Source organism: Cupressus sempervirens, chromosome 3, assembly GCF_028749045.1.
Source record: "Cupressus sempervirens isolate cs-2001-9-10 chromosome 3, ASM2874904v1, whole genome shotgun sequence".
In the NCBI taxonomy this organism is placed as follows: Eukaryota; Viridiplantae; Streptophyta; class Pinopsida; order Cupressales; family Cupressaceae; genus Cupressus; species Cupressus sempervirens.
In genome coordinates, this window is record NC_143120.1 from 490875696 (window position 1) to 490947784 (window position 72089).

The 72089-nt window shown below is 33.4% G+C and overlaps 3 non-coding genes and 1 pseudogene across 3 annotated transcripts; all 4 read left to right on the plus strand.

The window, feature by feature from the left end:
* The first annotated feature begins 14285 nt into the window (after positions 1-14285).
* Positions 14286-14482, plus strand: LOC149567314 (U2 spliceosomal RNA). Its single transcript, XR_016363143.1, has one exon. It is a non-coding gene; the product is annotated as a U2 spliceosomal RNA (small nuclear RNA).
* A 203-nt stretch (positions 14483-14685) lies between these two features.
* LOC149567315 (ribokinase-like) lies at positions 14686-40613 on the plus strand (annotated as a pseudogene).
* An 18690-nt stretch (positions 40614-59303) lies between these two features.
* On the plus strand, positions 59304-59500 carry LOC149567316 (U2 spliceosomal RNA). The gene has a single exon (XR_016363138.1). It is a non-coding gene; the product is annotated as a U2 spliceosomal RNA (small nuclear RNA).
* An 8197-nt stretch (positions 59501-67697) lies between these two features.
* Positions 67698-67894, plus strand: LOC149567317 (U2 spliceosomal RNA). Its single transcript, XR_016363140.1, has one exon. It is a non-coding gene; the product is annotated as a U2 spliceosomal RNA (small nuclear RNA).
* The last annotated feature ends 4195 nt before the right edge of the window (positions 67895-72089 follow it).

Genomic DNA, 72089 nt, shown 5'->3' on the forward strand with positions numbered 1-72089 from the left:
TTCTCATCCACACCTTGAGTTTTAACATTCTTAGGGAATGCAAGGAGTACTCCTCCTTCCTTGGGCCCTGCATATAAAAGCATACGAATATAAGAATCACATGGAACAAATATAACAAAATGATCAAATGTAGTTACAAAGTATGTCGAAAACAAAATTAAGAAATGAAAAACAAAATTTTATTTATTACCAACCATTCAAAGCAAAACAAGTAATGTCATTCACTCTTCAAGTTGGCAATGATTTAATTATCTAACTATTATTCAAAAATGTATTTAACAAAAGAAATCTGAAAAATATATATATGAAACTTTAATTACTCTATACAAGAATGAGGGAGAGTGAGCCTAGAGTTGAGAAAATAGAAGGGAGTGAGCTCAGAGTTGAGAAAAATAGAAGGATGAATGGAACATTGAGGAATGATGGCAATTGAACATGGCCAAGTTTAGGCACTGGCCAAGACATAGGACAAAATAAGATACTAAAAACATTAGTAGAGAATATTATAGATACATAAGTAGAAGGACAGATGCCTTAATGGATTTACAACACAAATGTTTGTTCCCTGCACTCACTAGTAAATTTGGACCCAATTTTTGATGCAGGTTGGTCAATTTTTCTACTCCAATTGGTTGAACTTTGGACCAAAACCTTTGTCACTAAAATTTCGTCGAAGTTTTGACCAAAGTCTATTAATGAAGAACGTCGTCAAAAAATAGCCCAAACTCTGATAGGAGGCATCGAAAATAATTTGATTCAACAAGCATATACCTCAACATAGTTGAAACATCTACCTAATTACGTCAAAACTTTGATGAAATCCCAGTGGTTTTTTGACGAGGATGTCATGTCAACAACAATAGTCCTCGTCGAAAGATCTACCTAATTACGTTGAAACTTTGACGAAATCCAATAGTTTTATGATGAGGATGCCATGTCATCAACTACAGTTCCCAATAAAACATCTACCTAATTACATCGAACTCTTTGACAAAATCCAAATAGTTTTTCGATGAGGTTGCCATGTCATTGACGACACTCCTCGTCGAAATATCTACAAGAGGACGTCGAAACTTCAATGAGTTCCCTGTATTGGAAAAAAATAAAATTTGATAACGGATCCTCAATTTCAACTACCCTAGCCTCGAGATCAACCTGATGAATGAAATTAGGATCCTTAGTTTCAAAAATCCAATCTAATTGTGGATCAACCTCTTGGCTACAAATCTTTGTTCAGAGTTGCGAGTATGGAGTTGGTTAACTTGCACAACAAGTTTTCTTCTTGTTCTTCTTAGAGCGAGGAGGCAAAGGATGTGTACAGAGAAGTGGCAAGGATTGTGAATATGGTTGGGTTGACACAAGAAGATTTGATCAAGATACCTGACAAGTCTATGAGTGCACTGCTGCATATTCTTTCACATCTTAGGAAGTCCAAGTATGTCAAGATTTAGAGCTTGGTGCTAAGAATCTATTGCTGGATTTTTCATGACTGCTTAGATATGCTCTTTTCAACAAAGATAAAGTTATTTGTCCCTTACGTTGTTAATATGCCCATTCAATTGCTAGGTGTGTAATTTATATATTTTCTCTGTTGAAGGTAGTTTTCTTCCGACAGATAACTACTTTTACATCAATAGTTATCATACATTGAGAATATAAAAGGAAAAGAAGGAAGGTGTTTTAATAGTCTTTAATATGTTTTTAGGTCTAAAATTGTCTTATAATAATATGGACTATCCTATATTCTTTGAAAGAGACACCTAACTGTACATACCTCAAACACTAGAAAATTTAAATTTGAAATATGTTTTTTCCATTTTTCACAGATATTTATTAGCTTTATAGATGTGATTTTGCGTGATTGTATCTGTATTCTCCAAGTATTAGTGTGTGATCATTACATATATTCTTCTTGTATCTCTTGCTTATGGGCTTTTAAGTATCACCTTGTTGAAGCTCTAATTTTTTTTTTAAAAAAGAGGGGTAAACGCTTTGACCTGGAGCTATGAACCAGTGAGGCCACAAACAAGGGACCTCATCCCCATGAGATTTGAACTTCGATGGCAAGGATAACAATGCAACAATTTAACCATCACAACATGCCACTAATGGCTTGTTGAAGCTCTAAATTATTAATCAAGTCTGGTGACAATTTCTCTTACCACTGTCATTTTGATATAGCTGAAAAGAAGCTCCTAAGTATGGATATTATAAACAATATTGTTAGTATGGGTAGGCTCATGGTTATTGGAGGGTTGAAATTTGATTCATCACATTTGGAATTATCTTTAAGCTGCATGACCTCTATCTATATATAGAGAGGTCTTTGTATTACAAGAAGAGAGGATGTTCAAATTTTAGGTGTTGCTGAGGAGTGATGATATTTTGAAGGAGTACAACATGTAGGTTAAAGATTCTATTGAAGCAATTGTTAGATATGTTGAGCATGTAGGAGTTGAGTCAATCAAGGGTAACTTGTTTTAAAAATGTATTAGTGTCTACGCATTGTGTGCTCAATCAAAAGTAAAAGGAACATACATGAAAAACCTTGATTTGCCTATGAATGTATTGTAGGCACTACAAGTTTGAAGTAATAAAACGACGATTTTGGCTGCAAACTTGATCTAAATATGAGTGTTATTATTGCTAAGAGTTCAGCATTGACTATCAAAATTTACATGACAATCATAAATGCATCAAGAATAGACACTTATTAATTCAATATCTTGTTCAAGGCTCACATATATTGTATACACGTATGTTGTGCAAGCACATGCAATCTAGTATACAATTATTTTGTGCTTAAAATTTAATTGAACTTTCCAATGACAAAACAATAACATGAAAAGAGAAACAAATAGACAAACTAAAAGAAAATAAGTGTGCTACCAATAGCATATGCATCACAATAACAAGCACATGAATAATAATTGAAGATACTAGATATATAATGCCAAATAAGGGGGAAAGAGCAAAAACACACACTAAAACCATATGTATCATGCAGTCCATAATCAACAAAATTCTCGATATTTTTTATTTTAAAAAGCATATGATACTAAAAACTCAGTATTTATACCATCATGCTAGAAACTTAGTGTTTATACCATCAATCAGAAGAAAACCCTATCTTGGCTGCTCCTATTTTAGGTGTGTTTTTATATTGAGATATAATGGCGAAGTCAAAGTTGGAAACAATGTCATCTACTATGAAAAGTAAATAGCATTTCTACAAGGTAATAAACTAGGGCAGGAAGAGATTCTAGGCAAGGTGTTGGTAGCTCTGCAAATTTGGTTGACCTAAACATGAAATTATTTAACAAAAAATATAAATAGCCAATTAATAGTATATATTTTTTGCTTGACATAAACGTGAAATCATTTAAAAGAAAACATAAATGACTACAAGAACCCAAATGGGTACCATCAAATACTATCAATAGCTAATTGAGGACTAATCATTTATAAAGGGACACATTTTTAAGTACCTCTATGTTTTAATTTGTTAGATTTGAAGGCATATGTTATATTGTGCTTGAAAATTTTATCTAGTTATTGGCACTTGACAACGATCCTTGCTAGTATGGGTGGTATTCAGAACCCAATTCCAACTAGACCTTGCAAATAATTACTAGTATGATGTTGAATATAATTTTTCCATACATGTGGATGTAAGGCCTGATGCTTGTTAAAAGAAAGAACTTCAAAACATTTGTTCTTATATTATAGCATGATACTCATTTTGGATATTTATTAAGTTTCTAGCATGATACATATTCTGGATATTCTTGATTTTAAAAAGTATATGCTCAAATGACTTAATAGCCCATAATCAAAAAAATTAGATTAGTGCTCTTTTTATAGAAGAATAAAGTTTGAAATTCTGGATATTCTTGATTTTAAAAAGCAATATGATACTCAACTTCAAGGTTTCAGCACAAAATTTGGAAAGCAATATCATTTTACCTTGTTTTTTGCCTCATTAGAATCATTTAGAGTAATCATCCATAGAGAAGTTGATGGATTTGTCCTCCAGCTTGAAATGAAACAACAATAGGTTACAAATTGTAAATGCACGATACAAAAAAATTCAGCTATGCTATTGCTATCATGCAGATCTAGAATTCCATGATTATAAGTATATATGAACTTAATTTATTATCTAAAGCTGATGTCAAAGTTCTAGAGTAAGTTATCTATCAAAATTTACATGACAACCATAAATGCATCAAGATTAGACACTTCTTAATTCAACATCCTTTTCAACACTCACAGTATTATCATATTGTAAAGAAAACACACTCCTACAAAACTAAAACATTGCAAGATTTGTAGCATAGTTTGTAGTTTTGTAGATCAAACCATATGCAATACATCTATGGTATATAATTTTGCATTCAAAATAATGAGTTCAGGATAATCATCGAGAAAAATTTAAGTTCAAATCTACTGCTACTATAGTGATTTGTTTTTCAATAAAGGTTCAATTTTTTTAAGTGAAACTATGTTGATTTCTTGAAGCCCGACCAAGACATTCATGATGGGATTCAAGAAATCAACACATTAAGCATCTCTAGTTTCCCTTGAGCAGAGCTTGAGTTGGTCTATGGTGATACCCTCATCGTACTCTGTCATCCAATTTTCAAAATGGGTCATCAATTAATTTCCTCATTCAATTCACAGCCGCTATAGTACATGTCCCACCATGCCCCATCCATATCCTATAGATTAACACCCTTGACCTGTTGATTGAATGAGTTTGCATACCTTACAGTTGAACAAAACAAACTCAATCATTGTTAAAACAACAAGCTATTAAATTTATAATCCATAATAATGTTGCTTAAGTAATTAAAATATATTAACAAAATTTTAAGTTATAGAAAAAGAATCATAAACTCATAATAATCACATAGTTCAAAAAATATTTATGTCGAATGTGAGAAAATGAATCTAAAGCCTTGACAAGAATACATAATACTTACTTCCTTGTCAGATCCAGCTACCTCAAGAAGACATCACCATGTTTGATCAGGTCATATTGAACATATTGTATTATATTGTTCGCACTAATCCATCTTACTTTCATTTGCCCACAAAGAAAAGTTTAATACTTCAAATATGATTTTTTAAAGAACCTGATGAGTTCCACATAACTATGGTACTCTTTTGATTCTACCCTATGCTGGAAAAATCTTAACTTCTATACTTAGGTGACCGTGAGACTAGTAGGATTTTAAAATTTGTAGGGAAGATGCTTATTACTATTTCTCTACAAAATATTCATATTCACGTGGATATGTGTGACAATATAATAAAAAAACGGTTCCAGACCTACAAAGTGACATTATTTTCCCATCTTCTGGTGCATATCCTTTATGTCTTTGACTTCTCCTCCTCCCATCCAAATTAAGATTCTGCCACTTTGAATCAAGAATGCACATGCAGTTGTGTTCCATATGCATGGACAACAAGTGGAGTTGAAAAAATGCACCACGTTTATATTTTTTTTAGTAGGTCTATAATTTTTTTAATTTTTAGACCATTGCGAATGTTAGAACTTTGGCTGTGATGGCCGAGTGAATGCATTTAGCAAGCCAACAAATAAAGTCTTGATTTGCTTGAGGACATTACCCTCAGCTATAAGAGTCAAAATTACAATGTTTATGATGGTCTATAACTTAAAATACCTAATTAAAGACCTCTAAAAAAAATGCAAACCTATTGCATTTTTCAACTCCACCTAATGTCCTATGCATATCAATTGAGATTGCATATTGAAATAGGATCTCCTTCTACATTGCTTGAAACCAAGAGATTGAGATTGACACAGTTAACATCTAAAACTAGCATCATATTTACTACTACATTCCTATTGAAATACAAGTTTAAAAAAACCCTTCAATTTACCCTACTCCAAATATTTACCGTTAAATATTTAATGTTTGTCAATTTATTAAGCCAAGAGGCTTTCCACAGTGGTAGCAATCTTCAATGTAAACATATTTCATTTAAAAAAAAAATCGACGTTCATTTACTTGTCACAGAAATAAAATAGAATCTTAACAATTAAAATCTTGAAAGTTGCATGCAATGGATAGTTTAACTTAATATGAACTGGTGCGTTTTTCCTTCCACTTTCCAAAATATGGTTTACAATCTTCTTACGATTATCCTACGAATTAGAGCATAAAAACAAAAACTAAAACATTTATTAACGTTGCTTATTTTATTGCTATGATTGTTTTTATTGCTATAATTTTCTTTAATTTATACATTTCATGTTTGGATGTGCTGAAGTAAATCATTTTCTAAATTTGATTTGTTGGGATTTTTCAGTCTCATAAAACTAAGAAAGAGTTTCAAAAGTTAAGATTTTTATGTTTTTTTTTTGGGATAAATTTAGGATTTATAGGTATTAAGGGTAGTATATATAAAATAAATAAACTTATACTAATTCTATTGAAATTGGATACCTCAGTTTATTTTTTTGTATTAAGAATAAGGAGTTCACAAAATCATCTAAAGACCACCGAGAGTCAAAGTATCAGAGGACCAACCCCAGAGAGCAAAAAAGTCGAATACTATATACAACTAGATCAAAAAGCAAAAAAGGACTGAATCATAAAATAACAGCTACTGCAGCACATCATCAAAGGTGTCCAACCCATATCACCTTCCATCCAGACCAAATTCTTCTAATCTTGAATCTGCTTTAGCATGTAAAACATCTCGCTAGTAGTGTTCTGTGGGTTTCTTTTAATTTCCTTGCTGATGCGGTGGACAATTTGGTTGAAAGCATGAATATTATTTAGGTGCAGCCTCCAAAAGTAACCATTCTTAACTTCATTAGCAAAGAACGTGGCATCCCCATCCTTAAGTAGTCTTTTGAAATTAGCCTTGTTGACCTTCATAGTTATTTGAATCTGCAATTTTTTTTTGAAATAAGTGAGACTTCGAAAAGACTCAGTAAGCAATCTAGGGACATTTTGAAAATTTTCTTCATTTTTGCACTTCCAAATTTGCCACAAAATGTTCGCTGAGAGAATATCCCAAAACATGTTAACCTTTTTTTTAGCATTGTAAATAAATCCAGTAATAACTTCAAGAATATTGAAAGAAGCAGGGATAGAAATACCAAACATCAACCAAACCTCTTTAGCAAAAGAGCATTCAAAGAAAATATGTCTTCCCATTTCCAGGGTTCTGCAAATGCTGCACAAATTAGTATCAGAAAAAGAATTCCCAATAGGCAACTCATTAAGAATAAGTAACCACTTGAAACATTTGATTTTAGGATCTATAGAACTTTTCCAAATACTGTCAAAAATCTTATTACGTGAAGGAACATCTAAGTTAGCATACCAAGTATCATTAATATGCCTGATAATATCATTATTGCTATTAATAATAGAGTAAATGTCCTTAGCTTTAAGCGTGGAAATGATAATATCGCCAGGCCACTTGATTTTCAGATAACTATTAGAATCAACATGGCAAATCGTAGGAATATTCCTACTAGCCTTGACAATCATATTATACATTTTCTTATGAGAGTCAGAAAGATTAAATTTAAAATTTAACTCATCCCACTGAATAAGTCTATCATTCTCAAAAATATCAATAAACTGCTTGATCCTAAGGTTGGCCCAACACTTGGTGGAACAACCTTGAGTAAGAGCAAGGGGCTTATTACCGACCTTTAGGTTCCACCAAATGGACCTCTCACCATGGAGCATCTTATCATCAAAAAACTCCTTATTCTTTATGAATTTCCTAACATGGTTCTAGGCCTTCCAGATAGACTTAAATACAACCGAGCCTTGAACAATGATAGGAAATTCACTACAAATAAGATCAGTGAGAGGGAGATTCTTCCATAATTTAGCATTTTTAGGATAACCCCTTTCAATATTGTTACAAATTAGCACTCTCCAATGGTCATCTCCCTCCAAGGCATGAAAGATCCATTTGGAGGCCAAAGCAAGACCACTTAGTCTTAGGTCTTTGAGCCCCAAGCCCCCAAAGAGCTTATGAACATGACACCAACTCCATTTAATAGAGTGAGTCTTATTATTTCCTTTCCCATCAGACCAGAGATAGATCCTAATAACCTTTTGAATTTCCATAACTTGGTAATCATTAAACATCCAAGCCGAAGCATAGTAAATATTATAAGAGGAAAGAATCTTTTGATAGACTTGTAATCTACCAGCAAAAGACAGAGACCTATTGTGCCATTTATTCAACTTATTATTAATCTTGTCCTTAACCCAACTCCACATATCTCTTAAAGAAGGATCAACAAAGAAGGGAATTCCTAGATATCTAACAATTTTTGAGGGACCTCCCCACTAGAAACCAAACTTACTAAACCAATTAGGAGGTTGGTCATTCCATCCAAGACAAATAGATTTGGATTGAGATAACTTAGCTCCATAAATCTTATAGAAAAAAGAGAGCTTATTGATCATAGCAACAAAGTTATCCTCATAAGCTTCATGAAAAATAGAAGTATCATTAGCAAACTGACAATTGATAAGAATCTTATTGTTAAGAAGGGTGATGCCTTTGATGACAGGGGATAAAGTCTTGTCTCTAAGAATATAGAAAAGGGCTTCAAAAGCAATAACAAAAAGGGCAGGGGCAAGTGGACAACCTTGCCTGATAGATCTTCCCAAGGGAAAAGGGGCTGAGAGAGAACCATTAATATCAATTTGAGAATGTGCATCTCTAAGAAGCATCCTAACAATGTCACAAAAGAAGGAGGGGAATCTGAAAGTATCAAGCATCATAATGATAAAATCCCATTCAATTCTATCATAAGCCTTTTCAAAGTCCAACAGAAACATAGCAACATTTTGATCCGAATGCTTAGCCCAATTAAGGGCTTCCCAACTAGTAATCAAGTTCTCAAGGATATATCTTCCTTTAACAAAACTAGTTTGCGTAGGGCAAACAAATTTAGGAAGAATAGCTTCCAATCTTTTAGACATAATTTTGGCAAGAATCTTGTAAGAAACATTTAGAAGAGTTATAGGTCTCCAATTCTTTAACAAAGATTTATCTCCCTCTTTAGGGATGAGCTTAATGATTCCAAAATTAATCTCCCTACCCAAAGTACCAGTATCAATAGCTTCATTATAAATATTAAGTAATTCATTGCAAATCCATTTACTGTTAGCTTTATAAAATTCCACAGGTAACCTGTCGGATCCTGGAGCTTTGTCATTGTTAAGTGAATTGATGGACTTCTCAATTTCCTCCAAAGAAATAGGTTGTTCAAGAAAAAAATCATCATTAATCAAAATTCTTTTGGGGATAAGATTTATACACTGATTCTCAAGAGTCCTAGCTTCCTGAGAATCCTTAGAAGTGATAAGATCTTCATAAAACCAAGCAAACTCTTTTTTAATAACCTCAATATCATAAATCATTTGATTATTAATAAGTAATTTATCAATAGTTTCTTTAGCCTGCTTTTGTTTAATAAGATTGACGAAAAATTTACTACCTCTATCACCAAACTGAAGCAAGTGAGCTCTAGAATGAATTCTAGCTCCTAAAGCCTTCTAGTGTTTATGTTTTCTTAAGGCGTTCTTGGCATAAGCCAGGTGGTGACAGAGATAGGGGTCATCCACATTATTTTGGATGGCCATCTCAACATTGTAAAAATTATTGATAAGCCAGGATTCCTTATGTCTGTAATCCTTGGCCTTCTTTTGGCCCACCATTCTAAGGAGATTCTACCAGGCAGAAATATCCATATTCCACCTATCAATATAGGATAAAGTAGGATACTAAGACTCATTAATAAGTCTAATAATAAAGATAGTATGACGAAGTACGGCTCTAATACCACTAATGTAGATATGCTCTGATACCACTGACGAAGGTACGCTCTGATACCACTGACAAAGGGCCACACCACCCTTACCAACTCATGACAAAGAATGCAACAAGATCTCTCAAGATCCAATCCAAACCCAAGCTAGCCCAGATCCACACTCTGGTAGAAACCTCTGAGATCTCAACTTGTGCTCGCAAGCCACCAAGCAACCTCCTTGTTTCTAAACCGCAGTCACTAGCTCTTCTCAAAAACCTAATCCAAGATCCAAGTGTAAACTGCCTCACATTCGACGCTCTGTCTACACACTCACAAGTCCACCACAATCCTGTTGTAAACTGCCTCACATTCGTCACTCTGTCCACAGACTCAGGAAAACTCACTCTTCACTTCCTCCTTCTCTTTCACACCTTGAAGCCTTCCAAGCTTTCCAAGCTTCCACTTCTCAAGTTTCTACTTCTCAAGCTTCTCTTTCTCGAGCTTCTACTTCTTGAGCTCCTTCTTGAGCTTCTCCTTGAGCTTCCACTTCTCAAGCTACTCCTTAAGCTTCCACTTCTCAAACTACTCCTTGAGCTTGATTAGAAATGCTCATATGCCTTGCTTAAATAGGCACTTACCACCCAATACATGACTTATCCACAACCTTCTAGAAATCCTCCACAACCTTCTACAATATTCATAACTTTCTAGAATTCTACCCACACACCTCGATAAATGGAATGGCAACCATTTATTTTTTATTTTTTTCTATTATGCCACCTATGCACCTCGAAAATAAAAATCCTCATTTCCTTTCTTTCTCCTTTTTATTTTTTAAATTATTTCTCCTCTAATTTTTGTCACTTTCTCTCTCCTCCACAATTTTTTTAAAATTTTTTTTCAACTTTTTTTTTTCCCAATAATTTTCCCATGCAAGATGCTCCTGCATCATAGTAGCAAGAATATCCTCATCTTCCAACAGGCTAGTATTGAGAATGAATTTATTATTAACACTTTTACTACATGAAGGGAGACATCCAAGCTTAACCGAAATATAAATAGGATGATGATATGAAAGAGTAGTGGGAGAAACTAGAACAAGGTTGTTAAGTTTATCCGAGATCATAGAGAAAAAATATGATTAAGATAAAATTGATCTAACCTAGAATAAATTCTAGCCTAACCTTTCTAGTAATTACACCAAGTATACCAGAGACCAGGATTATTGTTCTTGTTCCCTGTTAACAGGTCAAATAGAGATTTAGAAAGTTTAAAATTGTTCCAAGCAAGTCTTTCCCACTCTTTCCTAGAGAAGGGGAGACCCCCCATCTTATCCTCTTGATGTTCTATCATATTAAAATCACCTCCAAACATCCAAGGGATATCTGGAAGCGAGCAAAGCCAAGACCAAAACATAGATCTTTCATTATAATCATTGGCAGTATATAGAGAGTAGATTCCAAAATCCATATTATTATGATTAAAAATCAGCCAAATAGCTCTGTTATACGGAGAAAAGCCAAAGCTCTTAATTTTAGGTCCCCATATAGGGTTAACTAAAATCGCAACTCCTCCTCTCCCTTGAGAATGATTAGTACAAAATTTGATCGCATCTTAATAGAACTGAAAAAAAATTTAACCACAATTTTTCTATCAAAACATTCAAGTCCTCTGATATTCAAAGAAATGCAATTCATTGTGAAAGAGTTTTAGGGATGGATGCCTTAGAAACAACATCCTCCATAGGAGAAGAATTGTTTGAGAAATTCTGATTCTGCTTTTTATTATTCTTATTTTTTATTTTTAGAGCCAAGAGGTCTCCCTTTTCTCTTTGCCATGAGGATATCCTCACTATCTGAAAGCAAAGGAGAAACCACATCTTGTTCTACGGGCTGATTGGAAACAGAGGTCGCAGGTATGACCTCAAAGAAAAATTCATCAAATATTTCTTGAAAATTTTTGATAGGCAACTTCGGGTTGTGGGTATTTAAGGCGGGGTGAGATACCTTAACGGTTTCCTACCCAACTAGATTGACTAAAGGGGGAGAAACCATAGTGGCTTCTATCACAACTTTATTAACCAAGGAGGAAGAGGACTTTGTAAAGTCCTACAATTTTTCTGTAGACTTAGCAGATGAAGGAGGTGGGACTATTTTTGAGGCAACATTATTCTTGGTAGACCTATTTTTCCTCTTTTTAGTAACTTCCTGAAAACCAACGGCATCCACCATAACAGTAACAAAAGCATTACTAAAAGAGGGAACAGGCAAGGGGGAAAGAGGCGATTGTGATGGCGTGAGGGGGGAAGGCGAAGGATTAGTTTTAGTGGAGGAAGAAGGAATCACTTGAGTGGGGGTAGGGTTAGTCACCAAAGATGGGTTCTTTGAAACTTTATTCTTGATGATGGGATAACTTTTCTCAGATGCCCCTCTTTCCTACATAAAAACATGCATTTAAACCACCTAGGGTTTCAACCTGGCAAGAAATCTTCTCCTTATCAATATCCATAGAGATTTCTTTGGGAAATCATTACTAGGTTTTAGGGCAATAAGAACCCTAGCATCAAGATGGGGAACCAACCTAGCCGATTCATCCATTTGGATAAATTTTTCAAGAGGTTCAACCAAATAAGGGATAAAACACCACAAAAAAGGAGGTATGTTCTTAATGAGAACCCATTTGGGGGCTGATAAAGCAACTATTTTATCTAGATTGGCATTAGCGTTCCATGCTAAGGCTCTAAATGTGGTGTTACCTACTGTCCAATATTCCTTCTTTAAAATAGCAACTTGTGAATCATTATTATTAAAGAAAACCACAAAGAGGCCTTTTTGTATTTGCCTACAAAAAGAAATTTGATAACCTAACTTAAGATTCCAATAATTATGAAACCAGTCATCTAAAAATTTCCTTGCTGGAACCTTGTCAATTTCTATAACAGAGAAGAAAATGGCAGTGTTTCGTAGTCTTTCATTCTCCCTTATTATCTCAGCTAACATTTCTTGGTTCAGGCTAACATGAAAAGAAGAAATGTCTCCATATTGCTTACCATTTGAGTTTTCATCATTTGCAGATGAGGTAAAACGGGCTCTAGAGACAATCACCAGAGTCGACTTAGCAATTGCCTCAAGGAAGGACCTCGGCTTACCTCCTGCACTGTTGTTAGATTTTGACACATTGTTAAGATTATTACTTTGAACATTGTTTATGATCGCAAGAGGGTTCGTGTTTGGCAGTATACGCTTGCAGAAGCATTAAATGGAGAAGCGTTCGAAGGGTTTGAGGGAAAGGAAAGATCACACCTGTTTAGGATGTTATTTGGCGGATCACAATTAAGAGAGCTCCCATTATTCGCCACCTTGCTAATAGCATTGCCTTCAACGAATGCCACCTTGTCATTGCTGTGGTTGTCGAGATCCGATGTGATGCCAACAGGATCTGCCGATGGGTCACCATCAGGCATCCTTTAGCCGAAAAAATCAATCACCAACAATCAGAAAAATTCGCCTGCAAAATTGCAGACCGATTTTCAAATTTTCGAATTTTTTCTCCCTCAATTTATTTTTTAAAAAAAATTGAATTGAATTTTTAGATATGCTAATTTACTACATTCCTATTGAATGTAATCACATAGGCAAGACATATGAACCGTTTTATAGGATTCCTCAAAGAAATGTGGTCTCGTGGCAAGCCATGAGTGTGGGATATGGACAAAATTGATTTGTTAAAAACACACGAAGTATTTGATTTTCTAAAATACTTTACCGGTATTTGATTTTCTGGATAACTGAAATCCCTCTCCATGCTCTTCAGACAGCGGTCAAGAGGGTTATAGAAGATTTCAGAATCTGCATAAATTATGTCCTGCTGTGTGAAAATGAGAAAAATGGTCAGCGTTCGGATGAAAGTAGCGGAATTTTCTTAAAAGTCTCCCTGTAGTTGAAATGCTGATCTGATAATATCGGGGTTTTAAGGCTACTCTAGGCGAGATCTTTTTGCAAATTTTTAAAATGAAATAAAACACATCAAAACAATAATCCGGCTGCGGACAGATTTTACAAAATAAAAAGCATAAAATCCATGGCAAGCGACTTACCCGCAAGACTATGCACAAATTGTGTGGTACCGTCATAATTGACGATGAGGAAAAAAATGGCAGAATTTGCAGGGAAGAATTACAAGCTTTACTTCAACAGTTGTCTTTTTGGTTAAAAGAGGTAAAGCTAAACCAATCTTCCTACAGCTGCTGCTTCATTCAATCTATTCACAGAAAACACAAAGTGGATCTGCAAATATCAGAGATTTGTGTGAGAATTACTGGATTCCGATTGGTAAAGCCCACGCAATATAGCCTAATTACAGAGTCCTCTTTCCAGATATATTTATCCCACATGCGGCACTGCATGCGTACAGGAAAGAAAATGTAGTATAAATTTACAAGGAAGAGACATTTCAAGGCATACCTTTCTCGGCCTTTTGGCTAAGATCAAGTGTAGTATCTGTTCTTATCAGTTTAATATCTGATACGTGGCTCAATGAGCCACACGATATTAAATTAATTTCTTGAGGGGGAAGTCTCAACAATGGTAGCTTGCTGCCAGAGGCGTCGAGCGTCGCTTCTGTATTGCACTACAGCGGAAGCCCGGCGCACCCCACACACCCAAAGCAATTCACAAATTAATTTTATGACTTTGTTGATAGAATGAATGAATATCTTTGCCATTTGAGTGTTCAGTATGATTTGATTTTAGACCAGATTATGATTAGATTACGGGAGCTGTTTGGTTATAACTATTATATCAGAGGGCCGTTGAAAAGATCATATGTTAAAAACTATCGCTTGATTACAAATAAGTAAAATGGCAATTTCTGACCATGTGAGTAGTCAACATACAAGAAGCTTTGACATCATTATATTCTTCCAATGAAATTTCCACCCCGTCAATATAAGAACATTCATATACAATATGGGTATCCAATTAGAAAAATATTATCATCATTATTGATAATACATAAAACCATGTTCATGTCGCTCAAGCGGAATGACTGCACACCCATCTCTAAAAACATCATTATCAACTTGCAAACCGATTTACAAACTCTCATTCTCTGCATAATCACTAGAAAAAGCACCGTTATAGATTTTCTTGTTCTCATCTTGATAAGAACAAATTTTCCCAAATACTTCAAATGTTTCACATGAATGATTTCCTAGATTTTCTTGTTCTCATCTTGATAAGAACAAATTTTCCCAAATACTTCAAATGTTTCACATGAATGATTTCCTTACCCAACCCCAAATGATACACTCACCTCTTTCCACGATTAAGTTTTCCCTGCCTTCAAATTTTCACTTCAACTGTACCAGGAAATAAATTCTCCCTTCTTAGATTGTCCGAGTGGACATGCATGCAAAATTAACAATATCAGATTCCCACAATCCATTTGTAATGCAGGTTCATTTTGGATTTGATTGTGTGCGTTTTTTAGCATCATCGTTTCAAATCACTCTTCGTAATCCATCATCAACTGGATAAGAGAGTGCAGGATGCATGCAAAATGTCATATCATATGCAAGGCATGTGAACAGTTTTATAAAATCCCTAAAATACTCCCTAAAAAATCTATGTTGACATAAAAAAAATTATTTATTTCTGAGAATAAAAAATCCCCGCAACTATAATGAAATATGAATCTACAACTTTAATAATACAAAGATGATATGCAACAAAAATAGATATATTACAAATTGATGCTGAAAAACTTAAACCATGAGAATTGTTTTATAGTACCTGAAGGATACAATGTTGATGCAGCTTCAGAAAGATTGTCTGAAGGACATGATATGTTCGGGTTGAAGGAACTTTGAGATTCATTACTACAGTCGGGAATGGGTTCATCTTCAATATTACTATAGTCGAGAATGGGCTCATTTTCAATCTTCTGAAGATTGAAGATGAGCCCATTCTCGACTGTAGTAACGAATCCCAAAGCTCCTTCAATCTCATCTATGAAGTGTATTAAAAGCTAACAGAGCATCTTCACGAGCTGATCTCCCTTGTGAGCTCAACTAAAAGACAATTCCTAATTGAAGAATGCTGAAGATAGTCACGATGTGCCTATTGCTAGGCACATCGTGACTATCTTCGACATCTATGGCTCTTATGGTTCTAATCTTATAACATGAGGCTTCCTCTTCTTTTTTCGAGCATAAGGCTGATGCAACCCTGTAATAAGAAATAAATGAGTTTAATTTGGATTATGTACAACACAAAGAAAATCAAAATGTAATAGCAATTTTTAACAGAGAAATAAACTATATTAACTATATTAACACATGAAGCGTACCTGATTGATCAAAACCAAATCACTGCCAAGCCTTTTAACCACTCCTTAATAGCACTTTCTCTATCACTAAGTTTGCAGCAGGGTTTCTGTTTATTTTTGGATCTAACGTTAATTTGGCATCTCCATCCAAAAATTTCTCTAGAGCCTGGAAGATTTATACATGAAGAGATAAAAAACTCAAAATCTATCATGAGAAAAATAAAGCTCCAACAATAATAGTTTATACATCTGTATTTAGAGGCAAGATAAATTCAACTGAATATTGAAGATCAAACAAGTTCTTCAAAATATGAAATTTGAAATAAAAGTATAATTCTTCCAACACTGATAGTTTATACATCTATTCTCCCTTCATTGTTACCTTAATTCTCTGCCACTTGAGCTCATAATTCTGCATTACCAACACAGGTTGGCAAGTTGCCCATCTTCAAATACCAATGAAATAAACCACATGCTTGAGTAATAAGTGATGCACTTCTACCAATGCTACTTACAGAAAAAATAAATTGTAAAGACTGTCGATTTAACATAATTAATCGTAGTTACTGGTACTTCATAATGACATTAAAAAAATGCAATATGTAATTACTGATATTATTAATGAAATGTAGAAGGTCCCTAAGATACCCGATTACAAAATATACCATAGGTTCAATGGAAAACCAATCCAGACCTCAGATTGCAACCTAGAAAAACAATTATAGGATCACAGCTCCTAGAATGCAATTCCGCTTTAGCTCTTGAACTATTCAGCATAGTGAAAACTTGTTTGCATTGTAAATCTCTTTTCATTTCAATGTTTCTTTGCTTTATTGATGTTGGGAGACATGCAACAAACAAGGATTTAAATCCTCCTCCCAGCAAAGAATCAACATCAGATATTGGTGAGTGTTATTGCTGCTTCACTTCAGATTGGTAGTTCGTCAATCTCCTGGCAGGTGCCCCATAGTGAGTATGGATTTACATTAATTAGCACACTACCTTTTTTTCTCAGCGCACATTACATTCAATATTCAATCGAACTATGCTCTACTGTAACTTTTCTGCGATGGTAATGTTGCAATGAAATGGGATAAGGGTATCCTCCTATACAAGTTGGTCTCCTGAGGTTTTTGTCTCACAAGGCCTGCACAAATGCGAACTGTAATTCATGTGTAAAAGTTCATGCCTTCCTTTGATTGAGCAAGCGGCCTAAATACCCAACCATGCTAGGAAACAACACGGGTCAGCCCAAAAAATAGAAAATGTCAGTCTCAGCACTAAAAGACAAATGAAATTTATCTAATATTTTATTTATTATTTAATAATAATAATTTATCAAATCAGTTGGTGTGACAACCCAGCTCAAGGTGTAAACATGACACTCATCCTTGGCAAAAAGAGTCTAGTATAAGGTATGTGAAGATATATTCAAATCAATCAACATTTGTAGAAATCTGTATATATAAACAAGAGACTAATACAAGGTATATGAAGATGGAATCAATCTGATTAGTAAATTCAAATTGTACAAATACAATGCTTTTTTTATGTTTTATTGACACAAGCCTACTCAAAACGTATAGGGATCAAATGACAAAGTCCTTTCCAGTTTGATGGTGGATTCCCTTTTTATTAACTTAAATTCTACTAGTCAGATATTAGTTACAATTGAATGATACAACTACAAATCCATTTTCCATATAGCTATTAACTGACGAAGTGAATAATGGCCAAGGCTAGTCTAGCTTAAGTTAATGGGTTCAAGTTCCCAGCAAGTTTTGACAAACTCTTCATGAACAAAGGAAGAGTGCTACAGATTGCTTATGGGATAACCAAACCCTTTCACAAAACAAGGACAGACAAATAATATGGGAATCACCTGCTATAATAGGTCCAAGTTCACAACAAACTTTAGTAGAATAGCAATCCCTAGTGTATTATTTTTTGTGTGTGTGATGTTGGATTGCTCTATATTTGATTATGCACTTATTTGGTTCACATAAACTGTTGGCAAGTCAAATAATACATAATAACAAATAAAGATACTTATTCATCTAATGATTAGTCATGTCAAAATTGGCCACACCTCAACTACTTTGTTAATGGGGATTCACCCAACCATGGACTCTATGCAATGATAATTCAAAATGAGAAGTTTGATGGTGTGTTCCTTGATATAACTAAGAGGAAGATGAGTGTTAAACTCCACTTATATATAAATTCAAAGACTTCCTCAAGGGTAGTAAATCATAGTTTAATGATAACAATTGCGATGTTGGTTATAATATGATTTTAATCCCTAAAGTGCATGCTACCTATTTTAAGGGGTCCATGCAATGTGTCAATGGGCTTAAATGACAAGAAAATTTTGGCAAAACAACTATCCCTAAAAATAGCGTAATAGTCAAAAGTTTATCCATGCTGATGTATATTCTTTTCATATATTAATAGCAAGACCATTACTAAAATTTTACTTCTTAAACAAAGAAATTCAGATAACAAAATTCCAAACAAAAACCCTACCTTAGTGGCCATTAAACCCTGGTATAGTGGTTACACAAAGCGATTCCCAATGACTACTTCAGGTTGAGCCTTATCAAGCATGTTCAATATACCCCACAAACAAACTAGGTTACATACTAGGTTATTATAGTAGCATTTAGTTTTCAAAACTAAGTTTCCACCAGTGTTGAAGGTTCTGTGGCTCTGACAAAAAGTAAGTACACAGCTTGAAGTCACTCATACATTTTAATACAGGGCAAGTTTAATACATTTCGTCAAACAATTTACTTCTAGTTGGACTAAATTCATTTTCAACTTGTTTTAAAGAAATAACATAATTAACATCACAATATTAACTTATGCATTCAAGATATTGATAGCAATTTCATTGTTTAACTAATATTGTTGAAAAATGTATGCAACAGAAATCACTCAAAACTGTGTATTGTTGATGTAAGTAGGACTAAATTAATTTTCGACTTGTTTTAAAGGAATAACATTATTAACATCATAATATTAACCTATACTGATGGCAATTCCATTGTTCAACTAATATTATTGAAAAATATATGCAATAGATATCTTTCAAAAACTGTGTTGTTGATGTAAATTGATAGACCTAGGAATCTCATAAATAGTTAATGATATAAACTTGTGAGGCTATATACATCCTTACACTAGACATGAGAAAGCAATGAAGGATATAACATTCTCATAGTGATGCAATTTCTAGGTATGTTATCAATGATGAATGCTTTACCATTTTAGAAGGCACACCAATCTTCTAATACCCAACAACATGAAGTGGCTATTGATAACAAGAGCCTTTGTTACTTCCAATGGAATACATATTAAGAAAATGTCAAAATTAGAGTATGTTGTAAAGAAACAATATTCAAGAAGTTTGCAAATGGATGTACACAATAAGACAACATATTTCTTGACTGCTAGTACATGTGAAACAATGATTCTTCCAGTAAGAAAATATTTGGGGATTACATAATATGAAGGGTTGAGGGCAAAGGCTATCTATTGATTCAAGTGTGCAACCACCCAACATACAAATTTTATGACAGAACCTACTAATTCAGTTGTGCAACCACCCAACATACAAATTTTATGACAAAGACACGATATTAAAGTGTCTTAAGGTGGCAATGATATAATATACAGTTTACAGCATGAGATAGGACTACTTTGTGAAGTTAAGATTACTAAACAGTGATAGAAAAAGTAGTTAAAATAAAGATTTGTGGTAACAATATTATACTTCAAATATAAGTCAAAACTAGAAGAGCCAAATAGACAAAACTAGAAGAGCCAAACATCACAAAATGAAAAAAATAAGAATAAGACAAATTTCATTGTCTTATCCACAAACAAAAACAATGAATATTTCTTTGAAAAGTCATGTAAGACAAAAATGAATATATTATATAGAGCTAATCGTGATATAGAGTGAATAAGCTATTGGCAAGAGACAAAAAGAGCCAGGATGAAAGTCTTGTGATTTATACTGTGTTCGATATATCTAGAGTATGCAACAACAATGTCAGATACTCTTTGTGAGTCTCCAATCAACATTGAGTCTTCAATGATATTTTGATACATGATTTTTATAATTGTTGGTTAATAGTTTGTTCTCCTATTTGATTGTAAGGATGTATATAGTTGTTGATGTAAATTGATTAAGAAGACAGGTTTAAGTTTTAATTTTTTAAAGTCAAAACCTTTGAGGCTATAGGGTTTCTGCCCTAAGGTTTAAATGTGAACTCACATTCCAAACTTTCAAATGGGAGAAATAGAAAAACAACGAACATAACAAAATAATTGTTAAGTATGAAAGTTACGATATATGGAATAAACCAATTGGTATCATGAAGAGATGCCATCTCTTAGACATGTCAAAAGATCCATAGGAACATATAATCTGCCACCACCTGTAGGTGAAGCAAGGAAAGCATGCAATATGTTAAAGGAGTCAAAAATCATTTAGAGCCTTTGGAGGCAAGTAAAACAGCCACTAACATTAGAAGTTCCCACTCCAACTTCTAGCTGTTACAAAGGTCTTAATTTTAGCTGCTTGTTGTTGAAGTGAACGAATAATTTTAGGGTTAAGGATTGTTGGAAGAGCCTCTAAACCAATGAGCAATATCAGACTAGAGTATAACAATTTCAAATAGTTATGGGCAATTTTTGAAGTGTAAAAAACTTATTCCCATTTGGACATAATCTTCCTACATTGCCTCACATCTAGATTGAATATATAACCATATCTGATCATTATTGGGGATATTCTATGACCATCAGTCCCTATAGAAACTATTGGGGAGAAGTTCAAATATAATGTTCATTAAATGTTCAATGAAACACCAACATTCCCATGTGACAAAATTTGTACAATCTACCAGTAGTATTTCAATATATCCAATCCACTTAATACTAGCTAGTACTCTATGTTCAATCTATTTCTTGACTTGTAAATAAAAGCTCTAAAACATGCCAATTGTTTGATGCAATGATTGCATATCCATTTAAGTGTTTATGAAATTAATGATGCAAATTGTTTGATAAAATTCCTAGTCATTAAACTTGGAAAGGGAAAAAGGAGAAATTGGTTAGCAAAGTAGGGTTGTTCATTACAATTTCATTACGTCTGTTGCTCAACTAATAAATTACCATTTACTTACTAATGTAAAATAAGATTCATACTTCCAGAAACTAATTGTATACTATTGAAAAAGATATCAATAACAAAATTCCTAGATAATGGAGAACAAAAGTGTCTCTTGCTTTGGTAATTTAATTTTGAGCACTAGCAAATATGATGCTTCATTTCCAATAGTCAAGTATGAAGTTATATATCAATTATAATCCATAGCTAAAACTAAGGAGCTGGGCTTAGCTACTTACTTGTTCAGAGCCCAAAACTAGGGTTTATGGACAGAAATCCAAAGTTCACAAAATCTGCACAACATAAAAGTGAGATATTAGTAAAAGAGATCTAATGTAATATCAAATAAATCACAAAGATGATCTAGTGACAACTCACAAAAATATCAAATAAATCACAAAGATGATCCTAAGTACGGAAAATAGGTTGCATTAAGTTTGTCTGTGAATCAACATTAAATCAGGAATAGTCAACGCAAATATTGATGTTAGATAGGTTAACCATGGAGGCCTGCTTTTACAGCTATACAAGTTTCATCAAGTGAAACACACTTGCCTTGAATGTTGAGAGAATATTTTTTGACTCTTGTACTATAGTCCACTCATGCTCTTTAATCATCCTAGTGTTCATTTCACATACCAACATGAGGTGAGTTGGATATCAGGGAAAAACTAAATAAAAAGAATCATTTGACCTTAGATAGTATTGGACAAGTGTGCAACCTCACATACCAAATAGAGTTCAGCGAGTACTACATTTTTTAGTGTTGGATCAATCAGTGCCACTGTCTGCTCCTTTATTTGCAAAAACTTCAATGCCTGCTTAGCCAACAAATCATTTTTTTTTATAAGATTTGTAGGAGGTCCTTGCTAGTATTGGCCTATTAAAAAACAAAGGAGGTCATTTAAGTAAATTGACATATCCATTCAACTAGCAATCTCCCAGTTACAGTTTCAAGCAGAAGAATGCCAAAAGGATATACATCTCCTACACGACTATAGACACCCTTGTGCACGGTCTTTGGATATACTGAGGTGCCTAATCTTCTAACCAATGCCAGCTTTGAACTTGCTATGATCGACACCTTCCCAATACCGTTTATCTTGCTATAGAAAGAAATAACGTAAATCTTGGCATTTATATTGATTGAAGATGTAATGCACTGTGAATTATAGAAGAGTGAGAATCAGAAAAAGAACAAAAGAAGTAGGGGAACTCTCTTTTAAATTACACATCACAACAGCTTCAAACTCTCCCTTATTCATAATAAAAAAATATTAATCATTTATTTCAAACTCTCCCTTATTCATAATCAAACACATTAATCATTTAGTTATGTGAGCTTTAATTAACCTCAATGAATACTTTGTATTTGATTCATTCTTATGAGAGATGGGTTCATATGAACCACTACTCATGAAACATGAGTCAAATAGTTTGACTCAAAAAGCTACACCTAATAGAAATATCACAATTTAACTGACTGTGAAAATATCTCCTACTTATCAATTAACCATTCAGCTTTTAAAGAGCTTTTGAATAGAAAATTAAAAGACATAATATTTTGACGGGAAGAAAATGAAAAGTCCCAATATTTGAAGGAGAAAAAAGACAAATTGTTAGACATGCTATACCCAACACAAATCGTTAGACATACAATACTAAAACAACATATCCAGGATCTCTAGAATGGATATAATCAAATAAAATTAATTATATGACCCTCTTATTGTGGTAAATCACCTTTGCAGCATAGTCTTATGTTAGAAGAATATTACTAGATTAGAGGTCTCCATGAATAACAAGGGGATCACAAGAATGATGTTGGTACACTAAGCAATATGCTATTCCAATGATAATTCTCATCTGCTGCTTCCATGTGAGACGCTCATTTCTTGTACATACTACAGACAATAGCTGGACAATGAGTCAGTGTGTGCACTGAACAAATTAAGATCGTAATTATAAAACTATGCAGAGTACATCGCACAAACTAACCCTAATTTACAAAGATGATTACATATGCAGATGTCCAAGTTGCACACCATGTAAATTCTCAAAAAGTGATCCATTTGAAGCATACTGAAAGATGAGTATCCTGCATATACTAAACATAATAAGTCATCTCCATAATAGTTTGCAGGAATAGGCTAAGTCATCTTTTGGAGGTGGCATACCCGAGCTTTATGATGCATTCACTTTTGCAACAATAAGAGGGTTTTTCAAGGACACTCGACTATGATGTATATATACACCATATGCCTACCCCCATAATAAAATGAGTAATTCATCGAGTTTCATACTCAAATTTTCTTTGGTGAGGATATTTAAAGCTTAGAAATGTTTATCAGGCATCAATGGATAAAGTCTAGTGTTGAGAATAACAAGTTCCCTGTTGATCTAATATTATTTATACATATCTATACTTCTTCTTTCCAATTGGGATCACTTTCGAATAGATCTCTTTTCCATCAATGAGGTCCGATTAGAAAACCCCCCAAAACCCAACAAATGGCTCTAAAAGGGGGACAACTTTTTCTTGAAAAAAGTGGAAGACTCCAAAATCTTGGCAAGGATCAGGGTTAAATCCATTGGGCATACGATTCAATAATGTGAGTGCAAGGAGTTGCTGAGAATGTGGGCAATAAGTGAAAATTGAACAAGCCAAAACTTTCTACAGCCTACAAAAGAACATAATCTTATATACAATTATGTATATAGAATGAACTCCTTACCTCAAGAAATTTCCAACAAAGATCATCTAAATCCAATAGTAGATTAAATAATTACACAAAACGGATAATATCATTATCCAAAACATAGATCTGGAAATAGATTCCAGAGGAAATAAAATTAATGAGATTACAACAAATAGAAATATGAGAAATAATAATGAGATTAAAAGAAAGAACAAAAGAGATGAAACCAAAGGGAAATAAAAAGATTCATTGTCAGATGAACAACTTAATAAGGAGATATTAGCTTATTCATAACAGAAGGATTCATTATCACAAGGAGAAGGCACAATGATAAGTCTCATATACACAAAAATTAATGAGACCATGAACAAAGATGAAATGCATTCTTTAGACATAAAAAAATAAAAAATAAAGATAAAAATATGTGAAAAGAAACAGAAAGTTTCATCCAATTCTCAAGAAAGGAGGGATTTAGGAAAATAATTAGAGTCTGAAAATCAAGAAAGAAGGGATTTAGGAAAATAATTAGAGTCCGAATAACTATAGGCCACTCCTATGCTTCGAATAGAGTGTTGAAATTGGTGATATCAAAATGTATTTCACAAATTCATTTTATGGGCAGCAGTAGTCGTGGATCATTTTAGACCTACCATATGTAAAGTGTTAATTTTATGTTAGTTTGAGCTTCACTTGGTTTCAAGAATACTATAATATTCTCTACTTAACAAGGCCAACCACGTGAAGTTGGAAGCTCATCTGGCCTCACCCCCTTCCCCCTAACATCAATCTAAATTTCTCATTATCATCTAATTACACACTTCATTCATTCATTCATCCACTTATGAACTATAGCATTCAATCAATACAATCACATAACATTCATTAATATGATATAAAATTCATTAATACACAATACTAAACTAGACTTCATTAACACATAACAATATTCATTAACATAAAATAAAAAACAGTATTAATATGCATCATTCATACATAATTACTTAAAACAAAGTTCTTTCATTATCCAACAAGGTTTATCAAAGAAGATTTTTAAAACATCATTTCTTCTTTTTGTTTTTCTGAGCTCTCTTAAGAAAAGCGCTCATAGGAGCATCCATATTTGCATCCATATTTGCATCATTCTCCTCCTCTTCTGGCACGTGTAATGTCAAATTACGATGGCTCCTTCTCTTTGGAGGAGTAGGAGGTTGCTGCACTAAAGGGGGCTCTGTTGCAAGAAGAAGTAAATAGGATAAATTGGCATACTCTTTTTCTATTTTCAACTATTACAAGTCTGTAATTAAGTACTAGTACAACATAAAATGCATTTCTCTTACTTGAAAATGCCACATCATGTACATTAACATTTTGATCTACCAACACACCAACATGTTGAACACTTGGAACATGCTCCACTCCTTCAGCATGATGTTCAACATACTCTGAAAAATTCAAAAAAAGGATACACGTCAAATTGCAATTGAAGATGTTAAATTGTATTCATAATTGCATAATTAATTTCTAATAGCAAATTAATACCTCCACCACTATAATGCACATCATGGCCTTCATCACAAGTAGGTTCTATGGTAGGATATGAAGGCTGCAGTAAAATGTTATGCAGTCAATTTACGTTCAAAACTAATACCAAAAAAGAATCTTATCAACTATTCAATTTCATTTACTTTTCATCTGACCAAATTACCTGTGAGATATCATTTGGTGCACTCGATTGTTGGGCAAGGCTTACAGATTTTTTGCATAGGTGTGCAGCCATGACTTTATAGCCTTCCTTCAAGGCAATTTTTCTATCTTCATCTATGACCTCCACATTGAATTCTGTGCCCTGTATTTTTTTCTTAATATCGTCAGTTTTCCATGTATGGTTTCATTAAACAAAACTGTTTGCAACATTATATATATATATATCTGAAATTTCATTGCTCCTACTTACAAGTCGAGACTGGGGATTCATATAGCCACCAGAGCCAAGTTTGTGTTGACCAAACTTTTCTAGTCTCACTTTTGTAGCCACAGATGTGCCTTGCAATCTATGAACAATTTCAAACATCTTAGATTATATATTTACAAATATCGATAATTAGTGCATGATTACAATGTACTTAATATTATCATGACATACCTTTTTCTGCCTTGTGCTGCTTCATTATCTCTATCTTTACATAGCCTTTTCTCCTTTGCATCTTCTATTATTTCATTCCACTCCATTGGTGGAATCAAAGGAAGATGGTCATATTTTGGGTTCTCCTTAGGAGCCCTTCTATATTGATCCCTCATAGTCTTTATATGCTTTGCTGCTCTTTTGAGAAGTAGGCCAGTGTCAAAAATGTTTTCTCCAAATTTCTCCTCAAAAGATGCAATCAGTTGATTTTTTAATTCCACAGCTTGTAAATTCCACCTTTTTAAAAATAAATAGATTGTTAGATCAATAACTTTAATATATTACAATAAATGGAAGAAAAGAAAAATTATGTAGCAATGATACGAAACTACGTACCTTTGACGCATGGTGGGTCCAAAATAGTCTCAATGTTGTATGAAAAAGATGTTCAAAGAAAGCATTATTACCTACAAAAACATAAAGGATTTATTAGTCCAAAATGAGTAATGTAAAAGTAAACTAAATTTACACTTTAAATAATAACAATTTTAAAGTACTTGGAAACTTTCGTTCTTTTAATGAAAACATAGTTTTCTTATTCACCAACAATGTCCCTTCATATACTAATCACACGGACTGCTCCAGGAAATGGATCAACTTCAGCAATACTGCTCTTTGTTGGTAAGTCTTATGCACATATGGTAACATGTATATCAAACTCTAGGACCATGCAGTAACATATGGTAACTCTTATGCACATGTACACAAATACACAATAAGCTATGTAGCATAATAATAAGTGCATGTCAAACTGTAGTACAATATACCATATTGTAATATAGTAATTTTACACACATAAGAATATAAAGTTACACTTGATTGAACACATAAGAATATAAATGCACTTGATTGAACACATAAGAATATAAATGCACTTGATTGAACACCTACAGAAAGTGACCCCACCTCTAACATTCACAGACCATTCATAAAAAAATGAATACTAACAATTAGCTAACACTACAATTCACTCCACAAATGCACTTAACATAAAAACTGTGTCTACTATCAGAAATAGGCAAATTCAGTTGCAACTCAAACAAATCAACGTGGCCTTCAATGACAATCAAGGTACACAAATATAGATAAGCAAGATCAACTAGTTCAAGTATGCAAAACCACACTTGCATCTTAGAGAACTATGGCTGCCACAATGATCAAATCAAAGGGTTAGTGTTACAATATAATCATAGTTAACCCTATAACAAAGTAGAAAAGGGTTAGTTTAAAAGAGGAACATATGTTATGACACTAAATTAAGTAAAAATAGTTAACTGCCATGTAGTCTTGTCAAAAAATATGTAGGATTTTATTAGAGTGCTCTAGGTTCTAAAAACATGAAGAGATGTTTTGGAAAAAATGACATAATTAAGAGATACTAAAATCTGTTAAAGTTGGTCAAAATTGCATCTGACTAGGTGGATGCTAAATAAGGTACCAATTGATTATTAAATTTGTGAAAAACATTACACAATTATCAAAGATGAGTACAGTTTTGCATACAAATTTATGAGTGCTCGAAGAAATAGACCCAGATTATGAAATGATCATATATCACATCCATCTTGTCGGGTATTACTTTCATTCATCTTATCTGCATGAAATGTTACATATCAATCATTGAAATAATTGTGTAAAATACACCATTAAACTTGTTGGATTTTAAAGTTCTCCCAATTTCTTGAAATCAAGTAATTTCTATATAAAAAATGTTTTGATGTTGTTATACCATAAACCTCAAGAAAAATGTAACCTTAAGGTACAAATAACCTATATCAATATGCTTTACAACTTGAACTATCACACTAGCTATAAATAACTTACAGTACTAGAATCTTAGAATCTATAGCAAATGATGAGCCAATTAAAGCTTCATAAATTCAATCCTCCAAAATTGACAATGTTGACGCCTATGTACTCCTATTCTATTAGCTGCAAATCAGTAGCAGTACTAAATTTAGACATCTATATAATCCAAATGTCATCTGCAAAACAAGAGGAATCTTTGCATATACCATGAGCAAAGTGATTCAAATGTTAGAAGGCACTGTTGATAGCCTCAACCTTTTCCTATTGATACACCAGTCCAACAAATAGCCTCGAAATTGTCTTCTAGCATGTGATGTGTGATCACAAGGTTGTAAAAATCTTAAAAACTGGGGACCAAAAACAAAGAAAAACAAGATACTGCTTTTGAGTTCTGTGATCTATTAGTTCATAATAGATGCATGGAGGAGAATGCCTTTCCTATAAAGACATCATAGCAGAGACAATTTAAGGTTCAGACTTTCCATATCAACGAAGAATCTATGTTTTTAGTTGACATATTTGGTGCCCTGTTTACTCTATTTTTAACTCTTTTATTTTCCCCTATTTTTAAGGATCTACAAAGATCTCATTCACAACATGTCATCTGTGTTGCATTTCTTATCTTCATCTTAACCATCGCCATTTGTAGCCTATTGGCTTGTTATTTAATCTACATAGACACTTTAATCTATCAGGTTAACACTGCCTTAAACTTTCTTGCATTGTAATTGTGAAACTTATAGAAATGCATTATAATATACAAAACTGTGCATTATCTCCTATTTTTAATATTTATGATATTTATGCTTTCAAACCCCCTATTGCTAATGATATTGCAGGTATAGGTGTTTCTCAAGGTGTTGATGTTCAGGCAGACCTCACACAACAACCAAAGCATACCCCACCTCAAATTGAATGCATACTCGACAAGAAGGTTACCTAGCACACTAGGAGGGGTATTTATTATTCCTATTTGGTTAAATGGAAGGATACACCTCAAGAGGATGCTACATGGTTGACTGAAGTAGGGATTTTGAAAGCTGGGTACACTCGTAATTCCATCCCAACTCATAGCCTGAATTAAGAGAATTTGATCAATCAAATGGTATAATCAGAGTTATGAGATGTTCCTAGAGTAAACACCACAACAATATCTTATCTATGCACCCATTTTGTTATAGTTTCTTTGTCATCAAGCCTAATTAGGCCTGTTAGGTCTGCATAGACATAGGACTATCACATTGTGCTAGAGTAGGTTTGTTTGTTGATTGTTAGGAAGTTGTTTTAGATGTTTGAGACACATTGTATTGACACCTTCTGTCTGGTCAAAGACTTGGTGTTTTGTGTTTTCTAACAAAGTCAGTAAAGACAGAGTTTGGTAAGATTGTCACATACAATAGTGACTGTTTTGGTGCAACTTGAGTGTGGCAGTAAGTAGTTTACAATTGATGTCTATGAGTTTAGAGTACAATTAGGCAGGGTTGGTAATCATTGGGATTTGAAAGGGTAATAGGTTAGTGAAGGAAAGAGAGACTTTCAAAGAGTCATTGAAGTAGGGTGAGTTTGGGAATACCTCTCTAAAGTACTAAACCAAATAAGAGTCAATCCTTTTTTTTAGTGCTTTTAGGAGACTATAAGGTTATTGAATACTTGTAGATTCCTTGAAGGACAGAGGCATCATGAGACTAGCAATTATTCCAATGATCCAAGATTCTATATGCATTTTTCATAATTTATTTTAATGGTTGGGTTATGTCTTAGTTTTAAAATGATTGTTTTAATGATGCAATCAAGGGGACAAACATTAGTGTTTTTGATACAATAATGAGTTGTTTAGAAATTAGGGCTAGTTGAGGAGTCGGTTACGGGAAGTTATTGGGTCTATTCAGTCTTTGCAAAGTTATATATACAATGCTATATGTCAAATATGTCATAATTTATCATTTAATTAAATTAAGGAAAGAAACTTATCTATATCTATATTTTAAAATATGACAAGTACAACATCTTACTGATATACAACAAAATTTTACCATCCTATATATCTCCTAGTAAAGCATCTTTTTTCATAAAATAGTTTTTATGGGAGACATATATGTTGATTTGGTCCTTGATTTAGTGCTCATTACAAAATATAGCACAACAAGGTTTTACCAGTTCTAGTGGGCATAGACGAGGACGTTTGCATGGTCCTTGTTGTTGACAATGCACCAGGCAATACTGGACCGCCAATCGAAGGAGGAGTCCGCACTTCATCATGAGGTGAAGAATACAATATTGTTAGGAAATACATTTGCAATGGATAATAATCAAATGAGATACTAGCTAGAAACGTCCACAAAAAAAAAAGGTAAGTGTTATAATGTTGATGAAAACAAACAAAGTGTTACTTACACAAAGGTTGTGTGCGACAACCCTCACCATGTTCACCATGTAATGTCGCAACTGGCACATATGTCTATACAAGAACACATAAAATTAGAGATTATGATCCATAAGATACTATAAAATATTAATATCTATTGAACTTCTATTATTACTTTAGTCAAATTACTACTTACTTTAAAAGATTGGATTCTACGACCCAATTCTATTCTCAGTGCCTCTTTCTCCTCGGTTATGTCACCCTCAATGATAATGTTAACAAGTTCATTAGTGTATCTTTGCTTAATTTTCTAGGTGTAGAACATAGGGTCAGCACTAAGGGCGATGTCATGTAGATATGACACCGTATCTCAGATCGCATTTGATCAACGATCATTCTAGCTTTTTCTTATCATTTGTGACATCAAATATCAATTAAATTTCATCAAAATAACTCCAAAGCCATAAAGAAAAGAACATAATAATATGATATTTTTTTTCTATATTAACATTAAAATTTACAATAATTAATGTTTACCTTTGTTGAAGGCGTCTGAGATGGTGGATCCATATTGCCCTATGAAAAAAACTAGTTAGTCTAAGAAATCAGCAACGAAATTAAAGTAATAGACTTACCAAAAAAAAATTAATAATAAAGTAGATTGTATATGTAAATCATTTGTCTTAAGTTAAAAATTTAGTGTAATTAATGTGTATATCTTAAAAAATATTTGGCATTGATCCTACCTAGACATTTCATTGATCATCATGATCTTCATCCATGTCATCATCATCATCATCATCATCATCATCATCATCATCACCATCATCGTACTTGTCACTTTGATCATCGTCATCACCACCACCATCTTCATTGCCATCATCATCATCTTCATCACCATCATCATCATGACCATCATCGCCATGATCATCACCATCTTCATCACCATGATCATGATCGTCATCAGCAACATCATCATCATTATCACCATTATCATTAGCATGAAAAAAATCATCACCATCTTCTTCTTCTTCATCATTGGGTAACTGTCATTCCTGATAATCATTTACTTCCTCTTGTGCTTCTTCAATATCTTCTTCTTCGATCACATTATACTTTATTGGCCTTCCTCTTGGGTCATTTCTAACAACAAATGACCAACCTAGTTTATGTGGAACACCAAAGTAAAACACTTGCTCGCATTGGCTTGGAAGAACATAGGGCTCATCTCTGACTGGCTCAAATGACCTTGTATTAATCATAGTAAATCCACTATCATGTTCAATAACAGTCCTATCGGGATCATTTTGATTCAGTCATAACCTGAACCATTTGACGACAAATAGCACTATTTTGAATGAATTAAAGTCGCACTCAAGTATATCATCCAAAATTCTATAGTTTTGATTGTCAGATTGTTGAGGATGTATGTTAGTTTTAGATAAAATATTGGTGACCGCAAAGACATCACTTATCCTAGAATCACACATTTTCTTCGTTTCGTCTAACTTTTTCGTGCAAAATTTATAACCATGGTAGTACATAGCTTTGTGGTGTTTGACCTGCAATTATTCAAACATGTCAAGATTATTTGCATCGATCTGTGTGTTGATATTAAACTTATATTTCATGATTAGTAATCTTATGCATACCTTTGTATCTCTTAAGCCATGTATTAGATCAAGTACCATTGGCATAACATTGGGATCTCCATTATGATGAGCTTCTTTAACCAACAATACAACACCATCCCATGTTAATGAGAAACCATTTTCTTGAGAGTGTTCAATCTTTATCGTCATCCAATCAAGATTGTTTGCAATATAAAAATGTTGTGCATCCCACTCACGACCAACTATAAAGAAGACAATTACACCAATTAGAAACAACTTATATATATTGATGATGGATAAGAATTATTAAACTACAAAAAAAAAAATTATAATTACCTCTCACCCTCCTTAATCTACCTTTCCCCGTCAGGTATTCCCCTTCAAATTTGTCATTAGAGTTGGGATCCGAAATGCAATTTACATAGATATTTGCTACAAACTTTAGAAAATATTCACTAATGTACACCATGGTCTGGTATATCATATATCCCTCTATCATAGAACCCTTAGGACACGCTCTTTGTCGAACCAAGCCCTTCATAAATTTCAAGTGCCTCTCAACCATCCACATTGATCTAGCTTGTAAAGGTCCACACAATTCAATCTCCTCAACTTGATGTATGAGGTAGTGTTCTTGAGAATTGAAAAATGTTGGAGGTAAATACTTTTGCATTTCACACATAAGTTGTGAAATTTTTCTTGGCCAATATTTTATATCTTTTTTTATCAATTTCTTTAGATGATAACCACCTAAAAGAGATTCAACAGGCAAAAACACATAAACAAGATTTCAAATGAAATTATACAATAGATTTCAAATAAAAAGCTACAAATCTAAAGAAAAACACTCCTAACCTCATGTATTTTCCAAGATTGTATATAACTTGTTTAATACTGTTGTCAAACTGTTGTGGAAGGGATAGAGGTAGGATGAACTGCAATCATTAAAAAATGATCATTTCAATATTTTATTAAATAATGTAATAGGTACTACATTCAATCTTACAAATATACTGTAAATAGAGAACATGACTTATCTTGACGAAGGTATGCCAATCATGTGTTTTCAACCTTGGCCCAAAATCATCTTTCTTTGATAAAAGAGTTCTTATATTTGCAGCAAATCCCATTGAAACTTTTTCTTTTTTATGACTTCTTTTAATGCATCACTTTGTTGCTCCATTAATAACCAAGGAAGGGCACTTGTATTTATGTGGTCTCCATTGCTATTTGATTCAATGAAAGCTTTTAGTGCATGATTGGATTCATGAATGTTAGTACAAATTTTGGCAATTTGTTCTCTATCATGCCTTCCATCCAACATTTTCCATAATGTCTCTATTACATTCTTTCCAATATGCATAGCATCAAACAAATGCACGATTGAGAGATCCTTGTAATATGGTAACCTACTAAATTGAGTAGGATAAATTTTCATTCCTCTAGCAAGTTGGTCATTGATGCCTTGACGACCTTCACGAGCATCAATTATAGCATTAGTAAATATAAGACAATATCAAAATACAAATTTTAAACTTTGGATGACAAATTGGACATTACCTCGACGATTTAGTCGATCGTATTCCAACTTCCATAGATGAGGTGTCATTCTTCATGGCCTTGATGATGTCTCTTCTTTCCTATTGAAAAGATGTTTTTCAATAATTCGACACCCATGATTATTGTGGAGAAAGTGTCTAAACTCATCAAACACTTGTTTTCCTAAACTTCTCGAATGACAAGATTTCATCTTCAGACCATAAACTAGACATGTGAATTTTCCCTTTGTCTGAAGACCTAAAAGATCATGTATAATTGGATCATGCACAATTATCATGCGCAACTTAAGCATTCAATAGTAATGTGTAAGCACTATAACAAACCAAAAATATGTGATCTTAACAATACAAGCATTGCATGGAATTTAAATTGTCAATGTCTTATCGGTCTAGAGATGTCATACATAGTGATGCCATTCCATAACTTCAACAACTCATTAATTAGAGGCTCAATATATACGTTCATATCTTTAAATTGGTATTGCCTAATAATTAAATGACATTACATAATTATTATGATCATTTTCATGCACTATTTATAAATTAATTTAGATAACTATAAAATGAAAAGATACCTCACACAATCATTGACAACATTATGTGCTCCCTTTTTATGGACATCCAAGGAGGAATGTTATTGTTAATAACAAAAATAGCCACATTGAATAAACGGATCTCATATCTCCATATGGATTGATACCGTCCGCTACCAATAAAAGCTTTAGATTATGACGTTCTTCTTTAAAGTGTGACCATGTTTCTTCTATCTCTTTAAATGTAAAACCATCAACATGCATTCACATAATGTCATCTTGACTTCTATTGTGTGCATGGTAATCCATAAATTGTGCCAAGCTAGTGCACTTGAATAATCGTTGAAGACGTAGAATAATGAGAATCTACGAAAGAACCTTGTGAGACATTTTTTTTGTTATTTGATCTGACTGATATCTACTAATATGACAATCAAAAAATTCTGTTGCAAATTCATGTTGTTTATGATATAGAATGTGATCATTGAGACATGCATGTATTGTCTGATACTTCATTCCAATCTTATTCATAATGTTAGATAATTCTCGGTACGAATGAGGCAAAATGTTTGATGGTGGTAAGAAAAACTCACTAATCAACCTACAACAACAAATATGCATTATTAATATAATGAATAGTAATTGTATGCTAACATTGAAGATGACAAAAATGACATACCTTAGCATACATGACATTGCTACATTGGATATACCATTCATAACCTTTAAGTTCACCAACAACACTATAGCCGAGAGTAGAGTTGTTTGGGAGCCTTCATATAAGGGCTCGTGTGCCTTCTCAAGTAAAGGTATATCAAGACCATCTTCATCATCATTATTAGATTCCCTAGTACCATCATTGTGAGTCTCTTCATCACCTGCCCCAATACCATCTTCTTCAATCATGTCCTTTGGCACATTATCATCTTCTTCCATGGAAGCGTTATCCTTTGCTTGGATATTCACACCTCCATGTTCCTTCAGTAGTAAATCCACAATCAACAATGGACAAAAATCGTGGCCCCCTTCAACGTGACCATGTTTCCTACAATGACTCTGGGCAATTGTAATTAGAATTCTTCGATTCTTTAAGCCCTTACACTTTTTGCAAGGACAATAACATTTATCTGGTTTTCTTTAGAATTGAGCCCACAATGTAGCCATTATCTCATTACTTTGTTCTGGGTTCATATTGTCAGGGGTGGTCTTTCTTCACAGGAAAATATATCTGCAAATAAATTGGACATGTTGTAGTTAATGTTTATATCTACACATATGGAAAATGTGGAGTCATATCACTTTATCAAATATGGCTTGAATACAAATTGGAACCCACACATGCCCAACAAACACATTCTTTAGCTCTGTTAGATATTGTATGACTTGATTTTTAAATAGTCTGATATGAATTCTACTAAATTTAATTATTTTTCTAAATTCACTAGTGCAATTCAATTGTACTCTTTCTATTAAGGTGGCCCATTTTTGGGGTTTTCTTCCAATGTGATTCTACTATTTTTTAGCAATTTAATTATCTAATATTTAAATAAATAATTATTTATAATTTTGTATTTCTATTATCTTGTTAGAACATTCAACATTTTTCACAAATGGGGAACCTCATCCCGATTTAACAAATTTGAGGCCTAGACCCGCTAGCACATTTGACCACCAAAGGCAATCACACACAAACATCAAATCACAAATTTATTCAAATTTGTAGCAGATATTAAGTTCAGAATATCACATAAGTACTAATTAAATTCAAAATACCACACAACATCTTAAAATTAACTAAACTACCATAAATATTTAAGATACTGTAATGCAAATGAGTTAAATGTCATGGAAAATGTCCAGCTCTGCAATGTCAATTTAAAGACTCCCCAATAGTTAGAGGAAAATGTTCTAACTTCATTATTAAAATTAAAAATAATAATGTCAATAAGCACCCAAAAGCCTCAACATCACATGTCTTCAAAATTCTCATCGTCATCATCAACACTATGTTATGTTCTTTCTCCGTATTGGATTTTTCCTTCTTTCTATTGGCTTTTTCCTTCTTTATCTCTATCTTTGGTTAAAGCTAAACCCAAAGAAGGGGTCCCTTTATAGAAATTTTTTAGTTATTTGTTCATACAATTCCTATTTGAGTCTCACCTCTCAGTCAAGTCTGACCCCCTTACTGGTGATCACCTAGTGAAGCATAACACTTCCTCTGTATCCAAAAACAATTTAGCTGCTAAAGCATAAGAGCAGAAGTATCTGCCAACATCTGATAACCATTTTATTACCTGATAAAAGTGAGTGGGGCAAGGTTTATTAAAAAATAAAAAAGTATGAATGAATGTAGAAATCCAATCTCTAAAAAGGCTTAGTTCCATCATTATTTTATTGTTTCTTGTATGGCTGAATCAAATCAAGATAAATATGAATCCTGAAATGAAGAGAATGTTAGATTAGGAGAATTAAATAGGAAAAATTATTTGGGGAATACGAAAGGAGATGTTTCAACTTTCAAATATTGAGATATCTTAGGAACAATCTACTGCAAATTTGGAAATGTTTGTTATACCCTAGGGCCTAAAATCAAGTTTTCAAGCTTCATCCTTTTAGATTTACAACAAACACCAAGATTGAGGTATAAGACCAAGGTTGAGGTATAAGACTGCCCAATAAAGTAAACACTTGAAGTGAAGACCTAGAGAAAGAATACTATACTATTCTATCTATAATAATCTTCATATGAAGATAGCTACAAAGGAAGAAAATCAATATAAACAGGTATAATCCAATGGCTATAGGTCCCCTCAGGAAAGATCCAAATATCCATGCTCTAGTCATTTTAAAGCCTCATAGCTACAAAAGTAACTCTAGCTAATTAGGCTATTTGTTACTTCCGTAGATAATTGAATAACCCTATATAGAATCAAGCCTCAAATTTTATCTCTATTAAAAATATTTTAAGAGCCTAATCTTTATAGAAATAACACTAACCCCTTTTAAATCTAAATCTCTTTTCACCAGCAAATTTTAGAATTCCAGTTTCAACTAAACAAACTCAGAGGCAGAGTAGATATAGATTAATAATCACAACATTTATAATAAACCCACGTTCAACAAATGGGAACTTACTTGTTAAGTGCAATAAACACACCACTGAGAAAAATTAAATGCTCCCATCACAAGCAACCATCCAATAATGACCAACCTGCCATAAACAGTAAATCTTATCAAGATGGCAAAAAATAAAAATAAACTAAAAAACCTACTTTTCATAAAGCATATTAAAATTTTGAACAAACCAAAATAAGGCTTACCCACATATAATATGCTTGAAGCCAAGAATAGTCAATACTGTCAGTCAGTCAATGTAAGTAGTGTGTGGATTACTTGAGTAGAAGTGGTAGAGTACTGAAGCTACAAAGAAACTACCCTACAAAGTTGTTCATCAAAACAATAGACATAAGCTACGTCCAAAGGACCCTAAGAAAATCTTAGAAATTAGTGATAAAATAATCAATTTCATACCCCAAAATCAGATGTACATAGACAAGCATGTGATTCTTAAGATAACATTAATTATATCCAAATTGCCATTGCATTGATTAAAGACATTAAAAATAAAAAGTGATTACAAAGATATCTTAAAATAATTTAGCAATAGATAATGTAGAAAACTTTCTGGTAATATCTATTAAAAAACCAGGAGCTCCTATAGATATGTGTATTCTAATCCATACCCAAAACCAAAAGAATGAAGCCAACTCAAATGCATTCTCCAAAATCACACACCAAAGAGAACACATTGTTATCCCAACCCAATTCAATGCCATAGGGACTAAGAGTAAACACAAAAGTAATCTATAGTATTTTATACCTGAAAAAGTATGAAATGGATCAGAGAAAGAAGCAACTCTGGCTTGTTAAACCAAAACAATTCATCCTGTGGCTTGATCTTTCAACTAGATAAACGTCCACTTCTAGCCACATTCTCTAGTGCAAGTGTTGCAATAACATGTTGCAGCTTTGTCCCCACAACAAGAACAAGCTACAATAGACACATAATATGTGGGAAAATAATTAATTTCGTCAAGAAGCTATATTTATAAATTAATTTGGATAAGGAGAGAAATCATTAGTGAAAATAAGAAATAAATTTAATCTCCTTTTATCCTCTCTTCCTTTTCTATTATGAAGATAATTGTAAGCCATATGAAGATAAGTCTTTCTAGTTCCTTTCTCATCCTCACAGAAAATGAACGGAGGGTGTGGGAGATAGAGGGGACAAAGGGTATACATAGATGGATAGACAACACATTGAATTTTGGCATCCAATATAATTGAAGCAACTACAATTTATGAAATTAGAGCATTGCTACAGTTCAATAGATGGAAGAACTACACTGAACAACTAGATTAATCAAATGCATGAGCTATCCTTTTGTGAAATTTATCATTGAAGGATGAGAAAGGATAGGAAACTCCCTAGTTAAGTGCTATCAGGCTGGAATAATACTGGGATAGGTGATCTCCCGGAATGTACGCATGATTCACCTTTGTGAGTATCACCTAGATGCAATGAGCGCCAAGTGATCCATTCATTCTAATGAGAGATGGATTCATGTGAACCATTACTCATGAAACATGGGTTCATGAGTTTGACTCATGAAACTACATAGTTGAATCCTGATAATATCACAATTTCACTTTATGTGGAAAATATCTCCTACTCATGAAACATAGGTTCATGAGTTTGACTCATGAAACTACACAGTTGAATCCTGATAGTATCACAACTTCACTTAATGTGGAAAATATCACCTACTTATTAATTAAAGCACACTAGAGTGCCTTATAGGAGACATACATGCGGCTATTAAGTAGAAACATATTTGGTTTTAACATTTTCCTTGATACTATGGAGACTTTTCTTGATATCTAGAGATGATTTTTATTGCTATGGGATAATTTTAATGTTTATGATCTCTTTCCATTTTATTAATGCGCTTTTAAGATTTTATCAACTGAGCAGATCGCAAAAAGTGCAAATGTTCCTGTTATTCTTGATGCAGGAGGCATGGATGATCCTATTCTTGAGGACCTCCTTAAGTCGGTTACTATTCTAAGTCCAAATGAAACTGAGCTGTTCCGATTGACAGGAATGCCTACTGAGACTATTGATCAAGTTGTTGAGGTAGCTAAAAAATTACTCTAAATGGTATTTTTCTATAACCTATTCTTTTCATTAAAGATTTTGAGTCTGTTTTGTTGAAAATGCCTTAGCTTGCTACCATAAGACTGACTATATTTATGAGCTTTTAACAATCTAATTAGTTTGAATTAACAGGGTCTTGATCAAGTTCTCGTGAAACAGGGAGGATAGGGATCAATCCTTGTGACTGAAGATGCTCCTCCAATAATACAACCTGCTATCCTTGCTCTTGTGGTACTAGACACAACAGCTGCAAGAGATACTTTTACTGCTGCATTTGTTGTTGGTCTATTGGAGAAGAAGTCGCCATTAGACAGTCTCAAGTTTGCAGGTTGTATGCTTATATTTAATTCAAAGTACCATCCCGGCTTTGTTGATGTTGGTGTTGAAATTGTGATGTTTTGGCTTGACTGGGGTAGGTATATTGCAAGATCGTTTGGAATTATAATATTATTTTTGACTATGTGATGTGGTCTAGACTCTAGACTATTCTATCTTTGTGAGATACCGATGGCTATTTTTGCATTTGACCAAATTAGCTTTCAGGTTGTTTCTGGAAAATATTAAATTCATCACTTTATTAGTAAGTTTTGGTGAAGTTAAAGCATGCATATCTTTCAAGATGATACATGGCAATACAAATAGATCGAGTTTACATGAAATGAGTTGTAAATTAGTCTATCAAAGTACTTAGGTGTCATTCATTCTTTTGATTTGCAATTTATTGGTGACAACAACAAAAAGACATTGGAAGCTTGGGTCACCAAAGTTTAATTGTGTTTCTTTTTATTTGTCCATTAAGGAAATTTTTATTTTGGGCTCTGGTTTTCATAATTTTTGCTGCCTTAAACTCTTATCTACCTTGCTTTCCTACTAAGCATGCCTTGTTTTCCTCTATTTTCAATAGGGTTGTTCACATAACTTCTAGATGGGTGCCTTTCACAGGAAGCATCTTTGCTCAAGTTATCACAATAAATACAAAAATCATTGAATGCTTTGAATTATGTTTCATATTACTTCGTTTTTAGAGGGATATCAAATATTTACTCAAGAAATATATAAAGCTGCAAAACTTGTGTCTTTCTTTCTTTCTTTCTTTCTTTGTATTTTATATTTTGTATAGACCTTTCTATTAAGGAACATAGAAATGGATGTTTAACATATTTATCTGAATTATTCTGAACCTTTTGTATTGGTTGTTCTGGCAGCTGCAACAGCATCTTTATGTATTTAGATCAAAGGTGCCATTCCTAGCATGTCCAATAGATCAGCAGTATCAAAACTTTTGCAGGGTGATGGCATGTAATTTTTTTAAGACGCTAGGGTCTACATGTTTGTTTTGCACCTGGTTTCTTCATTTACATTAGAGAGGTACCTTGATCCTTTGTCAGGACTTAGTAATTATGGTGTCTATCATTGCCATAAGTTCATTATTTGGAGTAGGATGATTATTATTTTTAGAATGATGTGAAGCTCTTGTGTATTTTCCTATTTTGTTTTGTCAGTTTTTGTTTTCATATTGCGAAAGAGATAGGAGAATATATGCTTGGACACAATAGTTAGACCTTAAAAACATATAGCAAAGTACCATAAAGAGCATTGTTAACAAAGGGAGTAAGTGACGAAGACAAGATTTTATCATGAAAGGACAGTCATAACTTGAGTGTAAGAGGGATCCTACACTATCAACCATGAAAGCATCCTAAAGAATGAACAAGAAGAGACAATGCCAGAGCGTGTGCTTTCAAGAGGACAGTCAAAAAGGACTTTCAATGTATAGTATATTAGCTCCTATGACACTTTAAGGAGGATTTATCTACGGGAGCAAAGACAAGAAAGACATGGAAGGAATAGAGGATTGTCTTATTGTAATATTAGTGTGCAAAATATTGAATTGAAGATAATATTTTGATCGTGGCATCACACCCAACTAACTTATGAAGAAGCATGCTCAGTTACTAAAGAAAAAGAAAAAGAAACTCGCAATGGCTAAATGATTAGATACATAAAGTGAAAATCTTTTAAATATAATGACAAACTTTTACTTATAATTATTTTTCATTCACATTATTGGAAAAAATTACAACTCGAGGGCTAAATGATTATTAAGTATTTAAAGGTAATTTTTAAACATCCTGCATCAAATGCTCATAGAACCACTATATACCATGCTTATTATTACTTCTCAATGTGCCATGAAACGTTACATACAAAAATCTAATCTTGCTTTAGATTTTTGTGACAGAAAGGCATTCAAAATGTTTTCCATGTCCAAAGTTTGCTATTAGTCTTGCGCAAGAAAACTATTTATATCTTCATGTCAAGTAGATCAACAACCATGGATTTCCTTTTTTTAGGCTTTCAGTTTATATCTTTCATCTGATTCAAAAAAAATGAAAAGAGATTGGATGATTATAACAATGGTAGGTTTGTTGGGTTCAAGCTGGCTTATGCATGGCTTGTGTCCCACAAACTTTATGCCATAAATGAACGCAACAAAGTGTAACTACAACAAAATAACTAAGAAATTGTTGTGGTGGTTTATTTTTATTCAACCACTCATTCCATGCAACTGCCTATCAGGGATCCATGACTATAGTATCGTAATGAGTTGAAACTTCTTTTATTCCACTTTAACCCAAAACAAAGACATAGATTTGTTCAATAATGTTTGTGGTTTTGAAAATGCATATTAAACAATTTTCAGTCAAACTAATTTTACAAATACAACTATAAGATTGAGCAATTTTCTAAGAGCATACATCCAACCAATTAAGCATATAATCAAAACAGGGAAACAAAAGGAATCAAATATGATCAAACCAAAAAATCTAACAATCCTACACATTAAACAATCTCAATTACAAACACACTTGGGCATAGGGCAGGGACAATAGAACCATCTAGTGAGCTGCTCAATAATACATGCTCAATTTAATCAACTTCACGCATGAGAGAGATATTAAAAATATCTCACATCATTTTGATGATGACATCCATCTCAGTTCCTCGATATGCAACTGCAACATAACTAAACCAAAGCCAAACCATTACAAAATGAAGAAACGACATCAACTCAACACAAGTGAAACATGTACTTTCACAAATGAAATTTAAAAAGAAGGTAAGTTCTATATCTTTCAATCCATCAATTATTGGTCTGGTGATATAAGAATCTCCATCTTTACAGGGAGAAGATAGAGGAAATTATTAGAATATATAAAAAGAGCCAGCCAAAAAGAAATGATCATTTAGAATGTATAAGAAAAAATCTAAAATAATGGAGTTTTTGGTTGTAGAAACCAAATCCTTACTAATAAACTATAAGAATTTGGAGGAAACAATTTGGTTTTATTAAAAAAAGATAAATAAAATCTACCAAATAATTAGGGGAAATATTTTTTGGAGAAAATAGAAATTGAAGATTAGTAGAAATATAAAGCATGCTTGATAACCCTTAGTTCATAAATTTCAAGATGAAACCCTCTAAATACTTATTATGTTCACCTTCCTTTTATAGAGGTTGAAAAGCCAAGGATTCCACTCCATGTCCAGATGTTTTATTCACATAAATGCATAATGTAAAATGTCACATTAGTCTTACTTGTATGTTGTCTATCCAAATACTTACAGCTGTTTATGAAGGTGAATTGAGGTTCTTGTTTTCTCTGCATCTACAATTCTTTTATCCTAATATACATGGAATGAACGGTCTACGTCAATCTAGGAGAATCGTGTATTTGCAAAGCAATTAATATGTGCCATGAATTTCACAGTTTCAACAATCAAACCTATTCCAATTCATAACTATAATGGAAAGAAAATAGATTGCATTTGAGGCATAATTCATTAATATTATCAGCAATATTGGAACAGTACCGTCTTTCTTTCTTAATAGAAAATGCTCATTATTAGTTATCTATCTCTCTGTGATATCAACAAAGAAAATTGTTAGTCATTTTTCAAATATATAAAATAAAATCGCCATTACCAATTAAATAAAATTTTATATTATCCATCTCATTAAAGTCCCTGCCTTGGCAGAGGCTATCATAGGCACCACCACTAGATATATTTTATGAAAACCATCCAAAGCTAAAAATATTTATTCATCTTTATGTTGTTCTGGAAGTTCAGAAAAGTGTATTGATTTCTGATTTATTTCCAAGTACATTTCAAGAAAAACGGGCACAAGTTAATTTCTCTCCCTTGTAAGAAGGCTCAATGTTATGTTATATTTAGTAACTGCAGTAAATTGATTGATTAGAGGGGCTTACTATTTTTCTATTATTAGTGGTTTCACGAATACCCATTTGGAGGGGGATTCGATGATTATCACAAATGCTATTGAAAGGGAAAACATTGCACCCTGGCATTTACAACCGATTATTTTGGTGGTTAAGGAAATTCTTTAATAGGTAGAAAATTTAAAAGTCTCGCATATTTGTAGAGAGGGTAACATGGTGGCGGATGAACTTTCCAAATGGGCACTACCCTTGGAGCGGGAAGTTAAATTTAAATTTGAATATCTTAGGACAATAGTCCTTGCAGTCTAGAAATGCAAACAATATTATAAGTTATGATGTGTTTGAAGTTGATGAGGTGGTGAAAGATGTATGCTGGAGGCAACAATAGTAGCATGTCAAATTCTTTGTGAAGCTAGGTGGATTTTTCAATCTAAGGTCAATCTTTTAATGATTGTATAATCTCACATCAAGTAACAACAACAACGTTTGTGGTCTTTTCTAGATTGATAAAGGAAAGGAATGTCTTCTCACCGCATAGAGAATGCGAGTGAAATCACATATTACTACTTGCATTGTAAACTACTAGAGACAATCATTAAAGATCAATGTGGCCTCTTTCCTATTATAAGATGATGTTTTTTCACATTTTTTCTCATGAGTGGTTGGCTGTGTTTAACCAATCACTGGTCTTGGTACACCAGTCTAATATCTTTCAACAAAAACTCAATAAAATTATGAGAAGAACATAAGAGAGTGTGGAATACAACTAATGTCATGTTCTAGATCATTCATACATCAAAGCCACATTGCAAACAATTACTACAACTCGTTGTCTTAGACTGTACCCGTGGAACAGTGGGCAGTTAACAGAGAAAAAACTTGCTTTTATTGCTTCCAGAACTTATTACATATCTTCTTCGACCAAACACCAACTCCTCCTCCCTCTAAAATTTAGTGATGAGCAAAAAGGAGGCTAATTGTTCTACAACAACCAAATTACAACGAAAAGCTCTCTTGCGGCCAATTTCTAAGCAAAGAATGAAGGGTCTCTTGAAGATTAAAGCTAGATGAGTTGTGAAGGTGGTTCTCAATGTTGTGGGAAGTAAATTCTAGAATCATTGGCGATAGAAACTCAAAATTGACATAATTTCCATGGTGTTGGTATGGGGGCTAGAGTTGGCAGTTGAAGAGGACATGGTGAAATAGGTAATGAATTCTCTGCTTGATGGGGGAATCCTATTGGGAATGGACTCCATCTTAGAATGGGTGGTCCCTGAAAGAGGAACTAACATTTTAGAGTGTTACAAGGATGAAAATGTTGCAAAGAAATAAGGGCTCATTTCTTTCATTAGGTGGGTAGGGAAGAATGACCAAGATGCTTGTATGAAGGAGCATTGGGAGGCTTGGTTCAAACACATTAGTGAATGGGTTGCCACAAGCCCCTGTGCTTCAAAGAAACTCCCAAATCTTGTTCACCAACACACAAAACTATGGCTGCACAAAACCAAAATCCTTTTTAGCTGTATCACAAATTCATGAAGCAAATTTTCAAAAACTCAAGGCTAGGGTTTAATGGGCATCACAAAAATGCCAACATAAGTTGATACAATTGATGGAACATTGTGAGTATTCCTTCTTTATCATGCAATTCAGTCAATGCTAGCAAAGAAAAAGGGAAAAAATATACAATGTTGAAAACCTATCTCGAGAAATACACAACACACAGGGACCCAATTCAACCTACCAAGAAAAGCGTTATAGACATACTCTTGTCTTTGATGGAGAATAGTTGAAACCCTTCTGCAACCATGTTACGATACCACTGATGCACCAACTAATATCACTAACACATTTTACCTTTAGTATCCCCTACACAGCAACGCCAACCACCATTTGTCTCCATTGCCAACAACCCTAGCCCTACACCTCAACACTCTCCACCTTAACTTGCCACCTAAAATTATAGGGCTTTTGCAGCCGTGAGTAATGAAGATGGCAATACAATAGTGCTGATTCAAGGTGTTGATCACACGACGAAACCCTTCTACAACCATGAGTAATGAAGATGGCAATACAATAGTGCTAATTCAAGGTGTTGATCGCACGAAGGAACCCTTCTACAGCTGTGAGTAATGAAGATGGCAATACAATAGTGTTGATTCAAGGTGTTGATCGGACGAGTGTTAAACCTAGCTCATTCCATTGATATGAATTAAAAATTGGATGAAAAATAGCAAAGCTTATAGTATCTATATTTAGGTTAGCTATTATAGGTATTAACAAGTGATAAGTGAGGGGCACCTATGACTTTTTGGGCAAGTCTTTATGTATATATTTTTTTCACAAAACCAGGGTTAAACACACATGTCTTCCATGAATGAATTTATTTATGAAATGCTACAATATGCCACATCACATACAATATGAAGGAAATGTGTTGATCATAAACTAAAATGTGCATCTTATCAAGGATGACACTTAATTTGTTTTGAAAACTACCTTAATAAGTCTTACGTTTTAGTTTACAAATTAGCTTAAAAGTCTAAATCCTAGAATACTCAAAATTACCTTTATAAGTCCTACTTTTAGTTACGATTTAGCCACTGCTCAATATGAAAATATGTAATATCTTGTGATTGGGTTAAAAAAAGTGGTAATGTCTTTAATCTTCCTATTGCAATACAATAATAATATATGTTTCTCTTTATTAGAAAAATATATTTGATATTTATAATTTATAAACTACTAAATAATCTCTCTTAAACCTCTTAATATGATCAAAACCAACTTAATGGTATTTTTCTCTATCTAAATAGTAGTTTAGGTACCAAATAATCATAATTAAAATATAAATATAAAATGTTTATCTTTATTTAATAGATATTTAAAATATCAATTAAATTATGTAAGGCTGAGGTAGGTGGGTTCATACAAATTCTAGGTTTATACAATTTAGAAAATATGTTTCATTTTTTCCCTCATAAGATTTAATTCTTAGGTAATGCACAAAATGGATGGAGGTTTCTAGTGATGAAAAAATGAACTAAATAGACAACACTACTCATATGCAATTGAAATGTTGTCACCCAGTAACAAATATGTACAATAATGCCATGTTAGCCAAATAATAGACTACAACACTATATTAGAATTTTCTGATGTCTATCATTAACCTCTCCAATAAATTAATTTTAATCTCAAGATATTAAAATTTCTTCCATTTTAGATTTGAGGCATATCTTTCACCTAAATGAACCATTCATTAATTGACACAAATTTAAATACTTTTTATTTTGTATAATTATTTTTATATCTTGATATTTATTGAAGATCCCACTTTTCATAGCTTATTGATTAAGGTGCTTCTCCCATTCATTTTCCATCATCCTTTCTATACATGGCAGTATTGGCTTCTTAGTTTTTTTTAAAAATCCATGTCCGTGTTGGTCGAAATTTCGACCAACACCTAAATGTTGGTCAAAATTTTGACCAAATCTTAGTTTTGGTCAAAATTTCGACCAACACAGGCATGGATTTTAAAAAAAACATAATTTTCATTGCATATTTCGACCAATTTGACCCCATTTTAATAATGGTCAAAATTTTTGGTCTCAAAATGGGGTCAAATGTACTAATGAAACCCTCTTATTCAGTTACCCATTTCATGTTCTCTCACTGTTTTGGGCTCCTTGAATCCTTGAATTTCTACAGGTTTGTTTTGAGTTGTTATTAGTAGTCTTAAGCTTTCAATAGCTTAGCTAATGGTTTGTAAGACATTGCAATCCTAAAAAGGCATTGCAAATCGCCATGTAATTAGAGCATTGTAAATTTACTTGTAGATAGAAAGGATTGTAAGTCACTATACATATTATCTTCAACTGTGTTCATTTGAAATAAATTGAAGTAAATGTAATGACAAGCTAATTGCATGGTGTTTGCAATGCCTTTAATTGAATCCATATTTTGTACAGTTATAAATTACTTGTTATTTGTAGTGTTCAAATCACATTACTTTCAGTTACCCATGTCATGTATTGTATCTTTCACTTTGATCAATGCAGTTTTTGAGACCTCAAGGTTAGCTCCTTGTGGAATAGTCTTGAATAGGTCAACCTACATCAACCACATCTAGACTAGGTTGACCCAAGTTGACCTATTCCCCTAATATTTTAAATCGTAGGGCCAATTTTGTCTCAGGGTTATAAATTTAATAATCAGGTAGTCATGTTAGGTTACTTTATTTTCATGCCCAAAAACTAATATAAAAGGAAGTTTAGGTATCTCATTTGGACACACATGAGACATCCACATCCATTATGGAAATCATACGTGCACGTTGAAGCATTCAAGCAAGTAGAGTTCCATTAAACATTCAAGGCACTCAAAGACTCAAGGATCTTGTGAGCATTTCCTCTTCAATATCTAATGTTTTTGTGGCCATCAAGAGAGGAGATCTACATTGAGGCATTCATCATCTTCTTCATTGATGCACATTTACATCCATGAATCCATGATGCAGTTTTAGTATATCTATTGCATTTGTGGAGATTTCCTACATCCTTTATTACAAATTTAACATCTACAACATACAAGCATTGCAAATCATTATTGACAAGGGTTTTCTACAAGCAGGATGAATACTTACATTTGTCTTGCTTTTCTTGCAAATTTAAATTTCAATTTGAAGGTTGATTCTTCTATCTAGGGCTTGACCAAAGCAAGTACTCATCCTCATAAAATAAAAAATAAGTTTTACTTTGTGCAAGAGTAGGATAGTTGAATTGTGACCACAATTCTGAAAATCATTCACTGAACCATTTCCAAAGAAGTTAACTTTTTTATTGTCCCTAGGGAGCACATTGACTTCATTGTAAAGCATCTGAAACATGTTGCACTAGGTTGACATTTTCTTGAGGCCCTAGGAAAAATAACATTTTCTAAGTTTTTTGTTGTGATCACGAATCTGCAATTGAAAGTTTTGCCATGGGTTCAAATCCATGATTTTCAAAGAAAAAAGACATATTCCTTTACACATTTCAAGGTTAGTACTTTATCATTCATTTTATCTTTTAGTCTATACTTATTTCCATATCTTAATTAGGCTGATCTTGCTTATGTTTAGCACTTAGATCTATGTTACACTTCTCATTAAATCAATTAGCTCAATTGAACATTCACATTTTTATATCTTTAATCAAATCTTATATTGCATGAAAGAAGAATTCCTTGCATACTTCCTTGATATAATCTGGGTTTAGCATTAGCATCTATTTAGTCCTTTGGATTTTGCTAATCTAACTTGAGTTGTATTGATAGTACATTTAGAAACCTCTCTTTCTCTTATATTGAATGTTAGTGTGGAAATTGTTAGTTAATAAATTTTCCTCACATAGTTCATATTATTCAATTCATTATCCCCATCCATTTTCAACACTAAATAATACTTATATCCTTAGCAGTAGGCATCAAGAGATAGTAACTTTGACCTTTCATGTTGAGCCAATGTCGTCCCTGTATGAGCCATGTATTTGTATATTTATTATTATTGTTCCTCCAATAATTGCTAAATCCATATAATGCAATTTGTTTTTAGACCCATGAGAAAATCTATGCATTGATGGTTCCACAGTCATCACATAATTTTCTAATTAAAATATTGATTTAATTATAATTGGTAGACGTTTTGTAGTTGACTTAATTTAACTTATTTACCAGCTAATTTGTCGTAGTAGAATTCTAATTGTCTAGAATTGTATAATTTATTTTGGAAAATGGGCCAATTAGATTACTAAGTGTTTTAATAATCTAATTTATAAGTCACTTTAATAAAAAAATTGGCAAAAATGAGTTTTATTACTCACTTCTCAATTTGTTATTTCATATTTTAAGGAATTTGTTCTAAACTCCTTTGGGATAATTCCTTCTGTTTGTTGTGGGAGATTGGCTACTTGGATCATTGCAAGGATAGGCTTGGATTCTCCTTCTTTATTAAGCTTTGCATTACATTCAGTGCCCTGATTGCTTTTTGGTTGCATTTTTCAGTTTTGAGCAATTTGTGAGAGGTGGGGCTCTCTCATATCTTTCTATTTTGTCTATTATAATGTTTTCTTTTGATTGCTAAATGGTTGTAGGTTGATATTTAGTGTTCCCCTCCATTCCCATACTTTAATTTGATCCAGTTGGTTGGGTATGAGCATTCAATAATTTTTTGTAATTTAATTAGAAAGTTCTAGTAGAGTCATGTTGTTGGATTTTTCCTGAGACCTTGCATCTTGAATTATATTTGATTTATGGGAATTCAAGTATGATTTGGATATTGGTTTTTGATTTCATCTAATTCTAGGATGCCCAAATTTAAGGTCTTGTCAGTGTTGCCTCATTTTGCATGCCACCTGGTATTTTTTTATTGCCTTGTTTGGCTTGACTTAGATTATATGCTAGTAAGATTTTCTTCAATATGGAGGATCATAGCGTTGGAATGATTAAAGGACATTCCATGGTATTTTATATCTTGATCTAAAAGTGTGTTTTTAATATAAATGTAGACTTTTTGTTCTTGTTAGATTTTGTAAGCTTTTGGTCTATTGGTATATTTTGGGCATTATATGTCATCCTTGTGTTATAGAGAGATGATTGAAAGATTCCATGGGAATTTGTGCTCTTGGAAAAGTAATCATCAAAGATATTTTTTTATGAGCTTCATTATGGTTTGCATTCATTTTTATTTTTTGAACGTGTTTATGCTTGTATCATTTATTATTTTTCTTGAATCCAACCCTTGCATTGATTTTGTCATGATATTATGTGGAGTTATTTGTGAACACCTACAAGCATGTGCATGTGCATATGGAAGGATCTTGTGAGACCTAAACTCCTAGATTTAGATAAGTTGAGTGATTTTTCATTTGGGAGTTGTGTTGGGAAATTGCATTGCCTACGGGCACTTGTCATGTGATGAGAATAGGTATGTAGGGTAGAGATGTGGAGTGGCTTATCATAGTTACCCTAGCCTAGAAGTGGATAACAAGGTAATGTGGAGAGGTCTAATAAGTGATAATCAAATAAATGCTTGGGTAATGAAACTTAATGAAAGATAAGATAATTGAACACCTAGCCTCCTGAGGGAGTTAAAATGAAGGTGTGTCTAGCCTTCCGAGGGAGTTGGAATGAAGGCATTGTATCTGGCATCTCGAGGGAATTTGAATGAAGATGCATTTTGAGTCTGACCTCTTATAGGATTTAGAAAGAAGGATCAATGCTACTTGGGCTACATGAGACGAGTAATAACATTCCACTAGAGTCCCTACATAGTTATCATATTGTATTTCTGGATAGTGACCTAATGTAAATTGTATTGCATTCATGATCATTGTGTTTCTATATCATTCAAAGATTGACATCAGTATTATAATTGGATGTTCTATCTTTTGTGATAGTGGTTGGTTCGTTATCTCCATAAGCATGGTGGGATTGGCCTATAGGTTCTATATAGTTGCAAGGTATTGCTACCTATACCACTACTGGAGATTAGAGAATAGAGATAGCTATCTTCCAAATGCAGGATTTTGTTGACTTGTCACATCTTCCCTTATCCTCTTAAACCTCTACCTTTGTACTTGCACTTTGGTAAGACTCTTCTTATTTTAAAATTTTCTTCTAGATCTTGATGAATAATCTAGATGTTTTACTTTTGTGTAATTGCTTTGTAATCAAGTGGGTAATGCCTTGACATTTCTGTATCCGGTATTCCCCAATGTGGAGTTATCTTTCATTTTATGTCGTACATTAGTGTTGGCATGTTCCTTCTTTGATTGTTAAGAATATCTTACCCATTGCATGTTTCGACAATTATGATCACATGTTTATATTATGTTGGATTTCTTTGTGTGGTGTCAAAAATGGTCACGTTCTAAGGTAGTTTTAGCTTCATCAAGTTGTATATCTTTTTGAGAGATTTTCAATGCTTTCGGAACTAAGTAAAATAGAGTTTGGATGTAAAGTTTATAGCCTCTAAAATGAAGGCATTTTTAGCTGATTAAGAACTCCCTCATGATGACATGCATTATTTTACATATTTTCATATAAGATGAGCATATTGTCATTTGGCATTTTAAGAATACAAGTTTGTAGGAGACTTTGGTTATTAAAAATATCATTTGGAAAAGAGTGTATATTTTTCCCCATGTCTAGAAGGTGAAAGATGGTGTTTTAGAAACCCATTTGGGAGTTGCACCTTCTGGCGTAGGAGCACTTGGGGGTTTTGTAAGATCTCTCCTCATATGCACTTAGTAAACCCTAACTTTATGAATGTACTCCCTATTAGAAGAATAGATGTGATGTTCATTCAAGAGATAACTAATGGTCTTCCTTGAGAATATTGTTGAGATTCAAAATTGATGTAGGTATGTCATTTAGAGGATTTCTAGGATCTTGGTTTATCATTCTCTTCATCAATTGAAAAATTCAGAGATCTCAGCCAAGGGTGATATAGATTTCCCTATATTTTCATTATTTGGATAGTATAGATCAATATGCTTTAGATGCTATATGTTAGGAACTTGCTACTATTATATCGATGATGATGATGCATTATCTACATTGTGATTTGTTAATCTAAGTTATTTAGATGATAATGCAATTGGCGTATTGGACCCTCTATAAATTATAAATGATATTAGGAAAAATGCATGTAACTAAAGGAATCCCTCTATATAATCAAGTCTTTAGTTAATTTATGCGAAATTATTGATGAGACATGAGCGGTTGCATGGTAATATTTTTATATGTTATTAAATTACTATGTTAGTTTTATGAGTTAGACTATATTGGTAACTTAGGACATAGTGTTTGCATCATACTAGTTGATTATCAAACTTATATTGACATCAGTATGCATGCATCCCAACTAGTAAACTTAAGTATTTTATGAATTACTCACCTAATTATACTATACCTTACTTCCTAATGATAATTGAATATTTTAATTAATTTTATAATGGTCTATTAATTTGAAAGGATATTAATGCAATATGAGGCCCCACCCTAAGGCCAACATAACATTTGATACATTTTATATGTATGTTTAATGTATCCAATCTATATTGATAGCTTAGGATGTGGTTTTTATATTATGTTATCTATTTCACTTCTGTTGACATAATTTTTCATGTATCCTAGATTACCAGACATACATGATGTTAAGGTTATTCACCAAATCCTTGATGATTTTCTCATGATGATAATATTAGGAATTCCATTAAGGTTAAATGAACTAAAATGATATGATGTGTGATGAATACATTTTCTATTTGAGATATTTTTTAAGTGGATATCTTAGTTAACTAGATGTAATTATGGTTTCTGATGAAAATTATTTATATTGGATATCATATAGTGGAAAACATTGAATTGAATTGATAAGTTCAAAGATCTCACCCACATAGCCTCTCTCTGTGTTAGTCCTTTTTTTTTATTTAGTTTTTAGTGCTAGTTTTTGTTAGGTTAGACTTGTTGTGGTTTTGGGTGTCTGTTAGTTAGAACACTATTTCATTTAAGGACTTAATGCTTTCTTTTTTCTATAAAAATTCCAGGGTTTTGGGTCCCCTATTAAAAACCTATTTTAGCCTTAATCAAAAACAAATTCTTATCTTCTAACCTAAATAAAATCTAGAAGTACTATATGTTATTAATATACTCATTTGGATACAAATTGGTAGTAGCATAAATATCCATAGTCATTATGTCATTAGGATATTTTTGGATAGAAACAAGATGTAGGCTATTTCAAAAAACATCAAGGGGATTGCATTCTTCAATTCACTCATCATTTTTTAGCTTTAGGGCGTTGCCTACTACAAATTCATTAACTTTGTAGCGAAATCCATGTTGAAACTGAAGAGCATAAATTGATTTTTTTAAATATGAAGATAGATGAATTGAAATATCATTAAATTAATATCATACTTGAGAGATGTGTCTCTTGGATGAGATATGAATTTATATAAAGATTATGATCAAACACAATTATTTTTTCTAGCAATTGAAAATGAGATTATCGTTTTCCAAAACATAGCCTCAAATCCTTTTCCAAACATATATGTTTAAGAATGTTATATTAAATCAATGAGATTATATAGATAAATTCTTAAGCTTGTTTGCATCCATAACAATCAAAATCCCCCACCTAGCCTATCAAAGGTCACTAAGGAAGAAAACCGATTTGAAGGACTCCCCATTAGCATTCAAATCATTATACTCTGCATATGTTAGAAACCTCCACCTTATCCCTATTAGAAGTTATTTCTAATGGGGGACCATTAAATATTATCATCATAATTGACAAAGCATGGAATCACATATACATAAAACTATTTTCATGTCTATAAGAACTAAAATTCTAAAATGTTACCACATACACAAAAGAACCACAAAATGAGGAAAACTAAAGTTTGAAAAGTCAAGACAAATGATGTACTGCAAATTTATTCCATTTAAACTAAAGTTGGAAATCACACATAATGCCATTTAGTCGAATTGAAACTAGTTTCACAGGTCATCATTACATAAGCACCATAATGTTTCCATTTAATTGATATTACATTGTCGACCACATGTTAGTTTCAAAATAAATAATGTTATACATTCTACACATCAAATAGGTGTCAAAATTATGTCGACTTGCATGTCAAACATTAAGAATCATGAGTACGTCAAATGAGATAAATGTACATTAACATAAAACACTTAAAATAACATGCCATCGGACTTGTGAGCCCATCTGAATGTAGTCCTATCTCCAAGCCATCGTAACGTTGTCCATCTATAATCATGAGGCAGAAGAGTGGTCCAAGCACTTTTACCACCCAACCATGGAGAGGTTAGCTACCCAAGGTTCTCCAGTTAAGAAGAACTACCTAACCCTGACATGAGAAGGCTAGCAACTTGCCATAATTGGATCAGAAGGATCTGGTGTAGCCAAGTGTCTAATTCTAATTTACACTTATGCCTAATAGAAAACATACACATGGATGTAGAAGAAGGAAAACAATGTAAAATAACCAATGCATTTCAATCATATGCATAAATGTTTTATTGAGCTTGGCTAAGCATCATAACCAACAAAAGTGTAAAAGACTAGTAGGTAGCATTTAAGGAAAAACATCACAAGTTTTCCTATCAAATCTAGCCTCCTCTTTTATGCCCACATTCGACACCCTTCCCAAAGTCAAAAATTTTATTTTCAAATAAAAATTTATAAGAAAATAGATAAACAAGTATACAAGATCGTTAAGAGAGAGAGTTAAAAAATTACTATTTTAAAAATTACATAAAATTTTAACACTAAAACAAATAATTAAAATTCAAACTCACAAACACATAAAATGAATCCAATTTTTCCTAGGATGTCAAGAATGGGTAAAACAAGAAGTTAAATTTTGCACTTAAAAGAAAGAAAAGTTTACCGATTTAAGTGAAATAAATGTTATAGAATGATTCTAGAGCAGGATATACAGTCACACCTGTTGTAAAACTGTAAAAATTATGTTATAGTTGGGACTTGAACCGATGACCATCGCACACCAAGTCTCCTGCACTTGTAGCTACACCACACGAAGGACTTAGCGACTTTTAAAGGAATGCATAGAAGAAATTATAACTGATATTTTTATTTTTATTCACCTGCTAAGACAAGAAAACAACTATTGACCCAGAGAGGTGGGCGCCAAAAGTCAGAATCTCCCTTAACAACAGAAAGTCAACTATAGGAAACAAGATTTTCAATTTCCTATACTTCCAGCAATATATTGATGAGTCCAGATTTCTATTAAACATCATAGCAAAAATGCATTGTTCAGTTTTCCACCCAATCTCACAGCAAACACCGATTACACATAATGCATCAATTCACAGTAGACATGGACTTCACAAAATTTGGCAGAGAACTCTCCATAACTACATGGTGCGGCATACATTACTTAACAAAATAAAAGTCAAACAAATCTACAACACAAGATATGTTTACACCTCCAATCAGGAGGCCAAGGAAAAGATCAAACGTCTACCTCCACACTGAAACGTCAGCCTCCCAACATCACAGTTCCTTAATTTAAAAAAAAACTCCTTAGCACAGTTCAGAACAAGACCAAACAAATCCAAACTAGAAAGTAAACAAATCCAAACTTTAATTCATCATTTTTATTTGTAAATCGAACTAACCTTGTAATCAAAATATAGTAGATTTAATATGAATACAAAAATTACGTGTGTGCGCGCATAAACCATACCATCCGAACCAACCCTACCAAGGAGCCACTCTTCTGGCTTTTGTACCTGCACACTCACAACCTCAAACATGCCAACACATCAGTACTATCAACCATATTATTAAGATTACATCATAGAATAAAATACACAAGACATCTCATATCGTAATTCATAATTTCCTCAATATTTATATAAGATGAATTTTAAGCATTCAACTACCATATACAAACAAATTCATAACATGATTTTACATAATCAAATAAAAAGATCTAGCAACTTGTAAATATAACCATACAATATCCATCACTAAATCAATATTACACATTATCAAGAAACTGTTAAACTTAGTTTTAAACATCATAATTAATCCAAACTTGTACAATAGCTAGCATAATGACATCATAGTCAAACAACACTCATAATCAAACAAGGTCTTCGTCATATAAAATAAAGAAACCAAAACCATAGGTTATATAGTCGGGACGCATATCGACCAAGGACATATCAACTATAGTTTTAAGTCGAACACATAATGACTTAATGTCTAGCTCACACAAATTGATGCAAAGATAAAATCCTCCAGTCAAGGTCAACTAACCAAATCAACTGAGTAAAAAACTATCAACATCATCCTACATAGGAGGAGTCGCACAAAGTGGGTTGTGACAATATCCCTCACTTGTTGAATGGGTGCATGAATTTCCACAACACTATCATTATCAACATATAGTCACTTGCAAGTGCATATTTATTCATCTCTTCCTCATGTGCGTAGGTGGCTACAAAAGCATGTATACCAAGTATGGAGTTATTCATCTCATCTTCATGTGTGCAAATGTCAACAAAAGTATGTCTTGCTAGTACAAAGTTATGCATCTCATCTTCATATGTACCAACATCTGCAAAAACTTGTCTTGCAAGTACATAGCTATTCATCTCATTTTCATGTGTACAGATGTCTACAAATGCATGTCTTGCAAGTACTATATTATTCATCTCATCCGTATGTGTGCAAATATCTACAAATGCATGTCTTGGAACCATGTTCTAACTCCCTGAAATGATTAAGTATAGATCAAAGACAAATAATATTATATATTGGAAATCAATATTACATTAATTTTCTACCTAAATGTATGTACAATAACAAATGTAAACGTTAAAGATTCAATAAATTTTATTAATAATTTTTCAAAAAGATTAATTGATTCTTACACATAATTATAGAGTTAATATATCAAAATAGATTTAAGAATAACCTAATTTTTCTAGATCGTGTAATGAAGACTAACCACAGTAAAAACCCACAAATTTTAAATTTTAAAATAAGAAATTCTTAAATTTAATTAACAAAACTAATACTTCAAGCCCTTCTCTTTGAACTCCTCAGCCACATATATACACAACACCTTTAAACCTAACCTTTTGATCTCATCCCAATGATCAAATTCCTCTAGAACACCTTAAATATTTTGCATAAATAATTTTCTTATACAATAAGTAAAGTATTTCATCTAGCACTTTCACTTCAACTCTACCCCACAATGAATTTTCCTTTTTAAAATATTTAGCCCAACTATTTGAGCCTTGATGTTTAGTTAAAAATAATAAAAGAATATAGATTTAAAAATGGGAGTATTTTTCCATTTGGTTAAACAAGTTTTCATTCATCCATTTTATACTTGTTTCCACATTTCCCTTTCAACCATATTTACATATTATCTAATCAACATCTCACAATTATCTCCTTTTGTTGTGAAGAGCTCTATTTATGACTCCTCTTCTTACTCCTCTTCTTTGTACATTTTCTTGTGTTACATTTTTATTAGAATTAAAAATAAAAACTGTGTAGAAAAGTTAAAAAATAAAGAAAATGTTAGAAAAGGGTATATAACTTAGCATAGTAATAATATTTTAAAATATAAATTTAAACTAACAATTTTTTTTGTTTTGTCTTTTAATTTTTAAAGAGGGGTAAACACTTTGATGTGGAGCTTTGAACCTTGATGACAAGAATAACAACTCAACAACTTAACATCACAACATGCCACTATTGACTTTTTTTGTTTTGTTTTTTGATATTATAGTTTAGAATGATTTGAATCATTTGTATTATGAATATTAAACATAGTATTTTGTTTTGCTTGCATTTGTTATAAGCTACATGTTAGAAAGAAAATGAAATATGAAAATAAATGATCTAAATGTATAAACTAAAATGCAAATGTCAAAACTGTATACAGATTTTAGAAACTAAAACTCCGTGAAAGGTAAATTTTAAATTTGATAAATTTAATATTTTGACACACAGAATATTTGAAGACAATCATATAAGTGATGATGAAAGCTTCTAAATACAAGTATGGAGATATACAGAAGCATTCTTAATCACGAGGGGAAAATGCTGTATTTGGGAGTAACATGTAAGAAAATAGCTTCAAATGTCTTCAACCACGCCAGCTTTAAGGTTGAGAGATTCATGGAGATGTGGGAGAACATCAGCTAAATTGATAATGACAAGCCATTTCAAATCTTCCTGAAATTAAAAATCTTGCAACAGAAACCAGTATATAAATAAACGTCCGTACAAATTCATAAATTTTGGGGAAAAAAACATGTATAGAAGAAATGCATTTACATTTTGTGTAAATACTCATGAATGCATATATTTAGATAGATCAAAGGCTCCTTTGTCCAGTGAGTAAACGATGTTGAAATTGAAATCCTTCTCCCGTACTCTTCAGACAGCGGTCAAGCGGTAGCAAATGAGGAAAAATGAGCAGAGTTCGGAGGTGAAATTTTAAGAATTTTTATTAAAAATTGGCGGTGGATGAAAAGTTGATCTGAAAAATATCAGGATTTTAGGGCTATTTTATTCCCCGAGCTCAAGACAAGATTTGTTTGCAGCCTTTTGAAATTAAAATATAGTTTGCGAGTTAAATTTTGTTTTCAGGCACGGGACGAGGAATGTTTAAACTGCGTGAAAGTTATTTTTCCTAGTGATGCCTTCATTTGAACAACAACAGAACTATTTTAGAATGAAATAAAACACAACAAAAAAAAAAATCCGGCTGCGTACAGTTTCCGGAAAACAAAATTCAAAAAAATCCATGACAAACGACTTATCTCAGGATTCTGCACAAATTGTGTGGCTCTGTCGACTATGCCGATGAGAAAAACTGGCAGGATTTGCAGGAAAGCATTAGGAACCCTAACCACAGCAGAACTATTTTCAAAATGAGGCAAACCCGAACTAGTGTCCCTGCTACTGCTGCTTCATTCAATCTGTTCACAGCAAATACAGAGTGGATCTGAAAATATCAGGGATTTATGTGAGAATTACTGGATTCCGATTGGTAAAGCCCACGCAATATAACCTAATTACAGAGTCTTCTTTCCAGATATCTTTATCCCACATGTGGCGCTAAACGAATTCCCCAAAGAAAATGTCAGTATAAATTTTGAAGGAAGACTAATTTCAATGCATACCTTTCTCGGCCTTTTGGCTAAGATCAAGTGTAGTATCTGTTCTTATCAGTTTAATATCTGATACGTGGCTCAATGAGCCACACGATATTAAATTAATTTCTTGAGGGGGAAGTCTCAACAATGGTAGCTTGCTGCCAGAGGCTTCGAGCGTTGCTTCTGTATTGCACTACTGCAGAAGACCGGCGCACCCCACAACCCAAAACAATTAAAAAATTAATTTTATGATTTTGTTGATAAAATGAGTCTTTCTGATTTGTATATAACTATTATATCAGAGGGCTGATCTGAAATCATTTCCATATTAAGTACAAGAAACCATGTGCAGTAAAGAATGCAACCAAATTTTGTGCTGGTTATATCTATATAGTTTATGAAAATGCCCATGGTTAGCTCCACCAAAACTTCTTCCAAGATGATGCTTGTTAATGGAATCGTGTCCAAGTGATGCAAGATTAAGCTCCACCCAGAATCATGGAACACCCAATATTTGAACAAAATTTTCTTCGAAATTTATGGTCAAGAGGTTTGAGAAGGATCTCAGAATATATCATGGAAACAAAGGCTAAGAAGAGTTGTGCATGAGCAAATCTCTTCTGCTATTAGAAAATGGAGGAGCAAAGGAAACACAAGGAAACAAACAATCCACATAAAACCAACACAAGGCAAACATGAAGAAATGAAGTAAAACATTGCTTCATTTGAGGGCACACAAGATCATGAAACCTTGAATCCTTTTTCTTAACATTGCATTTATTTTTGCTTCCAACCAATCTTCTTCCTCACTATTTGCTTCTACTCTAGCTCTTTGCAATTCAACCTGTCATTCCTCATCAACATCAATCCACCTGACTTAAGCTTTCATTTTAGTTATGTCCTTGTCAATGATGTGTTTCATGAAAAGTAGCTTGAGTGTGTATAGGGCCTTTCCTTTCTCTTTGAATCTTTTATGCCTTAGGTTTTCATCAAATATCCACACAAATGGACTGCATTTTATACCTAGAATTCTTTCAACTTTGGTTTTCTTCTCACCCAAATTTATTCCAATTCCACAGATTGAGGCATCTAAAATCTCCTCTAAACCTAATAAAGCATCCTTAGGAACCAATTGGAGCATCAAGAACCTTATAATGTCCTTACCTTCTCCAAATTGCGAACCCTAGGCCAAAATCATTGAGTAGATGTTTTTGTTGGTGTGGTATCTAATTTCTACAACATCCACCAGTATAGGGTGAGTGAACTTGAACATTTTGTCCACCCCAATTCTTCTGCTACAACTATGAAATGGGTTATGTTTCTTTCGGTATTGAAGAGCGAAAGTTGATTCCACTTTCATAGCACCAAAAAAAAACCTTTATTGAACCTCTGCAAATTAAAAGACTTGCAAGAAAGAGGGAACACACTACAAAGTTTTAGGGTGTTGAATGATGGCGTACAATAGAAGCATGTTACAACCAATATTTTACTTAATGGGATTGGAAACCTCTAAGATTGGAAACCTCTAAGTGCCCCCATTTGCATTTTGCATTTATGAGGTGGGTGAGGTGTCTTGATGAGGGAAAGAGAGAATAATTGTTAAGTTGATTTATTATTCCCAACTAATATAAGAATAAGTCTCCATGACAATTTCATAAATATTGAGATTTAAAGCCTAATTTGACATTGTGTGTGCTTCTTTCTTCCTTGATCTTTTAAAATGTGTGATCCTATAATCCTCCAATGATGATAACTCATTTTTTTATTTAGAAGATAATTTTGAAGATTTCAAGCCACCATGTCACCTTTCATAATGGCATTAATAATAATTAGTGAATCACCTTCAACATGTAGCTTTTTGACCCCTAGTTTATTTTACTCTCTAATAGACAAAAGAGTCACTTCAGCTTCAGTCATTTTGTTTATTCCATCTTGAAAATACTTACCACTACAAGCAATGAGCCCCCTTAGCATCTTTGATTATGAATTCTAATCCAAAAGGTCCCAAATTCCATTTAGAAACACAATCAAAGTTACATTTCCACCACCCTTCTTTGGGTCTTTCCCATTGGATCGACTCCAAAGATGAGGGGGGAAGGATGAACCCTAGAACACTCATACATAGGTCTAAATTTGATAGTAGGTCATTCCTGTTGGATTAGTTTATCACCCCAATAGAAAGGGGTTGAGGGATTGAAGAACCTAGAAGTTGGTGCTCCAGTTGCTTCTTGTATAATATTATTGATTCTTGACTTTACTCTTTCAAAAGGTTTTTCTTTGTCCTAAAAGATCATTCTATTACATTCTTTCCAAATCTCTTAAATTAATAGAGTTGGGCTTAAAATCCAAATATTAGAGAAGGAGGACATGGAAAAGGGGTTTTGGCCTATCTTGAAACAAAATTTTTATTTTGTTTTATAAAGTGCCTTGTCATCCTAATTTACTTTGCAACATTAACCAACATTCTTCTATGAATTTACAAGAAACTAACAGATGATCCACATTTTCATCTACACTATCACAAAACACACATTTGGAAGGTCGTTGTAAACCCAATTTTTTCCTTCTTTTTCTATCAAAACTCTGCTTCTATTTGCAAGCCATGCAAATAGTCCTACCTTTTGAAGACAATCTTTTCCCTAAAATATCTCAATCAACTAGTGTTCCTATTATAAAGCTCTATCTAGAAGGGTATGTACTAGTTTTATTGAATAGACCTCATTTTTAGTTGCACACTAGATAATTTGTCAGCCTTGTTACTCCAAGTAATCTATCTAGCATTCAAGAGTGTCTATAATTATTTTTGGGTATTTTGAGTAATTGAAAATTTCAACATTATTCCAGTCTCTAATTATGTCATAAGGGTCCTCCCATAGTTTTGTATAATCTCGTATGTTTTGTCCCTAGTTGGATTTGCACCATTATTTGAGAGGGGTCACTTCTAAATTGTCCAAAATAATTTCATAGCCACTCCAAGAGTCATCCCAAAAGGAAACATAAGCTCCATTACCCACTTTCCAAGTTAAATAATCAGTCAGTACCTAACAATAGGACACTAGTAAATTCCAAATTGTTGAACCTTTAGAAGGATGGTTTATAGTCAGAGTTCTATCATTATGATTAGAATCTAACTATTTTGATTTTAGAACTTGCACCCAGAGTTGGGAAGGTTTTGTATGTTCCACACCATTTTTGCACCCAAAGCTTCATTTATATCGTGCCAAGTTTTTAGTCCTAATCCTCTAGCATTTTTATTAGTATACACATTGTCCCAAGCCAAAAGTGGGAGTTTATCCTAATCAGTAGTGTCATTCTAGAAGAATCTCCTCATTTTTTGTTCAATTTTTTAAAATAATATTCTTGGGTATTTTAAGGCACATCATGGAATATATTGGAATGACAAAGAAAAATGATCTCAACATGAGATTTCTATCAACTAAGGAGAGCCACCTGCTCTTCAAGCTTCCCATATTTTGAAAAAAAAATCATTGACAAGATTTTTCCTCAAAGAATATATTTGTGCACCTAAAAAAAGAGGCATACCAAGTTATTTACATGGTAATGTACTCATTCTAATGCCCAAGATTCTTCCTATCTCTCATTGTTATAAACCTAGAGTGTGGAAGAAGAAGATGGTTGATTTTAGCCAGTTGTTTTTTTGTCCTAATGACAAACTGTAGGCATCCAATATTTTTTGCATCATTCATGCTTCTCTAAGGGATGAAACACCAAAGAGTAGTGTATCATAAAACAAAATTAAATGAGAGACGTGATCCATATTTAATGCCATCTTGACCCCCTTTCAGCTTCCATCCATTGTTTTACTTGAGATCAATCTACCTAGACCTTTTACCATAATGGTAAATAAGAAAGGGGACATAGGCCCCCCTTGAGTGATTCCCTTTGTTCCTTAAAAGAAGCCTTGAGGGATACCATTAATCAACAATGAGAATATTGGGATACTAATATAAGGTTTTAATCCAAGCAATCCACTTGTGATCAAAATCCATTCTCTAGAGTACATCTAGGAGAAACGTACAATTCACCTCATCATAAGCTCACTTTATATCTAACTTGACTAGCATTCTTTTTGTATTAGCTTGTTGTATTGTATGTACCACTTCACGAGCCATTATAATACCTTCATAAATTAATCTGTTTGGAGAAACTCTACTTTGTTCTAGGGAGATAACTAAGTGTAACATTGATTTTAGCCTATTTATAATGAATTTGGAAATGATCTTATAGATTATGTTACATAAAAAAATCAGTCTATAATCCTCAAAGGTTTAAGAGTTTGTCTTCTTTGGTGTTAATGTGATGAAAATGTTGTTCAAGTATTTAAGTATGAAGCCTTCTTTTCTAGATTCCTCAACCACCTCCCATATCCTATACAAAAAATGTCACATAGTTCTTGGAAAAATATTATAGGGAATCTACTAGGTCCTAAAGCTTTGTACCCATTCTAAAGAGGGAATATCTAACTTTAGAAAAGGACACTATTATTTTGATTCTCATTAATATAAACTAGAATCACGTTTATAACTTCACCAGAATCAAGATCTTGAGTTGCCTGCTAAAACTCTCTGAGAAAAACCTTATACCTTCTTTGTGTATTGTATCTTTCTCAATCAATAGAGTGCTTGTATAATCCTTTATGGGATAAATTGAATTGATAGACTATCCAAATTTTACTCAATTATGTTTAAAATAAAGTGTTTTATCCCCTTCTTTCAACCAAGTTTCTCTAGATTTTTGTCTCTAAAATGTTTCTTCTTTCAGTAGGGTTCATAACTACTCATCCTTTAAACTTTTCTCTACTTCAAAGCCTAAAATAGACACACCCTCCTTGATAACCTTTTCATTTAGCTCTTTAATTTCCTCTTCAATTCTCAATTTTTTTGTTAAGGTGTTTTTTAAAACTACTCTATTCTATTTTTTCAATTGATTTTTTAAAAAATTGTACTTTTAAAAAAAAAAATGTTTTTTTCAATTAACAGTTCAACAGTGAACTAGTGTACATGCATAATAATTCATGGGAAAACCATTCATATAATTACATACCACTCACATGTATTAATTATAATGCTTTATTTGGTAGATACAAGTGGATGATGGTGTCATGTAAAAGGGGGTCAAGGGAACATTGTAACTAACACTAATACTTTGACCCTTTTATTTGATCATAATAATTAAATACTAATTTAGTTACTCGTAAATTAAATATAATCAACTGAACAAAATGAACTTGCAAATACTTATAGTACGTGTATCAATGCCAAATGCTACATTGAGAAAATTACCAGGCATAATTCCATCATCATTTCCATTTCCACCATAATTTCCATATGCACATAGGTTCCCACATGATTGAAAAATATGATCCTAAAAGACTAACCACGTCACCCTTGACTAAAGGAGTGACATGTTGGAGTTGATGAAATCCAACTCCGAAGACGCCCAATATCACCTGCATGCAAAAACTTGTCAAAGGGAAGCCAAGGAAGGAAGAGTGTGGAGCAAGAGAAAAATCTTAAATGGACATGAGAAATAAAATATTGTAAACACAAAAAAATATGTATTTACAATGAGAATGTGATAATGTTGTTGTGAAAATACAATGAGGGAGCCCGAATATAAAGAGCTCAAGGAATCTCCTAGAACAAGCTAGAAGATGCTAGGAGATAAGTGTGACAACTAAGCATACATCCACATGAGGTGGAAAGTCCTTGAACAATGTGAGAGGATAAGTATGACTTAGGAGAGAACAAACTCCTGTATTGTCAACAACTTATAACAAACTCCTAGACTACAACTAATTAATAAATGCGTTAAACTAAGTAAGCTTAAGTAAATAGAATAAATAATTAGTAAATTAATTATTTACTCTAACACCCCCCTTAAGGGCAACTTAGGGAAATGCCTTAAGCTCACAAAATTAAGATGAATGCAGAATGAGTCTCGGCAATAAGGCCATGTTTGGTACCCATGTACAATGGAAAAGATGCAACCTCTGAAAAAGAGGAAAGAGAGAAAACTACGTGGGAAAAACCCTCCCCCAAAAAGAGGTGAGAACCTAGTGAAAAACAAAAGAAGCCTCCAACTAGGGAAATGTCCCCTAAAACAGGAACAAGGAGTGATCATGAAGAGCATCACTGAAGCATGAAGAAGCTGCAAATCTGCCAAACTGCTGATCTGAAGTACCACCAAGGAAGAAGATGGCATGAACCAATCATGTCTATATGGTAGATGATCCATCTTACCGAAATGCATAGGTAGCCAACCACTGCAATCGCCTTGTATATAGGATCAACCACTAAATGCATAGCTCACACTAACAAACCATCGAACCAAGGATGCATTAGAACAATAGCATAACCCCCTCTCAATGCAGACGGGGTGAGATGACAGGCAATTGAAAAGGTGGGCCAAAGTCTCTTGCAGACGAACCAAGAATGACGAGAGAGGAAGAGGTACAAACACCTATAAAGACACGGTCACACTGATGCTGCATGGGGCTAATGTCATGGAAGGGACACTCACTTGTCAAAGGGAGAATGCCTAAAATAGCAAACAACTATCCCTCCCATGGTGCTTTATAAAAATAGTGTAGGTACAACTATCTCAAAATAACATTCATGAACCCGAAATGCAAAAGTGACACTTTATCTCAGTGCGTATACAAAAGTTCTTAGAAATGATATCTACAATGATCAAAATAGGAAAAAAGTTGACACAAAAGATAGGACAACCTAAAACAAAAGAAACTATGCTAGGAAAATGATCCTCGGACCTAAAACACCCAAGATATCCACCATGGACCGAAAATGCCAAAATAATGATAGAAAGAGCATGGGTCAGAATCTGAAAGAAATGACAACATTTTTGAAAAGTACACAGAACTAGCTTTTTAGAAATATAACATTTTCAAAAAATTGACATGAGACACAAAAGATATGCATGTCGGAGTCAAAAATAGAACTTCAGACTTCAACTAAAAAAAGGCAACAAAGCTACATAAAAAGCTAAAAATACCTTCACCAATGTCTATATCTCGGAACTAGCTTTCCAACGCTTCTTTCGGATTAGAAAAATACCTCTGTATGTTCAAGTTATGGCAAAAAACCAAAGCTAGGTCAAAAAAGACCTTGGAGAGGTGCAAGGGCTAAGATGCAATGATGTCATTCTGACGTCATCAATCCATGGGATTAAAATTGACGGCCCATGGCCCATCACAACAAAAAAAGGCCACATGGCAGTACCACATGGTGAATAAGATGATGTGGCAAGGGGACGTGGTGGGTCCACGTGGCACCCAGGCCACGTGTCACCCTCGCGTTGCGCTAACTAGCGAAAAACCTGTGGACTTGGCGCTGAACTGGCATTGCTACTAATGGAGCAAAAATCCATGTGTCCTTCACAAAGTGGGAGCAGGAGCTAACTGAGCGATGACTGTACCGGGTGGAGGACGAGCGAAAACCACCAGCGAACGAGCTGAGATCACTGGCGGAGCGGCGAAGCCAGGGGATGAAAGCTGGCGAAGGTTGCTCTGCGGAGGAGGCCGGGCAGAGCAGTGTTGTCAGAAGCAGAGCCTCTGGTGGAGAATTGTAGTTGGGCGGCGGCCACTAGTCGTAGGTGGCGCACGGGCTGAGCGCGGGCTGCCCCGCAGTGACCGCTGGGCGGAGCTGTGGTGGCACGCTTGGCAAATGAGCAGAGTTCGGAGGTGAAATTTTAAGAATTTTTATTAAAAATTGGCGGTGGATGAAAAATTGATCTGAAAAATATCAGGATTTTAGGGCTATTTTATTCCCCGAGCTCAAGACAAGATTTGTTTGCAGCCTTTTGAAATTAAAATATAGTTTGCGAGTTAAATTTTGTTTTCAGGCACGGGACGAGGAATGTTTAAACTGCGTGAAAGTTATTTTTCCTAGTGATGCCTTCATTTGAATAACAACAGAACTATCTTAGAATGAAATAAAACACAGCCAAAAAAAAAATCCGGCTGCATACAGTTTCCGGAAAACAAAATTCAAAAAAATCTATGACAAACGACTTATCTCAGGATTCTGTACAAATTGTGTCGCTCTGTCGACTATGCCGATGAGAAAAAATTGGCAGGATTTGCAGGAAAGCGTTAGGAACCCTAACCACAGCAGAACTATTTTCAAAATGAGGCAAACCCGAACTAGTGTCCCTGCTACTGCTGCTTCCTTCAATCTGTTCACAGCAAATACAGAGTGGATCTGAAAATATCAGGGATTTATGTGAGAATTACTGGATTCCGATTGGTAAAGCCCACGCAATATAACCTAATTACAGAGTCCTCTTTCCAGATATCTTTATCCCACATGTGGCGCTGAACGAGTTCCCCAAAGAAAATGTCAGTATAAATTTTGAAGGAAGACTAATTTCAAAGCATACCTTTCTCGGCCTTTTGGCTAAGATCAGGTGTAGTATCTGTTCTTATCAGTTTAATATCTGATACGTGGCTCAATGAGCCACATGATATTAAATTGATTTCTTGAGGGGGAAGTCTCAACAATGGTAGCTTGCTGCCAGAGGCTTCGAGCGTCGCTTCTGTATTGCACTACTGCAGAAGCCCGGCGCACCCTACAACCCAAAGCAATTAAAAAAATTAATTTTGTGACTTTGTTGATAAAATGAGTCTTTCTGATTTGTTTATAACTATTATATCAGAGGGCTGATCTGAAATCATTTCCGCATCAAGTATAAGAAACCATGTGCAGTAAAGAATGCAACCAAATTTTGTGCGTGTTTTATCTATATAGTTTATGAAAATGCCCATGGTTAGCTCCACTAAAACTTCTTCCAAGATGATGCTTGTTAATGGAATCGTGTCCAAGTGATGCAAGATTAAGCTCCTCCCAGAATCATGGAACACCCAATATTTGAACAAAAATTTCTTAGAAATTTATGGTCAAGAGGTTTGAGAAAGATCTCAGAATATATCATGGAAACAAAGGCCAAGAAGAGTTGTGCATAAGCAAATCCCTTCTTGGATATTTACCAAAGTGTATGTTTTAGCTCATGTCATCTCAATGTTATGATAACTAACATACCTTGTCATGCCTACAAGCAAATGATTATTTGGAAAGTGCATGGCCCTACAATACCACCCCATCTGGTTTAGGAGGAAGGATTCAACTATGAATCCTTTTCACATTAAGTGTTATCTATGTTGACTATGAATCCTTTCCCCATTAACTAATATATGTGTTCATCTATTATACTTTATCATCCTTACTATTTCCCCTGTGTGACCGATTGACTTTATCACTTGTTTGGGACCATACTTCTTCTTTTCAAGAAAGCATGATTGTACAACATGCCATGGTCAGTTTATTTCAATTGTTTGTTGCTAATTTTCAAGTAAAGCTCAATTTTATAGAGACTAAACAAGCAACTAAGAAATGTATTTTCTTGATGCCCCTAGTAGCATACATATTGTACTCACTACATGCAGATTTATGGGTAAGTCGTAACAAAGGTTCCAACAAAGAAAAAAAGAACATCTATGGGGTGGCCTTCTAATAAAAAAGTAGTAACACTCCCTCCAGAACTTAAAATAACTCTTCTTGATCTCATTAATTCACATGATGCTCCACCAATAGCAGAAGTTATCACATCAACAAGGGTGCCCAAAGTTACAGTGACAAATAAACTTTGTAGTCTCAATCTAATCTGGAAGGAGCACTTAAAGCTCTGGTAGAGGAAAAGGATATGTTAGCATCAAAAAAATGATGCATTCCAACACAAGCACTATCCAAATGGTTGATTGGTATCATTATCACCTCTAAGAAAGACCTCCCAACAATACTTACAATAGTTAAAGAAGAACAACTCATTGAATGGTGCAAAGAGACACCAAATCTCAGTCATGGGTTGGAAGTTGTGAACTTGATGGGATGCTAGACAAGTTTTGATAGGCTAGTTTCAACAGGCATCATTAAGAGATCATACTTCAGAAAAGTTAAGTCCTCAACAAAGACAAGGAACTCAACCTTAGAGAGACAATGGTGTATGCTTTCTACAAAATATTGTCAACAAAATATGAGGCAAATCTATATGACTCATCTTGTATTTGGAATTGTAACGAGACTATTATCAAGATGGGAAAAAATGGGTCAATGAGAATGTCGGATAAAAAGGGGAGTAGGAGTGTTTCATACATCATACCCAAGAGTCAAGAATGAATTACCATTCTTTGTGTCAATGCTTTTAGGCCAAGCATTTCAGTATTCTACTTGTTTAAGGGGCATAGGTTGTTGGATAATAACATTGCCAACATGAGCCAAGTACATCCCAACCACATGCCTAGATGACAAAAGAACTCTTCCTAAATAAGTTGTACCACTTTTTGTAATCATTTCCAATAGGTGCTTCCCCTACAAAAATGCAATCCTCATTCTCTTATGGCCATGGTAGCCACATTATCATGAAAACCATCCAGGAGGAAAGTAGGCTCAGTGTTGACCTGCTAACACTGTCTTCTCACACCACCCACAAATTGCAACCCCTAGATGTGAGTGTGGTTTTTCCCTTTCAAAATACACTTCTAATTTGAAAGAGCATTATGGTTGGAAAAGTACCCCAATGTTGAAATCACATGGGTAGAACTTCCAGACCTATGAACACAAATAATTGGAAAAATCATTAATGGTTTCCAACATTGTGGAGGTATTTAGGAGGACGGGAATATGTCCCCTTGACTTGAACACACTCAAACATGACATGTAACCCAACAATTGTTTCCAGATTAGTGAGGTTGATGATGCTTAGGAAATGCAGAACATGCTCAATCTATCTGGTGTAGACATTCCAATTGAAGATGTTTCATACAACATTGCTTAGATCCATCAAATGGACCCAAACAATGAAGACCAACCAACATAGAACATGGATTAATTCAAGTAGAGAACATAGAGGAGGGTCCTTCTCTTCCTTCACAATGAATACCAATAACTTGGGTAGTTGATGGGGTGATGGGTTGAAGTGTTGATTTGAACAATTAACAAAAAGAGGATAATTTATATCTACCATTTCTACCAACCACCAGCCTCCATAAGTGGTGTATTTCTATATCAATTACATCCCATCCAATAGTGGAATTGAAGAATATGTCAATGTAGATCTCACAATGCAGTCAGTTAGAGGTGACAAATGAGGTTGACTAAAGATTACTCTCCAACTTTTGAAGACCTAGGATTCTCAACTAGAATCTTCAATCAACAAGTTCTTAAAATTCCTAGTTTACACAGTGAACCCAAAAAAAGAAGGGGTGACGATGTTGGGATCTAGTTGAGCTATCAATGTCTACTATTAACATCAAAGGACTAATGCATCTTTTGATGGAGGAGCAAAGGAAAATCAGGCTAGAGGAGATAAAAGTATGAAAGTGAGAGAAAACCAAAATGAACAAGGAAGAATGGCTGGTAACAATGGAAAAGAAGGATACTAAAAAATTAAAGAGAAAGAAGCACAAGGAAAAGGACCTTCACAAAGAAGCATAAAATAAGGAGAAGAATGGCAGAAAAGAATGAGAGTTGATGTCTTATAATACATAAACTCCTCAACTCCCCTGCCTGATACACAACACAACATTCTAGCTAACATTATCAACATTTAAACATCCCATATATTCAACGACAACGAACTGTGTAGTCGATACATTCTCTAGTGCCCTTGTGAATTCCTACTTGTTGTTACTCTTCTCCTACTCTATTGAGTATCTCACCCAATACAACATTAGGTGATTAGAATGTGGTTCTCATTTCATCTAATTTGAGTGAAGTTGCCTCATGAGAACCTAGTTTTCCTCAAAGGATGTTGTAATTTTCCTAATGATACAATTGTGAACACATTTTTTTATTGTTTTCTTGTATATTTTTGCCTATTGATCAGAACGAACATGTGTGATCTACAAATACGAGATTAATGATGCTAATTTTTTGGTTTCTATTTATGTCTAATTGTGTTCAATCGTGTGCTTAATTTTGTTTTCAAATATTTTACTTAGTTTAATTATGTTTTCAATTCTAAATGGGGTTTCAATTAATTAATTTTATATAATAAAGATGAAAGCAACATGATATTAAATAATAAACATACACACATACACATTTATAATTCATTAATATAATGTAACATAAAAGTTATATTACATTATATATGAAATATAAAGAAATTAAATATTGCATTTTCACCAAAAAAAATAGTTATTTTTTCCTCGGTAATAATTTTAATTTTATTAAAAGATAAGTAACATTACATAAAGTAGAACTTATCTAAACCACCTTCGAACTTACAATGTTGAAGTCATAGCCATGAATAGTCCATCCCAAAAACCAACCACTGAACTTATAGCACAAACTCATTTCATGAGATCTACCTCTACCATTGCAAAGAGTTTTATGATGTGAACTCATGTAATGCTCACAAAATTGGGCATTCAATAATGCCCTAACAATCCCAAAACTAGATCACAAGTGGAATACTAATTACAAAAACTTAACATTTTTATATTTGTCAAAGAATAAATTTTTGCATTGAAACTTGCATACCCGCTCTTTACAATATTCTCATTCATTCCTAATTATTTTTTTAATTCACCATTATACATGATTATCTACAATTGGGCTTCAAACCTACCCTAACCAGACCTTTGAACAAATTGTTTACCATCAAAGCTTAAAACAAAATTGGCATTAAAACTTTTTCCATAAAGAGTAGTCTTTCAAAAAACTAGACCTTTCTTACTAACTTAAAGAATAGAATTAACACTTCAAAAA